This window comes from Arachis hypogaea, chromosome 13 (assembly GCF_003086295.3).
Source record: "Arachis hypogaea cultivar Tifrunner chromosome 13, arahy.Tifrunner.gnm2.J5K5, whole genome shotgun sequence".
Lineage (NCBI taxonomy): Eukaryota > Viridiplantae > Streptophyta > Magnoliopsida > Fabales > Fabaceae > Arachis > Arachis hypogaea.
Genome location: NC_092048.1, coordinates 73,884,979 through 73,957,067, shown reverse-complemented (window position 1 = coordinate 73,957,067; position 72,089 = coordinate 73,884,979). Strand labels below are relative to the sequence as shown.

The 72,089-nt window shown below is 38.8% G+C and overlaps 3 non-coding genes across 3 annotated transcripts; all 3 read right to left on the bottom strand.

The window, feature by feature from the left end:
• Window positions 1–23,495: 23,495 nt before the first annotated feature.
• Window positions 23,496–23,601, bottom strand: LOC112739040 (small nucleolar RNA R71). The gene has a single exon (XR_003169981.1). It is a non-coding gene; the product is annotated as a small nucleolar RNA R71 (small nucleolar RNA).
• An 18,495-nt stretch (window positions 23,602–42,096) lies between these two features.
• Window positions 42,097–42,204, bottom strand: LOC112739491 (small nucleolar RNA R71). The gene has a single exon (XR_003170427.1). It is a non-coding gene; the product is annotated as a small nucleolar RNA R71 (small nucleolar RNA).
• An 8,951-nt stretch (window positions 42,205–51,155) lies between these two features.
• LOC112738961 (small nucleolar RNA R71) lies at window positions 51,156–51,258 on the bottom strand. Its single transcript, XR_003169907.1, has one exon. It is a non-coding gene; the product is annotated as a small nucleolar RNA R71 (small nucleolar RNA).
• Between the last annotated feature and the right edge of the window lie 20,831 nt (window positions 51,259–72,089).

Sequence of the window (72,089 nt, the reverse complement as noted above, 5' to 3'; positions counted from 1 at the left end):
GCGTGTTTGCTAGCAACGCCCTTGCAAGAATTTGGCTCCCTAGAAGGTAATGCATGTTGCCAACCTGGGAGAAGGAAGGCGTGTTTGCCTCCAACGCCAAGCAAGCTTGTCAAGCCTTGGAATGAAGAAGAAAGTTGCCAACTTGGGATTGCATGGGCGTGTTCATCAACAACGCAGCAAGCTTGGCAACCTGGGAATGAAGAGCACGTTGGCAACTTAGAATCACATTGGCGTGTTCACCAACAACTCCAGCAAATCTGGCAGCCTGACCTTGCCCCATTCAATGGAGCATAACGTGAGCTACAAAGCTCCAAATAAGATGATTCCAACGGCATTTGAAAGTAGACATCCAGAGCTTTCCAACAATATATAATAGTATGGGTTTGACATTCGTTTAAAGCTTCAAAAGCTGGCTTCATTTGGAGCCTCAGAAATGAGCACGTTGCCAACGTGGGTTCTATAGGCGTGTTCAATGGCAACGTGGGAAGCAATGTTTGGAGCTAGGAAAGAGCATCGAGCACGTTGCCAACTCAAGAAAGCATTGGCGTGTTTGGAAACAATGCCAGGAAGCTGTGGATGGTGAAGAATGAAGGTAGCACGTTGGCAACTTGGAAATACAAGGGAGTGTTTGCCAAAAATGCTGGTGAGCTTGGCAGCCTGACCTTACCTCCTTCAATGGGGGTATATCTTGAGCTACAAAGCTCCAAATGAGGTGATTTTAACGGAGTTGGAACGTAGACATCTAGAGCTTTCCAACCATATATCATAGTATGGGTTTGACATTCGTTTAAAGCTTCAAAAGCGGGCTTTATTTGGAGCCTCAGAAAATGAACACGTTGCCAACTTGGAAGAGCAAAGGCGTGTTTGCTAACAACGCCCGCGATTTTGGCAGCCTGACCTTGCTCTCTTCAATGGAGGATAACTTGAGCTACAGAGATCCAATTGAGGTGCTTCCAGTTGCGTTAGAAAGCTGACATTCAGAACTTTTCAACCATGTATAATAGTCTGTAGTGGAGCACAAAATTGAAGCACAAATCATGGTCATCTTTAGGCCCCAAAAACAAAAACATGAAGTTAAAATTCAAGGAGGCATGAATGAGCCCAAAGAAGGTCAAGCACTTTGCCAAGGCAAGGAGGAGAAGGTGTGTTCATCAAAAATGCCAAAGGGCTAAGAATTTGGGCCAAGGAAGGGCACTAGCACGTTGCCAACTTGGAGTGAACTGGCGTGTTTGATAAAAACGCCCACAACCAAGGCAACTTGACCTTGCCCTCTTCAATGGAGCATAACTTGAGCTAGGAAGATCCAATTGAGATGATCCCAAGTGCATTGGAAAGAAGACATTATGAGCTTTCCAATGATGTATAATAGTTGATATTGAAGCAAAGGATTGAAGCTCAAAGTTTAGGCAACATTAAGCATGAAAAGTGAAACTAAGAAGAAGAAGAGCCAAGTGTTTGGCAACAACTTGGGCTAGCAACGCCCATCACCAAACCTCAGCCCAGGGGGGACTAACACACACGTTGCCAACTTGCAATAACACTAGCGTGTTTGCCAGTAACGCCCGTTCACTGGGCCAGAATTGATGTGAACAAGCTCTGCTTCCTTTGTTTTCCTTAAAGGCCAGCAACTCCACTCATGAGCTAGCTAATCCAACAAGAACAAAGCCCATTAATCTCAACCAATCAAGGCCAAAAGAATGATCTAGAATAGTTAATTTTTATTTTGATTGTAATTTACTTTTAATTTCATTTTAATTTGTAATTTAGGAAAGCCTATATAAAGACATTAGCTTCATAGAATAAAGGGTGGGATTGGGGGATACGGAGGAGACCAATTTGGAATTCTATGAATTGGCACATTCCATTAGGAGTGGGTCTTCAGACCCCTCCCCCTCAAACACTCTTCTTCTTTTCCACTTCTCTTCTTCCTTAGTAGTATTTTAGTTTACTTTGTAATTTTCATTTATGAATTCTTGAATTTTCAATTTCTGTTTTGAATTCTCACTCTTTATTTTCATGCACTTTAATTTCATGCAATTTAGTTTTCATTTGAGAGCAATGACCACTTAATTTCCTTTGCATTTGGGAAAGGAGCTCTGTTTCAATTTTAATTGAATTGATGTTTATTTCTCCTTCTCTTCTTCACTCTATCTTCATACTTGGATATCTATTAGAATCCTTGCAAGAGAGTTTTGATCTTCAAAGATCCTTGGATCTATTAGAATCCTATTGTGAACCTTGAGAGAGAGATCATAGGATTCAGTTTGAGCTCTCTTGGCACAATGAAATTGATTCTTGATTTAGAGTTGGTACGTGACATATAACCACTCTAATATTGGGGTCTTTGGATTTATGCAGTATGATATTAGAAATCATGTTTGTTTTTCTAAGAAAGAGCTTTTGTGCTTCAAAGATTCAATCACCACTGAGAGGGGGATTGAATCTATTAGAATTTCATGTGAGCCTTGAGAGAGGGATCATGGAATTCAGTTTGAGGCTCTTCTCTCATAATCCTCTTGATCAACACATTCTTAGTTGGTATGTGAGATGTAACCACTTTGAATTGAGGTCTTGAGGGTTGTGTGGCTTTTGGATTAGAAATTGAACTTCACCTCTTCTCATGGGCAATTAGATCAAGAGATTGGCAATTGATTATGTGAAGAGAAATTAAATCACTAAGAGATTGGGGTTTAATTACCCATAATCCACCATGGATCTATCTTACATGATTGAGAAGGAGTGAGACCCATTGATACAAGAGGAATCAACATCTCCCATCCCTTATGCTTTCCATCTTCACTTTCCGTCATTTACTTTCTTACAATTTTTACTTCCTTGTACTTTACTTTCCAGCATTTTATTTCCTCTGCACTTTACTTTGATGTTCTTTACTTTCTTGCAATTTTACCTTCCAGTACTTTACATTCATGTCATTTATTTTCCTTGCACTTTATTGCTTTCCTTTATCTTCATGTCATTTACACGTCCTGTTATTTGCTCATCACTCCAAAATGATTGTCTAACTAGAATAATTAATTTACTATTGATTGCTTAATCCGTTAATCCTCGTGGGATCGACCTCACTCTAAGTGAGTTTTATCACTCTTGTTTACTGCTTCATCTTCTTCTCTTTCTGCAATTTACTTTTCTTTATTTCTTTTGCAATTGTTCTTGTTGGATCAAGGAAGGATTTGAGATCTAGACTTGTTTTCTAGTCTCTTCCACTCCTGAGATCTTCAACATCTTTTTAATTGCTGCAAATTAAGCATCACTTTCTGTTTTAATTTCTCAAGCATTTCTACTTTTCTATTTAGATCTACTTTACTTCAATTCACCTTCTACTCTTCTGTTTTGTTGCAATTTACTTCTCCTTGTTTAAATTCTGCAATTCCAGCTCCCAATCCCTTTTATAATTCAAGCAATTTACATTTTTTGCACTTTAAGATTCAGTCATTTACATTTCTTGCAATCTAAGTTTCTGCAATTTAATTTACTTGTCTTTAAGATTTAGCACTTTTACTTTCTGTTCTCTTTAGTTTACTGCAATTCTTCCCTCTCCCTTTACAATTCATGTAATTTAGTTTTTGCCAAATACAAACCACTCAACCAATACTTGATTCGCTTGACTAAATCAACCACTAAACTAAAATTGCTCAATCCTTCAATCCCTGTGGGATCGACCTCACTCATGTGAGTTATTATTACTTGATGCGACCCGGTTCACTTGCCGCTGAGTTTTGTGTTGGATCATTTTCCACACATCAAGTTTTTGGCACCGTTGCCGGGGATTGAATTAGATTGACAATGATTAAGTGAAGTGGAGATCTAGATCAAGCACTTTTTCTTTTCTGTTTCTTTAATTTTTGACTAACATACTAACTGTTTGAATTTTTGCTTAAGCCAACTAACATTTCACTTTAGCAATGGATTGAAGTATTATTGCCTTTTTGGTGTTGTGTGATTCTTATGCTTTGGTTGTATGTCAGGTACAAGGAGAATTATACCTACTTTTTGTGAACAAGACGAAAAAACTCTTAGGAGATTAAGGAGAGCTGAAAGAGGGAAAAACATTGTTGGTGAAGAGCTCAGCTATGAAGCCAGACTGCGAAAGGAGAATGATCCTGATGAGATCCTACAGGGGATATGCTTGGAAGGCACAGACTGGGAAAGAGATTCAAAAGGAGTTCCAAGCCACTTGAAGAGAATGAATCTTACCCCTGAAGCCAAGGGGTGGTACGAGGTAGTAAAAAGATCCATACTACCCACTGGGAACACCTCATCTGTGATAATTAAGCATGCACTCTTAGTATAGTGTATCCTACATGAAGGAAAAACCAATCTGGCACAACTTATTGCCGACAGTATCCAAGAGATGGCTGAAAGTATAAGCACTTCAAGTAGGCTTGGCCATCCAAGCACCATCCTAAGGCTCTGCAATAAAGATGGAGTGATCTTTGAAGATGAGGACATGGAGAAAGTAAAGAAGGGGAAAGGAATTACAAAGAGAATCATGGAAGGCATTAATGAAGAGGATGAGTAAGAAGAAGAACCCCAAAGGAGAAGAAGACCTCAAAGGGAAGGAGAGCAAACTCTTAGTGCCATAGACTTAAGTCAATTGCAGAGGGCTCTCGAGGAAATATCACAACAAAATGTAAGAGCACAAGAACAGTACTCAAGGCCACAAGAGAAATATCTAGAGCACCGAGAGCAATATTTGAGAGATAGGGAGCAAAATGAAGCTTAGCAGCACAAAATGGAGGAGAGACAGGAGAGCTGGCAGCAACAAATGATGGCCCAACAACAAGAATTTCAAACAAAGATTCTTGAGGGGCAAAGAGAGCAAACAACAAATCTCAAAGAGTCCTACGACAAAATGTTCTTGACTCAAGCCAAATATGGGGAGTACACTCACAACTTGTATCAATGGAAGAACATACATCATACCATTGGAGAGTGTAGGCATGTGGATAAGATAGAATATGATGAAGATACCCAGGCCAAGCTGGATTACTTAACTCACAGCATGCCAGCAATAAATCCACAGATTAAACCATTTGAGATGTGCACTGAATTAGTGAACCAGCAGAGAGCAAGAACAGATAGATACTCAGCACGTATACAAAACAGATTGGAGGATGTTGGACTCTGGGGCCTGCTAGACTCTATCTGGGACAGAAGATGCCCTTGTGAAGAAGCTCAAGATCATACAAAAAAGAGGAAAAAGAAGAGGGGAGAATCCAGCAGAATGGAAATGCCTGACAAATAGAGGTGGTGAAGTTCTTTTTACTTTTACTTAAATAAGAAAGATGTATGTCTGAAACATGACATGCCTTCAATGCTGTTGTGTTTGCATTTTAATGCCTTTATGTTTTACATTTTAATGCTTTAATATATTGCTTGCATTATAATCTTGTTATCCTTCATTTGCTTAAATTTTGTTTTGTCCCCCCCATGCAGTCTGAATAAAAGAAAGATGTTTGATTTAGAAAAGTAATTGTTCAATATTGCAAAAGTTAGAATGAACGTTAGTGGTGGTATGTGTTTGATTCAATTGATAGCTCACAAAATAAATGTTGCATAATGACATGTTCTTTGAAGCCTAAGCTAGTTTGCTGTTATGATCCTTCAATTAATGAAAGCCCCTTGAAAATAAATCAAAACAGAAAGAAAAAGAAATAGAAAAAGCCAAAAAGTGGCAAAAAAACAAATAATAAGGCTAGACACCAATAGCTTGGACCCTAAGACATATGCCTGTGGTGTTTGTGTACTAGGATATGCTTGGACAAGTAAGTTCTAAGGAGTATTTCAAAACTTGGCCACTTAGATCAACTGATTTGGGATTTCCAACTGAAAGTCCACAATAAAGAGCAACTTAGCTACAAAACACTTAGTTATCCAAAGAGATGCTGGGCATCAATGATCCTAGGAGGAAAAAGGTGAGCCATGTATCTGTGGTGAAGGAATGTTGAGTGCAATAAAGCCAAAGGCTACTGCAACATTTGCCACCAAGCCTTCAACAAGTAATAAGCTCTCTAAGAAAAAGAAAGAAGGAAAAAGCTAGCAAGGGAGTAAGCAAAAAGTAAGGCATTGTTGCAACAACCATAGTGAATCTTTGAAGAAACATATCTTATGTAACAGCAAAGAATAAATGAGATACTATTGATCTGCATGAAATCCCATGAACTTAGTTCAACTATCTGCTTAATAAGGACATGTATGCTACTCTATTTCATTTTATCTTCTCTTGTGTTTAATGCTTGCTTGGGGACAAGCAAGTTTTAAATTTGGTGTTGTGATAACAAGTCATCTTAGCCTAGTTTTACTAGTCTTTTTCTTTGTTTTTATTAGGTTTTATGCGCTTTCTTGTATTATAAGTTAGCAGTTTGGAGTGGAATTACATGGTTTCTTTGAATTAATCAACCACTCTTTAATTGATACAAAATCATGAAGTTTAAACTAAAATTAATTGGTTTTAAATGAATTTTAAGCTTTGTGAATTTTGTGATACTTTGATTGGTTGTTTTGATTACTTATAGGTGAAGAAAAGAAAAAAATAAGAAAAGTGTAGCCTAAGGAGCATGATCTAAGCAAAGAAAGAAAGCGTGGCACAAGGAAGAGAAGCGTGGCTCAAAGAAGGAGAAGCATGGATGCATTCAAGAAACAAGGGTATAAAGCTCTTGACAAGAGCTTTAAAGCTCTTGTGGAGAGCTTTTCTTCAAAGAATCAGAAGCCAAGCTCTTGCCAAGAGCTTTGAAGCTCTTGCCAAGAGCTTTATCAAGAGCACATGGAAGAAGGAAGCAAGAGCCAAGCTCTTGCCAAGAGCTTTGAAGCTCTTGCCAAAGAGCTTTTTCGGGCATGCTTCAAAGAAAATCAAGGAAGAAAAGCTTGCCAATTCACTCACCAAGGCTTGAACCCATGACCAAGGGGAGGGGGCCAGCGCTACTTCACAAGGAAAAATAAGCCGAAATTGGCTTGTTTTCACTCACCAAGGTTCGAACTAAGTCCCTCAAGGAAGCAAAGCTTTTGGGCGCCACTCTTGTGCCATGAAAAATGGGCAGCTCTTGCATTCCCCAAGGATCAAACTAGGCACCTCAAGGAAGGGAGACATCAGGCGCTACTTGGTTGCAAGAAAATTAGCTCCACAAGTGCTTCACCCAAGGCTTGAACCAAGGACCTCAAGGACAAGTAAAGCTCTTGCCAAGAGCTTTCAAACTCTTGCAAAGAGCTTTGTTCTCTTGTCACAAGGAACCGTGCGTAACACTTTGGAAGGAAAGGGAACCAAAGCTCTTGGCAAGCCTTGGCCAAAGCTCTTGCCAATAGCCAAAAATTCATCAAAAATTCAAATTAATTCATTTCTTCACCAAATTTTAGAGCCCACCCAAATTCTTAGATCCAATTTAGGAAGTGTATAAATAGGTGTTAGTTTGATTTAGGAAGGGGACCTTTTTTACTTACTTTGAAATTTTCTTTTGCTTCTTTGAATTTCCATTTTTGTAATTTTGAGAGCTCTTTACTTTGAACTTGGATTTTGGAGAATTAGGGAGGAGAATTGATCTCTCTTCTTCCTTGTTCTTGCTTGAGCACCCTTTACTTTTCATCTTGGATCTTGGGTGGAGAATTGAAGAACTTCTGTTTCAATCTCACGTTGAGATCTCTTGTTTACTTTTACTGCATAATTTAATTTCTGTTTACTGCTTCATCTTCTTCTCTTTCTGAAATTTACTTTTCTTTATTTCTTTTGCAATTGTTCTTGTTGGATCAAGGAAGGATTTGAGATCTAGACTTGTTTTCTAGTCTCTTCCACTCCTGAGATCTTCAACATCCTTTTAATTGCTGCAAATTAAGCATCACTTTCTGTTTTAATTTCTCAAGCATTTCTACTTTTCTGTTTAGATCTACTTTACTTCAATTCACCTTCTACTCTTCGGTTTTGTTGCAATTTACTTCTCCTTGTTTAAATTCTGCAATCCCAGCTCCCAATCCCTTTTATAATTCAAGCAATTTACATTTCTTGCACTTTAAGATTCAGTCATTTACATTTCTTGCAATCTAAGTTTCTGCAATTTAATTTACTTGTCTTTAAGATTTAGCACTTTTACTTTCTGTTCTCTTTAGTTTACTGCAATTCTTCCCTCTCCCTTTACAATTCATGTAATTTAGTTTTTTCCAAATACAAACCACTCAACCAATACTTGATTCGCTTGACTAAATCAACCACTAAACTAAAATTGCTCAATCCTTCAATCCCTGTGGGATCGACCTCACTCATGTGAGTTATTATTACTTGATGCGACCCGGTCCACTTGCCGGTGAGTTTTGTGTTGGATCGTTTTCCACACATCAAGTTTATTTTATTTTTCTAATTTAAATAAAAAAATTTAGTCTTATAATATAAAAATTCAAAAATAAAAAATTTAGTTATTAAAATTTTTAATTTTTCAAAATAATTTTTATTCACCGGATAATGGTACACCCAGACACTTGACTTTTTTTTACTACACTTGTTCACCCATTAAGAATAAATTAATTTTAAAATTTTTCAATTTTTTATTTTTTGGATATTTTTAGAATTTTTTCTTTTTGTACTATTAGAAAAAAATTATTTTTTTAGTTTAAAATTAAAAAAAATAATAAATTTATAGATCTGATGTTTACAAGATATTGTTGGACATTATTTTATTTTTATAATTTAGATAAAAAAATTTAATCTTATAATTTAAAAATTAAAAAATAAAAAATTTAGATTTTTAAAATTTTAAAATTTTTAATTTTTTTTATTTTTTATTCACCGGATAATGCTACATCTGGACACTTGAGTTTTTTTGGTTGCACTTATTTACAAATTAAGAATAAATTAATTTTAAAATTTATCAAATTTTTTGTTTTTTCGTATATTGTTAGAATTTTTTATTTTTCTACTATTAGAAAAAATTATTTTTTTTTTGTTTAAAAAGTAAAAAAGAAAATAATAAATTTACAAATTTGTTGTTTACTAGATATTGCTGGACTCTATTTTACTTTTATAATGTAAAAAATAATTTAATCATATAATTTAAAAATTCAAAAATAAAAAATTTAGTTTATAAAAATTTTAAATTATTTAATAATATTTTTACTTTTTATTCACCGAAAAATGCTACACCCGAACAATTGACTTTTTTTGGTACACCTATTCACAAATTAAGAATAAATTACTTTAAAAAATTTAAAATTTTTCAATTTTTCTATTTTTTGTATATTGTTGGAATTTTTTTCTTCTATTATTAGAAAAGAACTTATTTTTTATTTTAAAAATTAAAAAATAATAAATTTACAGATATGTTATTTACTAGATATTGCTAGACTTTATTTTATTTTTCTAATTTAAATAAAAAAATTTAATCTCATAATATAAAAATTCAAAAATAAAAAATTTAGTTTTTTAAAATTTTAAATTTTTTAAATTCTTTTTATTTTTTATTCACCAGATAATGCTACACCTGGACACTTGACTTTTTTTTGTTACACTTGTACACAATTAAGAATAAATTAATTTTAAAATTTTTCAATTATTTTGTTTTTTTTTTGTATATTGTTATAATTTTTTATTTTTCTACTATTAGAAAAAAATTAATTTTTTTGTTTAAAATTAAAAAAGAAAATAATAAATTTACAAATTTGTTGTTTACTAGATATTGCTGGACTTTATTTTACTTTTATAATATAAAAAAATAATTTAATCATATAATTTAAAAATTAAAAAATAAATAAGGGAACGATGGTATCCGTAGATCCATCTGCTGCCAGGTAGTGCAATAACTCTGAGAACAGCGTCCTAGTCAGATTGGTACGTCTGGCGCTTGAGTGAGGCTTCTTGAAATGCGTCCAGTCCTTCTGGAGTAGGGGGAAGATCTAAAGCTCACTGAATGGCCTCCTCTATAATGGGGACTTATTTCTGTTGGACATAGACAGACTGCAGGGTTGGCAGGTGGAAATTAGAGTAGAACTCGACTACCCAGGAAAGATTAACCTGCCATGGCTGTCTCTGTAGGAAACTCCATTGTCTTCGTTCAATTTGCGGCTCAACAAATTCAGCAATATAGGTCGGGAGGATAAGAAAGTATTCGTTGTTGTAATTCCTTTCTGCCAGTATGGGGAACATCTGCTCACAGTAGCGATTGGTAAATCGCACAGTGTCCTTTGCTGGGAAGGCTTTCTCTTTTTCATCAACCTTTATAATCCTCTTAATTCTTTTTGTTGAGGGCTTAACTGCAGTCGAAGATGGCTCAGCCACTAATGCTCTTTTTGTTCCTCTTCTTGCGGGTGGTTTGGGAGTAGCTTTCTCCTTGCCTTTATTGATGGCCATCCTAAAAGAAAGAAAAGAGAAAGTATGTTAAAATGTCAAGGTTTGGAGCAAGGAAGAGAACGGGAAAGGTGGTAATTAATGCACATTAAAATATGAATGATGTTAACGCATGGTCATGACTACATGTGAAAATTCATCAACGGAAATAGAGCAAGTGCATATGATGACAATTAAATGCAAGGTGTTTATTGGCATACAGGCAAAGGCATGAGTAGCATAGATCAAGCATTCAATGTCCAAGTTAGATTACCAAGCCTTTCAAACTAATAACCTGTTTGTAATAACAATTATATTTAAATAATAAAATAAAAGAAGGGTTTTTGTGAAAAGCAAGTAAATAGAGTAGCAGATTAAAAGAAATCTCAAAATAGTGCACAATGCCATATGGGCGTTTTCACAAACACATAGCATGCATGGTGAATAAGCTATTGAAAGTGTTGAATTGAACATGCAAGCAACCCTTAAAAATTAATATATAATTGCCAAACAAGTCCTTAACAATCCACAAGCAAATCATAAGGAATAATAATGACTCTAATAAATTTCCAACACCAATTAAAAGAAAAAGAAAGAAAAAGAAAACATGGATAATGCAAGTGAAAAGAAAAAGAAAAGAAGAAGAAAATATAAAAATAAAAAGAAGAATAGAAAAGTAAGAAGGGAAGAAAAACCTTGATAATAGCGGTGAGAGAGAGAGAGAGAAAGTAGAAAGTGAGAAAGAAGGAAGAAGGAAGAAGGAAGAAGTAAGGAGGGAAAAGAAAAAGTAGGATTTGGGGAAGAGAAAGATAAGATATTTTGGCAGGTTAGGATGAGCTGTGCGGCGCAAGCGACGCGGACGCGTGGGGTACGCGTTCGCACGAATTGCACTCATATGAATCGACGCGGTCGTGTCGATCACGTGGACGCGTGACTCGTTTTGTGCTACTGGCGCGAGGGCAGCCTAGCGCTCGCACAACTCTCTGTTCGAAACTTAGTTTTGCCAAATTCAAGGGTGACACGTTCGCGTGGTGGACGCGATCGCGTGGGTGGCCAATATTGGAAGATGACGCGAACGCGTGGGGCACGCGTTCGCCTGGTAAGGCTTGTGCGTCTAGCGCCAGTCCAGCCTCACTCCAGCACAACTTTTGGCCATGCACCCTTTCTTACGTCGATTTTCAGGTCACACGTCTGCGTGAGTGACGCGGACGCGTGGGAGGCATTGTTCCCATATGACGCGGACGCGTCAGCGATGCGGTCGCGTAGGTCAATTTGTGCCAAAGGCACACCTCCAGCCACGCTCCCGCGTGACTTTTTGTTTGATTTATTTTCTTTCTTACTCACCTGCGACGCGGACGCGTCGGCGACGCTGTCGCGTCGCGTGCTCCCCCCCTTTTTTTATATGCAAATGAATATGCAAACTGAATGTGCTAATAATGAGAAGAGTTATTGAAAAAGAAAACTAAGAAGAAAGGAAAGAACGAACATACCATGGTGGGCTGTCTCCCACCCAGCACTTTGCTTTAACGTCCTTAAGTTGGACGCTCCACTAGCTCAGTCTTCTGCTGTGGGTGGATCCTCCAAGAGGAAGATCTCTAGCTCCTTGGTTTTTGTCGCCTTCGCACCATGATATAGCTTTAAGCGATGTCCATTAACTTTGATGAATTTAGAGCTTGAAGGATGACTCAGGTGGAAAACTCCGTATGGCTCAGCCTTCTCTACTCTATATGGACCTTCCCATCTTAATCTTAGCTTGCCTAGCATGAGCCTCAGTCTAGAGTTGTAAAGGAGAACAAAGTCCCCAGGTTGGAACTCTCTCCTCTTGATGTGCTTATCATGCACAGCCTTCATTTTTTCCTTGTACAGCCTTGAGTTCTCATAAGCTTCTAGGTGTAGGCTCTCTAATTCTTGCAGTTGCAACTTCCTCTCAGTTCCGGCCTTCTCAAATTCCATATTGCACTCCTTTATTGCCCAAAAGGCTTTGTGCTCTACCTCAACTAGGAGGTGACACGCTTTTCCATAAACTAAGAGGAAGGGACTCATCCCAATGGGTGTCTTGTATGTAGTTCTGTATGCCCAGAGTGCATCTTGTAGCCTGGTGCTCCAGTCTCTTCTATTGGGTTTGACTATCTTCTGCAATATACTCTTTATTTCTCTGTTAAACACCTCAGCTTGCCCATTAGTCTGGGGATGGTAGGCTGTTGCCACTTTATGAACTATCCCATGCTTCTTCAGTAATCTTGTTAGTCTCCTGTTGCAGAAATAGGTTCCTTGATCGCTCACGATTGCTCGTGGTGATCCAAAGCGACAAATAATGTGGTTTCTAACAAAGGAAACAACAATGTTAGCATCATCAATGCGGGTAGAAATTTCTTCCACCCATTTAGAAACGTAATCTACAGCTAACAATATATAAAAATAACCATTAGAATTTGGAAATGTACCCATGAAGTCAATACCCCAAACATCAAAAATTTCACAGAAAAGCATAGTCTGTTGAGGCATCTTATCCCTCTTGAATATATTACCAAACCTTTGGCATGGGGAACAAGATTTACAAAATTCAGCAGCGTCTATAAAAAGAGTAGGCCACCAGAATCCACAGTCTAAAATTTTTCTAGCTGTTCTTTGAGGGCCAAAATGTCCTGCACTCTCAGATGAGTGGCAGGCCTCTAAAATGGACTGGAATTCTGATTGAGGCACACACCGTCTAATTACCTGGTCAGCGCCACATCTCCATAAATATGGGTTATCCCATATATAATATTTGGACTCGCTTTTCAGCTTGTCTCTTTGATGCTTAGTAAAGTTTGGAGGAAAAGTGTGGCTAACTAGATAATTAGCTACAGGCGCATACCAAGGGACTACTTCAGATACTGCTTGCAGGTTATCAAATGGGAAATTATCATTTATAGGAGTGGAGGTATCCATAATGTGCTCAAGGCAACTCAAGTGGTCTGCCACTAGATTCTGGTTACCACTCCTATCCTTAATTTCTAAATCAAATTCTTGTAGTAGCAGTATCCAACGTATAAGCCTTGGTTTGGACTCCTTTTTAGCTAATAAATATTTTAGAGCTGCGTGGTCTGAGTACACTACTACTTTAGTACCAAGTAAATAGACTCAGAATTTATCCAGAGCAAAAATAATATCAAGAAGCTCTTTCTCAGTAGTAGTATAATTAGACTGAGCTGTGTCTAAAGTCTTAGACGCATAAGCAATTACAAAAGGATCCTTACCTTCACGCTAAGCCAGCGCTGCTCCTACTGCATGATTGGAAGCATCACACATGATTTCAAATGGCTGGCTCCAATCTGGTCCTCTCACAATTGGAGCTTGAGTCAGTACGGTCTTCAGCTTATCAAACGCTTGTTTGCAATCCTCACTGAACTCGAACTCAATATCTTTCTACAGTAGTCTGGATAAGGGTAGTGCTACCTTACTAAAGTCCTTAATGAATCTCCGGTAAAAACCTGCATGGCCAAGGAACGAACGGACTTCCCTCACAAAGAGGGGTAAGGTAAACTAGAAATAACATCCACCTTTGCTGGATCTACAGAAATGCCCGTATTAGACACAACATGTCCTAGTACAATCCCTTGTTTTACCATAAAGTGACATTTTTCAAAATTGAATACAAGGTTTGTACTGACACACCTATCTAATATTCTAGATAAACTATCCAAGAAAAGGCTAAATAAATCACCATAAATGCTAAAATCATCCATAAAAACCTCCATACAGTCCTCAATAAGGTCAGAGAGAAGACTCATCATGCACCTTTGGAAAGTAGCTGGTGCATTGCACAAGCCAAAGGGCATTCTCTTATAAGCATAAGTGCCAAAAGGGCATGTAAAAGTAGTCTTTTCCTGATCTTCAGGAGCTATATGGATTTGAAAATAGCCTGTATAACCATCTAAAAAACAATAATGGGATTTACCTGACAGGCGATCAAGCATCTGATCAATGAATGGCAAGGTGTAATGATCCTTGCGGGTGGCTTGGTTGAGAAGCCTATAGTCAATGCAAACTCTCCATGAATTCTGCACTCTAGTTGTCAGAAGCTCTCCCTACTCATTTCTTACTGTTGTGATTCCAGACTTCTTGGGCACCACTTGTACTGGACTGACCCATTCACTATCTGAGATGGGGTAAATGATATCTGCTTCAAGTAGCCTGGTCACTTCTTTCTTGACAACTTCTAAGATGGTGGGATTCAGTCTTCTCTGAGGTTGACAGATGGGATTTTCTCCCTCTTCTAGGAATATTCTGTGCTCACAAACTTGAGGGCTGATACCTACTATATCCGCCAGGCTCCATCCGATTGCTTTCTTGTGTTTCCTCAGCACACTAAGTAGCTGTTCTTCTTGTTGGGAAGTGAGTTCCCTTGCAATGATAACTGAAAACTTCTGCTTGTCCTCAAGGTAAGCATACTTGAGGTGTGGAGGGAGGGGCTTTAATTCCAATTTCTGCTCATGGTTAGGCTCTGGATTATCTGGGGCTGGTGATAATGGCAAAGTGCCCTCATTGTCCTCTGAGAGTGTCCCCACACTTGGACCTTGTCCTGTGTACTTCTCTTCTAATTCCTCCTGGTGAACTTCAGCCACGGTTTCATCTATGATGTCACACTGGGAGATAGAATGATCATCCGGAGGGTGCTTCATCACTTCATTTAAACTGAATTTCACCACTCTGCCATCTATTTTAAAAGAATAAGTTCCAGAAAATGCATCCAGCTTGAACTTTGAAGTCTTCAGGAATGGTCTTCCAAGAAGGATTGATGATGGCCTTCCTGAGTCATTAAGGGGCATTTCCAGGATATAAAAGTCAATGGGGAATGTGAGCCCCTTAATGCTCACTAATACATCTTCAGCAATTCCAACCACTATAATAATGCTTTTATCTGCTAACACAAAACGAGCTGCCGACCTTTTTAAGGGAGGGAGCCTCAAAGTATCATATATAGACAAAGGCATTATACTAACACATGCTCCTAAATCACACATGCAGTCAGAAAATATCACACCTCCAATAATACAATTAACCATGCATGGACCTGGATCACTACACTTTTCAGGTATACCTCCCATTAAAGCAGATATAGAACTACCTAAAGGAATAGTTTCTAATTCATTAATTTTGTCTTTATGTATATATAAATCTTTTAGAAACTTTGCATATTTAGGTACCTGCTGAATAACATAAAAAAGGGGAACAGTTACCTCAACATTTTTGAATATTTCTACCATTTTGGGATCAAGTTCCATCTGCTTCCTGGGCTTCCTTGCAATTTGTGGAAATGGAATAGGGAGGGCATTTTCTGCAACGTCTGCATCCATTGGTGCTTCTTTCTGTGGTTGAGCTTCTTCTTCTTCACCCATGTCTTGTGCGTCCTCTTCCTCTTCAGCATCCTCTACTTCCACCACCTCTTCAGCTGAGGCGTGTTCTGATGGGATTGGCTCTTTCTGATTCCTCTCTTGTAGTGTGGTTCCAGACCTTAGGGTGATGAAATTGATGCCACCCTTTGGATTGGGTAAGGGTTGAGAAGGAATCCCACTGGAGCTTGCATATTGAGTGTTTAAAGTATTTGAAGTATTGGGTGATGCCAGCTGAGATATGAGAGCTTGTATAGCGGATGCTAGGCCATTAACTAAACTTTCCTAGTTCTTTTGTCCTTGCGCAATGGATTGAAGAGCCTCGTCACTCGGAGAGGAATTAGATTGAGTGATCTGTGGAACTTGTTGTTGGTTGTGCTGTGGTCCTTGGGACTGCCTCAGGTGAGGTGCTCTGTAAGGCTGGTTCTGGTTCTACTGTCTGTTGTTGTTATTATTCCACCTCTGATATCCTTGATTGTCTCTGCCTCCTCTGTTATTGTTGTCCCTCCAACTCTGGTTAGAATTATCTCTCCAACCTTGGTTGGAATTATCCTGCCACCCATGGTTGTAACTGCCACCTTGATTGTATCCTTGATTGGGGCGGTCATAAAAGTTATGAGTGGCTGCCACAGTGTTGTCTTCCTGTTGGAGCTGCGGAAATTCATCATTATAATGGCTATAATCAGTACAGATCCCGCACACTCTCTGTGGGACTAACTGTTGGCTTTGCTGTGCTTGTTGTTGACTCAACTGCATCTGCTTCAGTAAGTTGGTCATTTCACATATACTCTGAGTTAGAGCAGTAGTTTCCTTGCTAGAAGATACCTCTGCAACAGCTTTTGATCGGCCTTATTTCTGCCTGTGATTCCTAGTAGATTCGGCTAAGTTGCTGATCAATTGTCATGCCTCATCAGAGGTCTTGTACTTTTTCATAGACCCATTGCTAGCACTTTCCAATATGGTCTTATCTTGAGCCCTTAATCATATGGTGGGGGCATGCTTCCAGAAGGTTGTTAAAGTGCTCCCAGTATTCGTAAAGAGTCTCGGATTCGTCCTGAACAATCATGGAAATGTCTTTCCTCAGTTTATCAGTAACTTCAGCCGGAAAATTTTTTTCCAAAAATTCTCTTCTAAGTGTATCCCAATCAGAAACAGTTGCTGCGGGTTGAGTGTAGTACCACTCTCTCGCCTTTCCCTCAAGAGAAAATGGGAAGGCTTTTAACAGAATAGAAGTTTCATCTGCACCATCACACCTGACAGTAGAACAGGCTGCTTGGAAATCCCTAAGGTGCTTGATAGGCTTTTAAGCAGGTAAGCCATGAAACTTAGGCATCAAGTTGAGCAGTGCAGTTTTGATTTCAAAATCTGTAGCCACTGCTGGGTGATGCGCTTGAAACGGTTGCATCGTAAAGTCAGGGGCTCCAGCCTCCTGGATAGTAACTCTTCTAGGTGCTGCCATGTCACCTGCACGTAAATCAACCAAATCAGTAGAAAGAGAGCTTGTTTCTTCCTTACGTGATGTTTCAGATTCACCCTCGGGGAGGACTAACCGACACCAAGCTTGCTTTATACGTGAAATAGTTCTTTCGATCTCAGGATCAAATACTGGCAAGCTTGGATCAGGAAGTGAACGCGTCATTTAACGAAAGAAACATGCAGCTCATAGTAGCAAAATAAAATAAAATGCAAATAAATAAATTCCAATCAATAACTTAGCACTCTATTACAACTCCCCAGCAACGGCGCCAAAAATTGACATAGCGGAAATTGGCGAGTTAAGAAATTATTATAAGAGATGCGTTGCAAGTATAGTTCTTAACCAACCAAAAATCTGCTTATCAATTTAGAAGGGGTTGTCACAAAATTAGAATTAAAATACTGGGAGTATGAATCCCAGGTCGTCTCCCAACGAGTTGCAGAATGATGTGCTATTTTATTAATCAGAAGTTTTCCAAAAGGGTTTGAGTTTGATAGACAGAAAATTAAATCAGAGAATTTATGTAATTTAAATAAAAACCTTGACCGGGAGTAGATTAGTTGGAAGCCCTATCCTTGATGGAATTCTCCCAAGGTAAAAGTGATAATTAAAGGTTGCCTGCTCAGTTATCCTTTACCAGATAAAGGAAAGTTAAGCAAGTTGGAAGTCAGTTTCTATTCACAAGTTCTAATCCTCTCCCTTAGGAAGGACTAGTGTTAGTGACTAGAGGGCGACCCAACGCTAAACCCAACTATAATTTTACTCTTGAGCATCCAACTCAAGGTCCTCCTTTCAATCAACTCCCAATCAAGTTATGGAAATACTCGCTCATTATGATTGTAAAATCCACGAAATAAGAAAGGGAAATAGAGAAAGACATGATAAATAATAATCAAAAGGATCAATTAAAATAAAAATAGTTCTTGTATTAATAAATTCTAAAAATAATCCAAAAGTAACTCTGAAGAAATTAAGGATATGGAAGAGTAAGTGACAAGTAAGGAAACAAACTAGAATGACGAAGTCTTGACGGAGGTAATAACTCTTCTCAATATCCCAGTCCAAAAAGCAATAAAATCAAATCCTAAGAACTATGAATGTGTAGAGAGAAAACCTAGAGGAGGAGTAAAATCAGATCTAAAACTAAAATTATGCGGAATGAATGTTGTTCTTGGTCTCTGCATGTTCCCTGGCTCTAATATGCTTTTTTGGGCCGAAAACTGGGTCAAAATAGGGCCCAAAATTGCCCCCAGCGAATTCTGCAGATTCTGCAGATCGCGCACGTCACGCGATCGCGTCATCCATGCGTTCGCGTCATCCAGTGTTTTGCCTTGCCACGCGTGTGTGTCGTCCACGCATTCGCGTCACTCTTGCAGCCTCCAATTCACGCGTTCGCGTCAGGCATGCGAACGCGTCACTGTAATTTCCTCTATTTCGCGCGGTCGCGTGAGCCATGCGTCCGCGTCACTTCTCGCTGGTCATCTCCTTAATTTCTTGTGTTCCTTCCATTTTCGCAAGCTTCCTTTCCAATCTCTAAGTCATTCATCCCCTATAAAGCCTGAAAAACTTAACACACAGATCACGACATCAAATGGAATAAAGGAAAATTAAAATACATAATTAAAAGTCTCCAGGAAGCAAGTTTTCAACCATGGAGTAATTTGGGAAGGAAATGTAAATACATGCTAATTTAATGAATAAGTGGGTAAAGATTTGATAAAACCACACAATTAAACACAATATAAACCGTAAAATAATGGTTTATCACCCTCCTTACCACCTTCAATTTCACACATCTTACACACTTCTCCCCCCTTGACCGAACCCAACACACTCCTCCATCTCCTCCATTTCTTCTTCTTCTCCTCTTTTCTTTTCTCTTTTGCTCGAGGACGAGAAAACATTTTATGTTTGGTGTGGAAAAAGCATTGCTTTTTTTTTTCATAACCATTAATGGCACCTAAGGCCGGAGAAACCTCTAGAAAGAGGAAAAGGAAGGCAATTGCTTCTACCTTCGAGTCATGGGAGATGGAGAGATTCATCTCAAAAGTCCATCAAGACCACTTCTCTGAAGTTGTGGCCAAGAAGAAGGTGATCCCCGAAGTCCCCTTTATGCTCAAAAAGAGTGAATATCCGGAGATCCGACATGAGATTTAAAGAAGAGGTTGGAAAACTCTCACCAACCCCATTCAACAAGTCGAAATCTTAATGGTTCAAGAGTTCTATGCTAATGCATGGATCACTAAGAACCATGACCAAGGTGTGAACCCGAACCCAAAGAATTGGCTCACAATTGTTCGGGAGAATTACTTGGATTTCAGTCCAGAAAATGTGAGGTTGGTATTCAACTTGCCAATGATACAAGGAGATCCTCACTCTTTCACTAGAAGGGTCAACTTTGATCAAAGGTTGGACTAAGTCCTTAGGGACATTTGTATGGAAGGAGCTCAATGGAAGAGAGACTCAAGAGGCAAGCCGGTTCAACTAAGAAGGCTTGACCTCAAACCCGTGGCTAGAGGATGGTTAGAGTTCATCCAACGCTCTATCATTCCTACTAGCAACCGGTCTGAAGTTACTGTGGACCGAGCTATCATGATCCATAGTATCATGATTGGAGAGGAAGTAGAAGTTCATGAGATCATATCCTTAGAACTCTACAAGGTGGCGGACAAGCCCTCTACTTTGGCAAGGTTAGCCTTCTCTCATCTCATCTATCACCTATGCAATTCAGCTGGAATTGTCATAGAGGAAGACATCCTCATTGATGAGGACAAGCCCATCACTAAGAAGAGGATGGAACAAACAAGAGAGCCCACTCATGGACCTTAATAAGAGCATGAAGAAATTCCTCATCATGAAATCCCTGAGATGCCACAAGGGATGCATTTTCCTCCACACAACTATTGGGAGCAAATCAACACCTCTTTAGGAGAATTGAGTTCTAACATGGAGCAACTAAGAGTGGAGCACCAAGAGCACTCCATCATCCTCCATGAAATTAGAGAGGACCAAAAGGCCATGAGAGAGGAGCAACAAAGGCAAGGAAGAGATATAGAGGAGCTCAAGCACTCCATAAGATCTTCAAGAGGAAGAACTAGCCGCCATCACTAAGGTGGACTCGTTCTTTAATTTTCTTGTTCTTATTTTCTTGTTTTTCGTTTCCTATTCTTTATGTTTTATCTATGTTTGTGTCTTTATTACATGATCATTAGTGTCAAGTGTCTATGCCTTAAAGCTATGAATGTCCTATGAATCCTTCACCTTTCTTAAATGAAAAATGTTTTTAATTGCAAAAGAAAAAGAAATACATGAATTTTCAATTATATCTTGAAAATAATATAATTATTTTGATGTGGTGGCAATACTTTTTGTTTTCTGAATGAATGCTTGAACAGTGCATATTTTTGATATTGTTGTTCATGAATGTTAAAATTGTTGGCTCTTGAAAGAATAATGAAAAAAGAGAAATGTTATTGATAATCTGAAAAATCATAAAATTGATTCTTGAAGAAAGAAAAAGCAGTGAAAAACAAAGCTTGCGAAAAAAAAAAGAAAAAAAATGGCGGAAAAAAATAACAATAAAGAAAAAAAAGAAAAAGAAAAAGCAAGCAGAAAAAGCCAATAGCCCTTTAAACCAAAAGGCAAGGGTAAAAAGGATCCAAGGCTTTGAGCATTAATGGATAGGAGGGTCCAAAGGAATAAAATCCTGGCCTAAGCGGCTAAACCAAGCTGTCCCTAACCATGTGCTTGTGGCGTGAAGGTGTCAAGTGAAAAACTTGAGACTGAGCGGTTAAAGTTGTGGTCCAAAGCAAAGAGAGTGTGCTTAAGAGCTCTGGGCACCTCTAACTGGGGACTCTAGCAAAGCTGAGTCACAATCTGAAAAGGTTTACCCAGTTATGTGTTTGTGGCATTTATGTATCCAGTGGTAATACTGGAAAACAAAATGCTTAGGGTCACGGCCAAGACTCATAAAATAGCTGTGTTCAAGAATCAACATACTGAACTAGGAGAATCAATAACACTATCTGAATTCTGAGTTCCTATAGATACCAATCATTCTGAACTTCAAAGATAAAATGAGATGTCAAAACTGTTCAGAAGCAAAAAAACCACTAGCCCCGCTCATCAAATTGGAATTGAGCTTCATTGATATTTGGAATTTATTATATTTTCTCTTCTTTTTTTATCCTATTTTGTTTTTAGTTGCTTGGGGATAAGCAACAATTTAAGTTTGGTGTTGTGATGAGCGGATAATTTATACCCTTTTTGTCATTGTTTTTACATAGTTTTTAGCATGTTTTAGTTAATTTTTATTATATTTTTATTAGTTTTTATTCAAAAATCACATTTCTGGACTTTACTATGAGTTTGTGTGTTTTTCTGTGATTTCAGGTATTTTCTGGCTGAAATTGAGGGACCTGAGCAAAAATCCGATTCAGAGGCTGAAAAAGGACTGCAGATGCTGTTGGATTCTGACCTGCCTGCACTCGAAGTGGATTTTCTGGAGCTACAGAAGCCCAATTGACGCACTCTTAATTGTGTTGGAAAGTAGACATCCTAGGCTTTCCAGCAATATGTAATAGTTTATACATTTCCCGAGATTTGATAGCCCAAACTGGCGTTCAAAGTCAGCCTAAAACATTCTGGCGTAAAACGCCCAAACTGGTACCAGAATTGGAGTTAAACACCCAAACTAGCACCAAAGCTGGCGTTTAACTCCAGGAATAGCCTATGCACGAAAAAGCTTCAATGCTCAGCCCAAGCACACACCAAGTGGGCTCCGGAAGTGGATTTCTGTATTATATGCACTTAGTTACTCATTTTCTGTAAACCCTAGTTACTAGACTAGTATAAAAACTACTTTTAGAGATTTATTTTATATCTTATCTGGAGATCAGACTTTTGATTAGTATTGATTGTACACGTTTGGAGGCTGGCCACATGGCCATGCCTAGACCTCTTTCACTTATGTATTTTCTACAGTAGAGTTTCTACACCCCATAAATTAAGGTGTGGAGCTCTGCTGTTCTTCATGAATTAATGCAAGTACTACTATTTTTACTTCAATTCACGCCTACTTCTTCTCCAAGATATACTCTTGTTCTTAATTCAGTTAAGTCAGAAATGAAGAGATGACCCGTGACAATCACCCACTATCTTTGTTACTCGCTTAGCCAAGATCCGCGTGCCTGACAACCACAAGCGGTCTACATGATGTTCAACACAGTCATTGGATGACAGCCGGAGTATATTCTCTTGGATATCTAATACACGGACCGAGTCTGTGACATTAGTATCTTCGTGGTATAGGCTAGAATATTGGCAGCATTTATGGGATCCAGAAAGTCTAAACCTTGTCTGTGGTATTCCGAGTAGGATCTGGGAAGGGATGACTGTAAAGGGCTTCAAACCTGTGAATGTTGGGCGCAAGTGACAGTGTGCAAAAGGATCAATGGATCCTATTCTGACGCTAGTGGGAACCGACAGATGATTAGCCATGCGGTAGCTATACTTGGTATTTTTTATCCGAGATGAGAAATCCGACAGTTGATTAGCCGTGCAGAAACTGTAGAGGACCATTTTCACTGAGAGGATCTTACAACTTGCGTTAGAAGGAGGTAACGCATGGTTGGAAGAAAGCAATAGGAAAGCAGAGGTTCAGAAGCAACAAAGTATCTCTATACGCTTATCTGAAATTCCCACCAGTGAATTACATAAGTAACTTTATTTTAGTTTATGTTTTATTTATATTTCAATTATTAAAACCTCATAACCACTTGAATCCGCCTGACTGAGACTTACAAGGATGACCATAGCTTGCTTCAAGCCGACAATCTCCGTGGGATCGACCCTTACTCACTTAAGGTATTACTTGGATGACCCAGTGCACTTGCTGGTTAGTTGCATCAGAGTTGTGAAAAGTGTGAATCACAATTTCATGCACCAGCAAGAGAGGAGAGTTTTAGGCTCTTACATCAACCCAAATCCAGGAAACTGTGGCAGTAGCATTCTAAAGCCAACAATGCATGCTAACAACTTTGAGTTGAAGCCTCAACTCATCACACTTGTCCAGAATAATTGCTCATTTGGAGGGAGTGCCTAAGAGGACTCCAACCAACATCTGACTACATTCTTAAGGATTTGTGACACTGTAAAGTCAAATGATGTACACTCTGACACCTATAAACTACTTTTGTTCCCTTTTTCTCTCAGAGATAAGGCAGCAAAGTGGTTGGAAGCATTTCCCAAGGAGAGCTTGACAACCTGGGATGATGTTGTGAACAAGTTTCTAGCAAGATTCTACCCTCCACATAGAGTCAATAGATTGAGAGCTGAAGTGCAAACCTTCAGACAGTAAGATGGTGAAACCCTTTATGAGGCCTGTGAGAGATTTAAAGACTTGACAAGGAAATGCCCTCCGGATATGTTCAACGAGTGGGTGCAATTGCACATCTTCTATGAGGGGCTGTTATATGAGTCAAAACAGGCAGTAGATCATTCTTCAGGGGGTTCACTTAACAAGAAGAAGACTATTGAAGAAGCCATAGATGTCATAGAAACTGTGGCAAAAAATGAGTACTTCTATGCCTCAGATAGAACTCAAAAGAGGGAAGTGATGGAGCTTAATTCTATGGATGCTTTGTTAGCCTAAAATAAAGTGATCACTGCACAACTAGTAACCTTAACGAAGAAGATGGAGAAGAACCAAGTCTCAGCTGTCCAAGCCCTAGCCCCTCCACAAGAAGGAGATACACTAGAAGTTGAATGTGAATGGGAGCAAGCTAACTATATGAACAATCCCTCTAGACCATCATATGATCCCAATGCCAAGACATACAACCCAGGTGATGGGATATTTTCGTGAAAAAACGAATTTCTCCAAAACACCCAAACTTAACCGGCAAGTGCACCGGGTCGCATCAAGTAATAATAACTCACGGGAGTGAGGTCGATCCCACAGGGATTGAAGGATTGAGAAATTTTAGTTTAGTGGTTGACTTAGTCAAGCGAATCAAGATTTGGTTGAGAGATTTGTGATTTGCAGAATTTAAATTGCATAGAAAGTAAAGGGAATGGGTAATTGGCATGAAATTAAAGAGAACAGGAATTAAAGTGCTGAATCTTAAAGAACAAGAAATTAAATGGCAGAAACTTAGAACGCAAGAAATGTAAATTGCAAAATTTTAAAGTGCAAGAAATGTAAATGGCTTGAATTGTAAAGGGAATGGGGAGTTGGATTTGCAGAAATTAAACAAGAAAATGTAAAATTGCAACAAGCAGAGAAATAGAAGAAGACTTGGATTGAATCAGATCTAAAACAGAAAAGTAAATGAGCATGAAAAGCAGTAAACAGAGGATGTAAAATTGGAATTCAGATCTCAGGACCCAAGAGACTAGAAAACCAAGTCTAGATCTCAATGCCTTCCTAGATCCAACAAGCACAATTGCAAAGGAAATTGTAAATTGCAAAGAAAGTAGATGAAGAAGCAAGTAACCGAAACTGAAATTCAATTAAGCAGAAAATTAAACAAGATCCCAAGGTGAGATTGAAACAGAATTTCTTCAATTCTCCACCCAAAATCCAAGACAAGAAAAGTAAAGAGTGCTGGGCAAGAACAAGAAAGAAGAGAGATCAATTCTCCTCCCAAATTCTTTTGAATTAAAACAACAATGCTAAGAAAAATAAAAGTGAGCTCTAAGCAAACCGAAAAGAAAGCTATTCTCAAAAACTAAAAGGGAAGCTCTCTTAAAAACTTAAATCCTATGCTATTTATACACTTTCTTCAAATGGTCTTCAAGCCTTCAATTGGGCCGTTGCTCTTGATGGAATTGGGTTGATAGAGGCCTTGGTTGATTGCTCTTGGAGTTTGGAGAAGAACCGAATTGAACCGGGTTGGAATCATGAAAGCTTGAGTAAAAGTTGGAGTAAAAGTTAGGGTCTAACTTTTGCTCCAACTTTTCACATCAGCACCCTTCCTTGCTGATACCAACGTTGGGGCAAAAGTTAGGGGTCTAACTTTTGCTCCAACGTTGGCCTCCTCTTGCTTATTCATGGTGCCAACGTTAGCCAAAAAGTTAGGGGCTAACGTTGGCGCAAACTTTTGCTAGCCCAGGGAGTGTTTTTCATGTGCCAACGTTAGCCAAAAAGTTAGGGGCTAACGTTGGCGCAAACTTTTGCTCATCCAGGGAGTGTTTTTCATGTCAAAAGTGAGCCAAAAAGTTAGGGGCTAACTTTTGCTCCAGCTTTTGCCCAAAAGTTAGCCAAAAAGTTTGAGGCTAACTTTTGGTCCAGCTTTTTGCTTCCTGGTTCATTTTCAATTAATCCAAAAGTTTGAGCTAAAGTTTGAGGCAAACTTTTGCTCAAACTTTTTGTTCTCTCTTCCTCCTAGCCATTCCTTCTTGCATCAACCTTTCTCCAAGCTTTCTTCACCTATCATTAATCAACCAAACACATCAAAGCTATGCTCAAAATCATGAGATATTCATTCTTTCATAATATGTGACAATTATAGCATAAAACCTCATGAAATAGCACGAATTCATACATGGTTGATTAAATCAAAGGAAACATGAAAATCTACCCAATTGGCTTGCTTATGGCTCAAGAAAGTGCATAATTCAGTTAAAAACAAAAGAAAGAGGCTAGTGAAACTAGGCTAAGATGACTTGTCATCACAACACCAAACTTAAAGCTTGCTTGTCCCCAAGCAAGAAATGATTTATTGAGAAGAAAGAATGAAATGGAAGAGGATGTTCATGCTAGTAGAGTGTTATTGGTAGTTCATGGGGTTTTATGTGGATATGTACACACTCACCTCTTATTGACTCTTAAGCCTAGAAAGCCTCCTTCAAGCTTCAAGTAACATACTGCTATGACCTCTCATTATTCCTTTATCCTTGGCTATTATCTTGTTCATAAGCTTTATTTGAGTGTCATGTGTAGCAAGTTCATTTCCTTTTCTTTATACTTGACACATTATTCACTATAGACACTTGGCTCACATTCCTTCTTAGAACATTGATGCCCAGCACCTCTTTGGGCTACTAAATGCCTTGTAGTTAGGTTGCTCTTGATAGTGGACTTTCAGCTGATGATCCCGGGTTAGTTAACCCAAGTCATCAAGTGTTGATGCACTCCAAAGAGCTTAATAATCCAAGCAGATCCTAATACAAAGACACCACAGGCATATATTCTAAGGTTCAAGCTATTGGTGTCCAGCTTTGTTTCTTTTTGTTTTTCTTTTGTTCTGCCACTTTTTGGCTATTTCTTTTTCTCCCCTTTTTTCTTTCTTTTTGTTTTTCCTTCTAACCAAGGATTTTTATTCGATTGGGATTCATAGACAGTAGCTACTTTCTACTTAAGAGGAGACATCCTAGTGTTCTTATTCATTAAAGGTGAGCTATTATACAATCACACACATACCACCACTTACTTTTATTTTACTTCTATCTAACAGAGAACTATCTCACTTCACATTCAAACATTTCTTTTATTGAATTGAAAATGCAGGGGACAAAGCATGCTTTTTGTTAAGTGAAAGTAAATACACAAGCACATACATAGACTAGCTTACTTATTCTAAGAGAAACAAACAAGATGCAAAGACTATTAATTATGATAACTACTTAAAGATGCAAGGACCACTTAAAACAGACACAATACATGCTTTCTTAGTGCTGAACAAGGAGCAAGTCCACCTTTTATTTGTCATGCTTTTTCTTTCTTCTTTCATACACCTGGTTGCTGGTGTTCCCTGTGTCCATGTCTGTTGTCTGTTGATCCCGCCAGAAACCAGCTCTATTCATTGCTTCCTCTACTCTATCTTCAAGCTTCATTGCATTGCTTACTTCTATCTCACTTCTCCTTTTGAAGAATTCATCAAAAGTTGGAAAAGCTGGATCCATGTTGTGCAGATGCTCTCCAATATAGTTCAGCTTGATTTGACTATTTATGTTGTAGTCGGCTTGGACTTCATATCTTGCATCTTGGAGTGTTGTGAACTCTTTGAGAGCCCTCAAATTTTCAGCTTGCATTTGTTCCAACTTTCCAAATGATTCATGAGATTGAAAAGCATGTTCTTCTTGCATCACAAGGAATCTTGACTCGAATTCACTTTGTTTGTTCATCATTCTTAGCTCTCGTTCTTCTTGTGCTTGTTGGTTTTTCATGTATAGTGAATGGTATTCCTCTTTCCTTTCTTGAATTCTCATGTACTGTTGTGATAATCTTCCAATTGCTTCCTGCATTTGAGTCATGTCCAGATTGTTATGTAGAGGAATGTGCTGTTGTTCCTCCTCCTCTTGTGGCTCTTCTTCCTCTTGTAATTCTTCTCCCTCCAACTAGTGAAATTGAAATCCCAATGTCATTCTTGATCAAATGTTTATAAGAAATGTTTTCATCATAATTTTCCTTTTTCTCTCTCTCTTTTTTTTTTCATGAAGGATCAATTGTGTCCCTAAATCCGTGCATCAAAGTTTGGTGAACACCAAACTTGTATCTTGCTTAAGGGGTAAATGTGAGATGCTAGTGGTAAGTCACAATTGATGCCTTCATCACAGACTATGATTTCTTTTTAATTGATAAGTCTCAATAAGAGATAATGTATGATCATTGATGCATGATTTTTTTTTTCATGAGAAGAGAAACACCAAACTTAGTGTTTGGTCATATGCTAGGCATATAACGTGAAAATATTTGTAACACTGGTTTGGTGTGCTTGAAGGCACACCAAACTTTAGAAGTCTTAGCATATGAAAAAAAAAATTTGCATTCATTGAGTTAGTCCATGAAAACAAATTTCATGCTCAGATGATCATAGCTTATTGAATTTAAAATGACATAAATCTTAAATCATGGGTTGCCTCCCATGGAGCGCTCTTTTATTGTCACTAGCTTGACATTGGGGTTTTCTTTTATGGTGGTTGAGGATTGTAGTGCCTCAGCTTGTCTCCCCTGACTGTGATCCTCCTCTTTATTCTCTGGTGTTCAATTTCAGCGTGCTCTAATGAGAGTATGTTGCTGACAGTGTAATAGTCATCAGTCTGTTGGCTTGCTCCCAGCTGTTGATATGTCAGTTGCACTTTGTCACCTTTGGAAAGCCCCTCTGTTGGAATCTTCCTGTTCTTCCAACCCCTTTTTGTTTTGTTTCTGCGTTTCATCCTTTCTTTCGTTGACCTTTCTTTTCTGGCCGTAGGCTTACCTTGGGGATCTTTCATCCTTTCAGTGGCTAATACTCCAATATTCTCTTGGACTTCTTCATCAGTTTGCACAATCTTTTGCCTTGGGGTGTTGTTGTGAATCGCCTTGTTGCTTTCTTCCTTTAACTGTGATTCTTCCTTGTCAAGTTCCATATAGTTTTTCTTCTCATTACGAAACTGTGCTTCTGGTAACACCTTCAGAGTGACACTCTTATCATGCATTCTAAGAGTTAATTCTCCTTCCTCTATGTCTATGATAGCTCTAGCAGTGGCCAAGAATGGCCTTCCCAGAATAATAGAGTCACCATCATCCCCTTCTGAATCTAGAACCACAAAATCTTCAGGGTATATGAAATTGTCCACCTTGACCAGAAGGTTTTCAATCATACCCCTGGGGTATACTGTTGACTTATCTACTAGCTCTAGAGATATCTGTACTGGTTTAACTTCCTCTATATGCAGCTTTTTTACCAAGGAGGATGGTATTAAGTTGATACTTGCTCCTAGATCGCACATTGCTTTAGTGATGGTTAATTCCCCAATGGTGCAAGGTAGCAAAAAGCTCCCTGGATCTTCAAGCTTAGGGGGAAACCCTTTTTGAATCAAAGCCCTGCATTCCTCAGTGAGCAGTATGGTTTCCTTCTCATCCCAACTTCTTTTCTTGTTGATAAGCTCCTTCAAAAATTTGGCATACAGAGGCATTTGCTCAAGTGCTTCAGCAAAAGGAATATTGATTTCCAGCTTTTTGAAAGTTTCAAGGAACTTGTGAAAATGCTGGTCCCTGGTTTCTTTGTTGAACCTCTGGGGATATGGCAGTGGAGGTGTGATGTTCTTTCCTATTTGTTGCTGTCCCTAAGTCACTTCTGTTGAACCGTGTGGCTGGTTGTCTTTCTCTTTGAGTTTCTCAATTCTCTTGCTTGGCATCACAACTTGATCCTTGGCTTCATCTGCCTTTGTTTGCTCTTCATCTTCTATTGCACTTTTGCTGCTCTCTGCTTGCTTCTTTATAGTGTCATTATTGCTCATCAATGTTCTCCCACTCCTTAATTGTATCGCCTTGCATTCTTCCTTCGGATTTGGAATCATGTCACTCGGCAAAGAGCTTGAGGGTCTCTCAAGAGAAATCTGCTTGGAGATTTGCCCCATCTGTCTCTCTAGGCTCTTCAGGGATGCTTCATGATTCTTGGTTGTCATTTCCTGGTGTTTCAACATTTTGTCTATCACGGCCTCCAAGTTAGTGATTCTTTGGGCTTCAGGTGATACTTGAGGTGGGTTATGAGATGTGGGTGGTGGATGGTAGGCATTTTGGTTGGTGGGTTAGTTATTAGATTGGTACTGGTTGGAGTTGGGGTAGTTGTTTTGAGGTTTTCTGTAGGGATTTTGGTTAGTCTGCTGCTGGTTGTGGTTTTGGTTGCTTCTTGGGTTGTTTTGGTTTGAGTTCCTCTGCCATGGTTGTTGGTTTTGGGTATGATTATCTCCCCATCTGAGGTTTGGGTGGTTCTTCCAGGATGGATTGTATGTATCACCATACACTTCATTTGGTCCTTGGTTGTGCATATACTATACTTGCTCTTGTTGTTGTTCTTCTTGAGTTTCTTCATTTTGTCCCCATGTAGTTGATGGTTGGCTAGTGTTAACTGCTGCAACTTGGAGACTATCAATCCTCTTGGCCATTTGTTCAAATTGTTGTTGAATTTGCTGCTGCATCATCTTGTTTTGAGCCAAGATTGAGTCCACTCCTTCTAGCTCCATTACTCCTCTTCTTTGTGATGGTTGGTGGTTTCTTTGATGAGCAAAAAAATATTGGTTGTTAGCCACCATATCAATGAGATTTTGAGCTTCCTCTGCAGTTTTCATGAGTTGCAAGGAACCTCCAGCTGAATGATCCAAAGCTTCTTGAGATTTCAATGTTAAGCCCTCATAAAAATTCTGCAGCTTATCCCACTCAGTGAACATTTCAGGAGGACATTTCCTGATTAGAGCCTTGTATCTCTCCCATGCCTCATGGATGGGTTCAGCCTCCATTTGTGTAAATGTTTGTACCTCAGTCTTCAACCTTATGATCCTTTGAGGTGGGTAAAATTTGGCAAGGAACTTGGTTACCAGATCATCCCAATTGTTGATGTTGTCTCTTGGAAAGGATTCCAACCATTGAGTGGCCTTGTCTCTGAGAGAAAATGGGAATAGCAATACCTTGTAGCTGTCAGGAGGCACACCATTAGTTTTAACAGTGTTACAAATCCTCAAGAAGGTGGATAAGTGTTGGTTCGGATCTTCAAGTGGTCCTCCACCAAAAGAGCAATTGTTTTGAACCAAAGTGATGAGTTGTGGCTTTAGTTCAAAATTGTTTGCATTGACATTTGGAGTTAAGATGCTACTTCCACAATGTCTAGGATTTGCAAAAGTATAGGAAGCTAAAACTCTCCTCTGGGGTGGATTGTTATTGTTGTTGTCTGCTCCACCTGGTGGATTGGTTGAATGTTCCTCCATATCTTGGAATTCTTCTTCTGATTCCTCTTCTCCAACAATATTTTTCCCTCTTTCCGCTCTTCTTAACCGTCTAAGAGTTCTTTCGTCTTGTTCATGAAAGATGGGTGTATTTCTTCTTGTACCTGACATACAAGCAGAACATAAGAAACACACAAACCAGTGACACTTCAATCTATTGCTAGAATGAAGTTTTAGTTAGCTTAAGAAAATATTCAAACAGTTAGTGGGTTAATTGAAAATTAAAGGACAGAAAAGAAAAAGTGCTTGATTTAGATTACCACCTCACTTAATCATTGTCAATCTAATCAATCCCCGGCAACGGCGCCAAAAACTTGATGGGATATTTTCATGGAAAAACGAATTTCTCCAAAACACCCAAACTTAACCGGCAAGTGCACCGGGTCGCATCAAGTAATAATAACTCACGGGAGTGAGGTTGATCCCACAGGGATTGAAGGATTGAGCAATTTTAGTTTAGTGGTTGACCTAGTCAAGCGAATCAAGATTTGGTTGAGAGATTTGTGATTTGCAGAATTTAAATTGCATAGAAAGTAAAGGGAATGGGTAATTGGCATGAAATTAAAGAGAACAGGAATTAAAGTGCTGAATCTTAAAGAACAAGAAATTAAATGGCAGAAACTTAGAACGCAAGAAATGTAAATTGCAAAATCTTAAAGTGCAATAAATGTAAATGGCTTGAATTGTAAAGGGAATGGGGAGTTGGATTTGCAGAAATTAAACAAGAAAATGTAAAATTGCAACAAGCAGAGAAATAGAAGAAGACTTGGATTGAATCGGATCTAAAACAGAAAAGTAAATGAGCATGAAAAGCAGTAAACAGAGGATGTAAAATTGGAATTCAGATCTCAGGACCCAAGAGACTAGAAAACCAAGTCTAGATCTCAATGCCTTCCTAGATCCAACAAGCACAATTGCAAAGGAAATTGTAAATTGCAAAGAAAGTAGATGAAGAAGCAAGTAACCGAAACTGAAATTCAATTAAGCAGAAAATTAAACAAGATCCCAAGGTGAGATTGAAACAGAATTTCTTCAATTCTCCACCCAAAATCCAAGACAAGAAAAGTAAAGAGTGCTGGGCAAGAACAAGGAAGAAGAGAGATCAATTCTCCTCCCAAATTCTCTTGAATTAAAACAACAATGCTAGGAAAAATAAAAGTGAGCTCTAAGCAAACCGAAAAGAAAGCTATTCTCAAAAACTAAAAGGGAAGCTCTCTTAAAAACTTAAATCCTATGCTATTTATACACTTTCTTCAAATGGTCTTCAAGCCTTCAATTGGGCCTTTGCTCTTGATGGAATTGGGTTGATAGAGGCCTTGGTTGATTGCTCTTGGAGTTTGGAGAAGAATCGAATTGAACCGGGTTGGAATCATGAAAGCTTGAGTAAAAGTTGGAGTAAAAGTTAGGGTCTAACTTTTGCTCCAACTTTTCACATCAGCACCCTTCCTTGCTGATACCAACGTTGGGGCAAAAGTTAGGGGGTCTAACTTTTGCTCCAACGTTGGCCTCCTCTTGCTTATTCATGGCGCCAACATTAGCCAAAAAGTTAGGGGCTAACGTTGGCGCAAACTTTTGCTAGCCTAGGGAGTGTTTTTCATGTGCCAACGTTAGCCAAAAAGTTAGGGGCTAACGTTGGTGCAAACTTTTGCTCATCCAGGGAGTGTTTTTCATGTCAAAAGTTAGCCAAAAAGTTAGGGGCTAACTTTTGCTCCAGCTTTTGCCCAAAAGTTAGCCAAAAAGTTAGGGGCTAACTTTTGCTCCAGCTTTTGCCCAAAAGTTAGCCAAAAAGTTTGAGGCTAACTTTTGGTCCAGCTTTTTGCTTCCTGGTTCATTTTCAATTAATCCAAAAGTTTGAGCTAAAGTTTGAGGCAAACTTTTGCTCAAACTTTTTGTTCTCTCTTCCTCCTAGCCATTCCTTCTTGCATCAACCTTTCTCCAAGCTTTCTTCACCTATCATTAATCAACCAAACACATCAAAGCTATGCTCAAAATCATGAGATATTCATTCTTTCATAATATGTGACAATTATAGCATAAAACCTCATGAAATAGCATGAATTCATACATGGTTGATTAAATCAAAGGAAACATGAAAATCTACCCAATTGGCTTGCTTATGGCTCAAGAAAGTGCATAATTCAGTTAAAAACAAAAGAAAGAGGCTAGTGAAACTAGGCTAAGATGACTTGTCATCACCAGGTTGGAAGAACCACCCAAATTTTGGGTGGAAAAACCAACAAAACCACAGCCAAGATCACAAACCATACCAATCTAACCAATACAACAACCCCAACCCCAACCATCAATCAGGCAACAACAAACCCTATCACAACTCACAAAATACACCCTACCACAACTCACAAAATGCATCATACCACTCCACCCAACAAACACACAACAACCACCATTAAGATACATCATTCTCAACCATGCAACCATGTGAAATCAGTAGTAATTTTGCAAAATTAGAGGCTGCCATAGCACAACTATCAGCACAACTGATAGGGACCATTTCCACTATTTTGGAGAAATAAATGCAGGCTGAAAGGAAGATAGATGTAAACCAAGAGGAGTTCAGATCCAACATAAGGAACCAGGGGGCAGCTATTTCAAAACTGGAAGCACAAGTAGGGAGTTTGTTTAAACAAATACCAATGTCTACACATACATTCTCCAGTGATAACATGACCAACCCAAGAGGAGAATGCAAGACCATCACACTAAAGAGTGGAAAAGTTGTAGAGGAATCACTCCCAAGTCAAAGCAACCAAGGAGAAGAAGCTGCAAATGACCCTGAAACTAAGAATGAAGAAGAGACCCATGTACTATCCCACCAAAGCAAGTTCTAAAACCTTATGTTCCAAAGGAACCCTATCCACAAAGGCTGAGGAAGGATATGAAGGATAGCCAGTTTTCTAGATTCCTGAAAATCTTTAAGAAGCTCCAAATCAATATACCCTTTGCTGAAGCATTAGAGCAAATGCCACTCTATGCCAAGTTCTTGAAGGAGCCCATGACAAGGAAAAAAAACTGGGGAGAGAAGGAAACCATAGTGCTAACAGAGGAATATAGTACCACTATACAAAAGAAGCTTCCCCAAAAGATGAAAGATCCTGGGAGCTTTCAAATCCCCTGCATCATAGGGGATATCAACATTGAGAAAGCATTGTGTGATCTGGGAGCCAGCTTCAACCTTATGTCGTTAGCCATGATGAAAAGAATGAGGATTGAAGAGGCCAAACCAACAAGAATAGCAATTGGCTGATAGAACATTCAAGTTTTCTCATGGGGTAGTGGAAGATTTGTTGGTGAAAGTAGGAGAGTTCATCTTTCCAGCTGATTTTGTTGTGCTGGATATGGAGGAAGAGGCTAACACATCTATCATCCTAGGAAGGCCATTCCTAGCTACTGTCGGAGCTATAATTGATGTTCAAAAAGGGGAATTAGTCTTGAGATTGTATGAAGAGAAGATGATTTTCAATGTCTTCAAAGCCATGAGTTACCCCAAGAAGTCCATAGGTGAATGCATGATGGTGGACACAATGGAAAAGATAGTTCAAGGAGTTTTGGAAGAAGAACAATGTGAGAAAGCCATGGAGCTAGAACAGCAAGCATCAGATGGAGCAATACCACAATAAACCATAGAAGATTCAATCATGTTGAACCACACAGGCAACAAGAAAGTGGAGGCCTCAAAACTAGAGTTGAAAACCTTACCTCTAAGCTTGAAGTATGCTTACTTGGGTGATAACAACACATACCCAATAATCATCAATTCAAGCTTGAGTGAGGGACAAGAAAAGGAACTTATCCATTTGCTGAAGCAACACAAGGATGCTATAGGATGGACACTTGCGGATTTAAAGGGAATCAGTCCTTCAATGTGCATGCACAAAATCCTCCTCGAGGAAGATGCCAAGCCCTCAATGCAGCAACAAAGAAGGCTGAACCCAATAATGAATGAAGTAGTCCAGAAAGAGGTGTTGAAGTTGTGGCAAGCAGGGGTGATTTACCCAATCTCAGACAGCCCTTAGGTAAGCCCAGTGCAAGTAGTCCCCAAGAAAGGAGGGATCACTATTGTGCCAAATGAGAAGAATGAATTGATACCAACAAGAACAGTGATTGGCTGGTGCATGTGCATAGATTATAGGAAGCTTAATGAAGCTACCAGGAAAGATCACTCCCCCTGCCTTTCATGGACCAGATGCTAGAAAGACTTGCGGGACATGAATATTATTGCTTCTTGGACGGTTATTCTGGCTACAACCAAATAGTTTTAGACCCCAAGGACCAGGAAAAGACCTCATTTACTTGTCCCTATGGTGTCTTTGCTTATAGGAAAATGACCTTTGGATTGTGCAATACACCTGCAACATTCCAAAGGTGTATACTCTCCATATTTTTAGACATGATTGAAAGATTTATTGAAATTTTTATGGATGACTTCTCTGTATTTGGTGATTCATATTCTAAATGCTTACACGACTTAGCCTTGGTGCTAAAGAGATGCCAAGAAACTAACCTGGTTTTGAATTGGGAGAAATGCCACTTTATGGTTACAGAGGGGGTGGTTCTTGGCCATAAGATCTCAAAAAGAGGCATAGAGGTGGACAAGGCCAAGGTGGAGGTGATTGAAAAATTACCCCCACCTTGCAATGTCAAAGCAATTAGAAGTTTTCTAGGACATGCTGGTTTTTATAGAAGGTTCATTAGAGATTTTTCAAAGATTGCCAAACCTCTAAGTAACTTGCTTGTCTCTAATGTACCTTTTATCTTTGATAAGAATGCATGCTAGCCTTTGATGAGCTTAAAAACAGACTTTTCTCTGCACCTATCATAGCACCACCTTGCTGGGATTTACCTTTTGAGTTGATGTGAGCATCAGACTTTGCTGTTGGTGTTGTTTTAGGACAAAGGAGAGATAAGCTGGTGCATGTTATTTATTATGCTAGCAAAGTCCTTAATGAGAATCAAAGGAATTACACTACTACAGAGAATGAACTTCTTGCCATAGTCTTTGCATTTGATAAGTGTAGACCATATCTTATTGGTTCTAAAGTCATTGTGTTTACTGACCATGCAGCTCTTAAATACTTGCTTACCAAACAAGAGTCCAAGCCTAGATTGATAAGGTGGATCTTGCTGCTTCAAGAATTCAACATTGAAATCAAAGATAGAAGTGGAGCAGAGAACACGGTGGCTGACCACCTATCAAGAATTCCACAAGAAGAATCTGAAGCACACCAACTTGTAGTGAATGAGAGCTTCCCTGATGAGCAGTTGATGATGGTCCAAGAAGCTCTTTGGTTTGTAGATATAGCTAACTTCAAGGCTATTGGGGAATTACCAACCAACATCAACAAACACATGAGGAGAAAGCTACTCAAAGATGCTAAACACTACCTTTGGGATGAGCCCTATCTATTCAAAAAGGGTGCTGATGGGATCTTGAGAAGGTGCATTTCCTATGAGGAATGACAAGAAGTCCTCTGGCAATATCATGAATTTGCATATGGAGGCCATTTTAGTGGAGAAAGACTGCATCCAAGGTGCTGCAGTGTGGGTTCTTTTGGCCAACAATATTCAAGGATGCAAAGGACTTGGTAACAAGATGCAACGAGTGTCAAAGAGCTGGAAACCTACCCAAGAAGAATGAGATGCCACAGAGGTTCATCATGGAGTTAGAGTTATTTGATGTATGGGGGATTGATTTCATGGGACCATTCCCATCCTCACACTCAAATAATTATATACTGGTAGCTGTGGATTATGTATCAAAGTGGGTGGAGGTAATAGCTACATCAACCAATGATAACATGGTGGTCATTAACTTCTCGAGGAAGAATATATTCAGCAAATATGGAGTTCCAAGAGCTCTTATAAGTGATGAAGGGACTCACTATTGCAATAAGCAACTTGAGACAATCCTCCTTAAATATGGTGTGAAGCACAAAGTGGCAAACCTATACCATCCACAAACCAATGGTAAAGCTGAAATCTCAAACAGAGAGCTCAAGAGAATCTTTAAGAAGACTGTTGGAAACTCAAGAAAAGATTGGTCCAAGAAGCTGGATGATGCATTTTGGGCCTATAGGACAGCTTTCAAGACACCCATTGGCATGTCTCCATACCAATTGGTGTTTGGAAAAGCATGTCACCTACTAGTGGAACTTGAACATAGAGCATTTTGGGCTCTAAAGATGTTGAACTTTGATAGTCAAGCTGCTGGGGAAAGAAGGCTACTACAACTCAATGAGATGGAAGAATTCAGAAATCAAGCTTATGAGAATGCTAAGATTTACAAGAAAAACACAAAGAAATGGCATGATCAAAAGCTAGCAAGAAGAGAGTTTGTAGAAGGCCAAAGAGTGCTACTATACAACTCAAGGCTCAAGTTCTTCCCAGGAAAGCTTAAGTCAAGATGGTCTGGCCCCTTTACAATCCTCAAGGTGTCTCCCTATGGTCATGTAGAGCTTATGGAGGACAAGACACAGAGGACCTTCACTGTCAATAGCCACAAGCTCAAGCACTACTTGGGAGACTTATTGGATAAGCAGAGAGTGAGCTATAACCTCAACTGAGGAGGAAGGAACATCAAGCTAGTAACGTTAAAGAAGCGCTAGTTGGAAGACACCCCAACACTCATATCCTTTCATGCTTTTCTGTTTTCTAAGAGTAGTTATGATTATGAAGTTAGGTAGGTTTCATTTCAGTCTATTAGTTGATAGTTCTTTAGTTTATCTTCTTTTGTTTACTGGAAGTGCAAGGTTGCATAATTACTTAATTGAGGTTGGATGAATGGGCTGAGAAACTAGCTAAACAGCTAAGTTTGGTGTGGCCACTAACCCACTTAATTTAGGCTTACAACTTATTAATTGAATTAACTTTGGAAGTAAGCCCAAAAATTAAGTTTGGTGTAGCCAACACCATAAGAAATTCACACAGCAAGCCCAAACATTGTTTATGTTGAAATCATTTAGTGAATTGGTGGGGGCATAAACAATTACCTTATTACATACGTAAGAATTGGAAGTGAAAAGGTGTGAACAAAATTATTCCAATCATAATGTATATAATAAAGTCCAATGATGAAACCAATTCACCATATGCAATGCATTTAAGTTTGGTGTCCCATGGGACACTCATCAATTGTGTTTTAATTGTATTTAAATTGAGGGAATGTGAAGTGATGAGCAGATAATTTATACGCTTTTTGGCATTATTTTTAGTATGTTTTTAGTAGAATCTAGTTACTTTTAGGGATGTTTTCATTAGTTTTTATGTTAAATTCACATTTCTAGACTTTACTATGAGTTTGCGTATTTTTCTGTGATTTCAGGTATTTTCTGGCTGAAATTGAGGGACTTGAGCAAAAATCAGATTCAGAGGTTAAAGAAGGACTGCTGATGCTGTTGGATTCTGACCTCCCTGCACTCAAAGTGGATTTTCTGGAGCTACAGAACTCAAAATGGCGTGCTTCTAATTGCATTGGAAAGTAGAAATCCAGGGCTTTCCAGCAATATATAATAGTCCATACTTTGCCCAAGTTTAGATGACGCAAACTGGTGTTTAGCGCCAGCTCTCTGCCCAATTCTGGCGTCCAGCGCCAGAAACAAGTTGCAAAGTGGAGTTCAACGCCTAAAATGGCACAAAAGCTGGCGTTCAACTCCAAGAATGACCTCTCCACGTGTAGACTTCAAGCTCAGCCCAAGTACACACCAAGTGGGCCCCAGAAGTGTTTTTATGCATCATTTACTTACTTCTGTAAACCCTAGTAGCCAGTTTATTATAAATAGGACTTTTTACTATTGTATTAGACATCTTTGGATCATCCTGGATTGTATTATTGATCCTGTGATCATGTTTTGGGGGCTGGCCATTCAGCCATGCCTGGACCTTTCACTTATGTATTTTTAACGGTAGAGTTTTTACACTCCATAGATTAAGGTGTGGAGCTCTGCTATTCCTCAAAGATTAATGCAAAGTACTACAGTTTTTCTATTCAATTCATCTTATTTCGCTTCTAAGATATTCATTCGCACTTCAACCTGAATGTGATGAACGTGACAATCATCATCATTCCCCATGAACGCGTGCCTGACAACCACTTCCGTTCTACATTGGATTGAATGAGTATCTCTTAGATCTCTTAATCAGAATTTTCGTGGTATAAGCTAGATTGATGGCGGCATTCATGAGAGTCCGGAAAGTCTAAACCTTGTCTGTGGTATTCCGAGTAGGATTCAATAATTGAATGACTGTGACGAGCTTCAAACCCGCGAGTGCTGGGCGTAGTGACAGACGCAAAAGGAGGGTGAATCCTATTCCAGCATGATCGGGAACCTCAGATGATTAGCCGTGCCGTGACAGGGCATCTTGGACCATTTTCACAAGAGGAGGGGATGTAGCCACTGACAACGGTGATGCCCTTGCATAAAGCCAGCCATGGAAAGGAGTAAGACTGATTGGATGAAGACAGCGGGAAAGCAGAGATTCAGAGGAATGAAAGCATCTCTACACGCTTATCTGAAATTCTCACCAATGAATTGCATAAGTGTTTCTATCCTTAGTTTATTATTTATTTTCGAAAACTCCATAACTATTTTATATCTGCCTGACTGAGATTTACAAGGTGACCATAGCTTGCTTCATACCAACAATCTCCGTGGGATCGACCCTTACTCACGTAAGGTTTATTACTTGGACGACTCAGTGCACTTGCTGGTTAGTTGTATCGAAGTTGTGACAAATTATGAATTGAGATTAGAGCACCAAGTTTTTGGAGCCATTACCAGAGATCACAATTTCGTGCACCAAGTTTTTGGCGCCGTTGCCGGGGATTGTTCGAGTTTGGACAACTGACGGTTCATCTTGTTGCTCAGATTGGGTAACTTTCTTTTCGTTTTCTTTTCAAAAGTTTTCAAAAATTTTTCAAAAAAAAAACTTTCAAAAATTTCTCATCAGTTTTTGAAAAAAAAAAAAAATAAATAAAAATGTTTTCAAAAATATATTTTTCCTCAGAATTTTTAAGAATGAATTTTAGTGTTTCATAAAGCATGTTGAAGCCTGGTTAGCTGTAAAGCCACGACTGTAGGGCATGTTAGGCATGTCATGTCTGAGTTACATACTAAAGCTTGGCTGGCTATTAAGCCATGCCTGACCCTTTGATTGGAGCTTTAGAAGAGTATAAGATTCCTGGAATTCATATTAAAAATTTTGGAATCCTTATTTTTCTTTTTCAAAATGATTTTCAAAAAAAAAAATATAAAAAAATTTAGAAAATCATAAAAATAAAAAATATTTTGTGTTTCTTGTTTGAATCTTGAGTCATGTTATAAGTTTGGTGTCAATTGCATGTGCATCTTGCATTTTTTCGAAAATTCATGCATTCATAGTGTTCTTCATGATCTTCAAGTTGTTCTTGGTAAGTCTTCTTGTTTGATCTTTGCATTTGCATGTTTTGTGTCTTTTCTTGTTTTTCATAAGCATTCCTAAATTCTTTATGTCTAAGCATTAAAGAATTCTAAGTTTGGTGTCTTGCATGTTTTCTTTGCATTAAAAATTTTTCAAAAATGTGTTCTTGATGTTCATCATGATCTTCATAGTGTTCTTGGTGTTCATCTTGACATTCATAGCATTCTTGCATGCATTCATTGTTTTGATCCATAACTTTCATGCATTGCATCATTTTTCTTGTTTTTCTCTCTCATCATAAAAATTCAAAAATAAAAAAAATATCTTTCCCTTTTTCTCTCTTAAAATTTCGAAAATTAGATTTGACTTTTTCAAAAATTTTTAAAAATCTAGTTGTTTTTATGAGTCAAATCAAATTTTCAATTTAAAAAAAAAATCTTATCTTTTTCAAAATCCTTTTCAATAATCAAATCTTTTTTCAATTTCTTTAGTTATTTTCGAAAATTTCAAAAATATTTTTCAAAAATCTTTTTCTTAATTTTATATCATAATTTTCGAAAATAACATCATCAATTAATGTTTTGATTCAAAAATTTCAAGTTTGTTACTTACTTGTTAAGAAAGATTCAAACTTTGAGTTCTAGAATCATATCTTGTAATTTCTTGTGAATCAAGTCATTAATTGTGATTTTAAAATCAAATCCTTTTCAAAACTAATTTCAAATCATATCTTTTCAAAAATATCTTCCTATCTTATTTTTTTCAAAAATTTGATTTCAAAATATCTTCTCTAACTTCTTATCTCCTTATCTTTTCAAAATTGATTTTCAAAATTTGTTTCAACTAACTAACTAACTTTTTGTTTGTTTCTTATCTTTTTCAAAACTACCTAACTAACCTTCTCTCTCTAATTTTCGAAAATATCTTCCCTCTTTTTCAAAAATTCTTTTTAATTAACTAATTATTTTAATTATTGATTTTAATTTTCGAAAATTACTAACCTTTTTCAAAAACTATTTTCGAAAATCACTAACCCTTTTTCAAAATAATTTTCGAAAATTCTTCTCCCTCATCTCCTTCTATTTATTTATTCATCTACTAACATCCCTCATCTCACATCTCTGCTCTCCTCACCCTTGTGTTTCTTTCCTTACATTACATTCTTTGTCCCCCTCATTTCTTCCACTAACTTAAGGACCTCTATACTGTGGTATAAAGGATCCCTATTATTATTATTATTATTATTTCTGTGTCCTCTTCTTTGTCATATGAGCAGGAGCAAGGATAAGAATATTCTTGTTGAAGCAGATCCAGAACCTGAAAGGACTCTGAAGAGGAAACTAAGAGAAGCTAAATTACAACAATCCAGAGATAACCTTTCAGAAATTTTCGAGCAGGAAGAGGAGATGGCAGCCGAAAATAATAATAATGCAAGGAGGATGCTTGGTGACTTTACTGCACCTAATTCCAATTTACATGGAAGAAGCATCTCCATTCCTGCCATTGGAGCAAACAACTTTGAGCTGAAACCTCAGCTAGTTTCTCTGATGCAGCAGAACTGCAAGTTTTATGGACTTCCATCTGAAGATCCTTTTCAGTTCTTAACTGAATTCTTGCAGATATGTGATACTGTTAAGACTAATAGAGTAGATCCTGAAGTCTACAGGCTCATGCTTTTCCCTTTTGCTGTAAGAAACAGAGCTAGAGTGTGGTTGGATTCTCAACCCAGAGATAGCCTGAATTCTTGGGATAAGCTAGTCACGGCTTTCTTAGACAAGTTCTTTCCTCCTCAAAAGCTGAGCAAGCTTAGAGTGGATGTTCAGACCTTCAGACAGAAAGAAGGTGAATCCCTCTATGAAGCTTGGGAAAGATACAAGCAGTTAACCAAAAAGTATCCTTCTGACATGCTTTCAGAATGGACCATCCTGGATATATTCTATGATGGTTTATCTGAGCTATCAAAGATGTCATTGGATACTTCTGCAGGTGGATCCATTCACCTAAAGAAAACGCCTGCAGAAGCTCAGGAACTCATTGACATGGTTGCTAATAACCAGTTCATGTACACTTCTGAGAGGAATCATGTGAGTAATGGGACGCCTATGAAGAAGGGAGTTCTTGAAATTGATACTCTGAATGCCATACTGGCTCAGAATAAAATATTGACTCAGCAAGTCAATATGATTTCTCAAAGTCTGAATAGAATGCAAGCTGCATCCAACAGTACTCAAGAGGCATCTTCTGAAGAAGAACCTTATGATCCTGAGAACCCTGCAATAGCAGAGGTGAATTACTTAGGTGAACCTTATGGAAACACTTATAATCCATCATGGAGAAATCATCCAAATCTCTCATGGAAGGATCAACAAAAGCCTCAACAAGGCTTTAATAATGGTGGAAGAAATAGGTTTATCAATAGCAAGCCTTTTCCATCATCCACTCAGCAACAGACAGAGAATTCTGAGCAGAATCCATCTAGCTTAGCAAATTTAGTCTTTGATCTATCTAAGGCCACTGTGAGTTTCATGAATGAAACAAGGTCTTCCATTAGAAATTTGGAAGCACAAGTGGGCCAGCTGAGTAAAAGGATCACTGAAATCCCTCCTAGTACTCTCCCAAGCAATACAGAAGAGAATCCAAAAGGAGAGTGCAAGGCCATTGAATTAATTACCATGGCCGAACCCACAAGAGAGGAGAAGGACGTGAATCCCAAGGAAGAAGACCTCCTGGGACGTCCAGTGATCAATAAGGAGCTTCCCTCTGAGGAACCAAAGGACTCTGAGGCTCATCTAGAGACCATAGAGATTCCATTGAACCTCCTTATGCCATTCATGAGCTCTGATGAGTATTCCTCTTCTGAAGAGAATGAGGATGTTACTAAAGAGCAAGCTGCCAAGTTCCTTGGTGAAATCATGAAGCTAAATGCCAAATTATTTGGTATTGAAACTTGGGAAGATGAACCTCCCTTGTTCACCAATGAACTAAGTGATCTGGATCAACTGACATTGCCTCAGAAGAGACAGGATGCTGGAAAGTTCATAATACCTTGTACCATAGGCACCATGATCTTTAAGGCTCTGTGTGACCTTGGTTCAGGAATAAACCTCATGCCCCTCTCTGTAATAGAGAAACTGTGAATTTATGGGGTGCAAGCTGCTAAAATCTCATTAGAGATGGCAGACAATTCAAGAAAACAGGCTTATAGACAAGTAGAGGACGTGTTAGTGAAGGTTGAAGGCCTTTACATCCCTATTGATTTCATAGTCCTGGATACTGGAAAGGAAGAGGATGAATCCATCATCCTAGGAAGACCTTTCCTAACCACAGCAAGAGCTATGATTGATGTGGACAGAGGAGAATTGATCCTTCAAATAAATGAGGACAACCTTGTGTTTACAACTCAAGGATCTCTCTCTACATCCATGGAGAGGAAGCATAAAAAGCTTCTCTCAAAGCAGAGTCAACCAAAGCCCCCACAGTCAAACTCTAAGTTTGGTGTTGGGAAGCCACAACCAAACTCTAAGTTTGGTGTCAAATCCCCATATCTAAACTCTAAGTTTGGTGTTGGGAGGTTTCAACAAAGCTCTGCACATCTGTGAGGCTCCATGAGAGCCCACTGTCAAGCTATTGACATTAAAGAAGCGCTTGTTGGGAGGCAACCCAATGCTTATTTATCTAATTTTCATTGTTTTTCATGTTTTATTAGGTTCATGATCATGTGGAGTCACAAAATAAACAAAAAAAATTGAAAACGGAATCAAAAACAGCAGAAGAAAAATCACACCCTGGAGGAAGACCTTACTGGCATTTAAACGCCAGTAAGAAGCATGTTTTGGGCGTTCAACGCCAGAACAGAGCATGGTTCTGGCGCTGAACGCCAGAAATGGGCAGCATCTGGGCGTTTGAACGCCAGAAATGTACCCTGGAGAAGAGCTGGCGCTGAACGCCCAGAACAAGCATGGTTCTGGCGTTCAACGCCAGAAATGGGCTACAAATGGGCGTTCAACGCCCAGAACAAGCACCAATCTGGCGCTGAACGCCCAGAGTTGTGTGCAAGGGCATTTTGTATGCCCAATTTGGTGCAAAGTTGTAAATCCTTGAACACTTCAGGATCTGTGGACCCCACAGGATCACCTCAGGATCTGTGGACCCCACAGGATCCCCACCTACCTCCATTCACTTCTTCTCACCCCTCTTTCACACAATCCCATAAACACTCTTCCCCAAAACCCTTCACCAATCACCTCAATCTCTCTTCCCCATCACCTCTTCACCACTCACATCCATCCACTCTTTCCCATAAACCTACCTCATAAACTCCACCTACCTTCAAAATTCAAAATCAATTTCCCACCCAAACCCACCCTATATGGCCGAAACTTACCCCCCCTCCCTTCCCTATATAAAGCCTTCCATTCTTCCTCATTTTCACACAACACAACCCTCTCTTTCTCTTCTTGGCCGAAACACACCCCCCTCTCTCCATATTTTCTTCTTCTTCTTCCTCTATTCTTTCTTCTCTTGCTCGAGGGCGAGCAAAATTCTAAGTTTGGTGTGGTAAAAGCATAAGCTTTTTGTTTTTTCCATTACCATTGATGGCACCTAAGACCGGAGAATCCTCTAGAAAAGGGAAAGGGAAGACAAAAACTTCCACCTCCGAGTCATGGGAGATGGAAAGATTCATCTCCAAAGCTCATCAAGACCACTTCTATGATGTTATGGCCAAGAAGAAGGTGATCCCTGAGGTCCCTTTCAAACTCAAAAGAAATGAGTATCCGGAGATCCGACATGAAATTCAAAGAAGAGGTTGGGAAGTTCTAACAAACCCCATCCAACAAGTCGGTATCTTAATGGTTCAAGAGTTCTATGCCAATGCATGGATCACTAAGAACCATGATCAAAGTAAGAACCTGAATCCAAAGAATTATATTACAATGGTTCGGGGGAAATACTTAGATTTTAGTCCAGAAAATGTGAGGTTGGCGTTTAACTTGCCCATGATGCAAGGAGATGAACGCCCCTACACTAGAAGGGTCAACTTTAATCAAAGATTGGACCAAGTCCTTATGGACATATGTGTGGAAGGAGCTCAATGGAAGATTGACTCTAAAGGCAAGCTGGTTCAACTAAGAAGACTGGACCTCAAGCCTGTGGCTAGAGGATGGTTGGATTTCATTCAATGCTCAATCATTCCCACTAGCAACCGGTTTGAAGTTACTATAGACCGGGCCATCATGATCCATAGCATCATGATTGGAGAAGAGGTGGAAGTTCATGAGATTATACCTCAAGAACTCTACAAGGTGGCTGACAAGTCCTCCACTATGGCAAGGTTAGCCTTTCCTCACCTCATTTGCCACCTATGCAATTCGGCTGGGATTGACATAGAGGGAGATATCCTCATTGAAGAGGACAAGCCCATCACTAAGAAAAAGATGGAGCAATCAAGAGAGCATAGAGAAGCTCATCATCAAGAAATCCCTGAGATTCCTCAAGGGATGCACTTCCTTCCACAGAACTATTGGGAGCAAATCAACACTTCCCTAGGAGAATTAAGTTCCAACATGGGACAATTAAGGGTGGAACATCAAGAGCACTCCATCATCCTTCATGAAATAAGAGAAGATTAAAAAGCAATAAGGGAGGAGCAACAAAGACAAGGAAGAGACATAGAAGAGCTCAAGGACATCATTGGTTCCTCAAGAAGGAAACGCCACCATCACTAAGGTGGACTCATTCCTTGTTCTTACTTTCTCTGTTTTTCGTTTTCTATGTTAAGTGCTTATTCATGTTTGTGTCTTCATTACATGATCATTAGTAGTTAGTAACTATGTCTTAAAGATATGAATGTCCTATGAATCCATCACCTCTCTTAAATGAAAAAAATGTTTTAATTCAAAAGAACAAGAAGTACATGAGTTTTGAATTTATCCTTGAACTTAGTTTAATTATATTGATGTGGTGACAATGCTTCTTGTTTTCTGAATGTATGCTTGAACAATGCATATATCTTTTGAAGTTGTTGTTTAAGAATGTTAAATATGTTGGCTCTTGAAAGAATGATGACTAGGAGACATGTTATTTGATAATCTGAAAAATCATAAAAATGATTCTTGAAGCAAGAAAAAGCAGCAAAGAACAAAGCTTGCAGAAAAAAAAAGAAGAAAAAAATAGGCGAAAAAAATAGAAAGAAAAAGAAAAAGCAAGCAAAAAAAGCCAAAAGCTCTTAAAACCAAGAGGCAAGAGAAAGACCAAGAGCCTTTCAAACCTCTTTTCTCACCCCAGTGGCACCACCAAGAGCCTCCTTATCAAAGAAGAGAAAGACTAAAGAAGCTACCTCTGGATCCTCAAGGTTCAATGAATACAAGTTCCTTTAATCATTCAACCAAAACCAAGTCTATGGTTGGGTGAGTGAGAGGCAAATTATTTCGGAAGTAGGCTTCCAACTGGGAAGGAATGAGCACCTAGAGATCAACAGAGAGATCAATAACAGAGGGTGAACACTATTGTGCAACCCACCAAGGAAGGTGGTAGAGAGCTTGGTTAGGGAGTTTTACGCCAATGCCGTCCCACAACCGGGGCAACCCTTTGACTATCTAAGCTATGTGAGGGGGAAACCAATTGATTATAGCCCCACTAGCATAGATAGAATGCTAATGGTGAAGCACACTAGTTCTACCCGGAGCTATGAGAGAGGATAAAGCAACAAGATCCTAGCTTTGAAGAGATCCTGAATGAGATTTGTGTACTGAATGTGCAGTAGATCAATGACAAAGATGGAAGACCCAACCAACTGAGGAGAAGGGATTTGAGCCCCCAAGCTAGAGGATGGCTAGATTTTGTAAGAAGGTCTCTCAACCCCACATCCAACACTTCAAAGGTGACTTTGGAAAGGGTTGTGCTCATATATAGCATAATGAGGGGAGAAAATGTTAATGTTAGGGATATGATAGCCAACAACATACATAGGGTGCTAAAAGCACCAAGGATAGCACAAAATTGGCATTCCTCATCATCATTCAAAGGCCGTGTGATGAGACTGGGGTGGAAAAGATCATTGATGAAGTCCTGGTGGATCAAGACAAGCCCATAACTGCCAAGAAGATTGCCAAAGTGGTGGTTGTCAACCCACTTCAGAGAGCAAGGAAGCATAGAGCTCATGTTCATGAGCCACAAGGTCCACCATACCAAGAAGAAGAAGCTGAAGATCAACCACACTACCTACCACTTCCACCACCACCATATCCACAATTCCTTGAAGGTTTCAATTGGAAGCAAATGCAAGGAGACATTCACCAAATGAGGGGAGATATACACCACTTGAGAGAAGATATCAACCAACTCAAGGAGCAACAACAACAATAGAATCAAGTGCATGAGAGCATACAAAAACTCCAAGGAAGCATAGAGTACATGAAGGAGCAACAAGGCCAATTCAACTGGGGAGAGATGCAAGGCAGCCTTAACAAAATTGTGGAGCAAAACAAATGACAACAAAGGAACCTTGCTGAACTTAGGCATCTTTATGATGCTAGAACCATAGCAAGAAGGCAGTATGACTGTTATGCACAAGCAAAACTGAACCACTTGTGTAATGCAGTAGCCAGTATAACCCCCAAATACCCCACATTCATGTAAGGAAGGGAGGAGCTAAGTGCTAGGCAAGAGGAGATATTGGCCAAGCACAAAGAAGATGAGAGGACCTACATGAGAAGGCTGGGATTTTGGAAGCCTAAGGACACCAAGGCACAAGAAGGATCCTCAAAGAAAAATGGTGATGACTCCCCTTCCAAGAAAAAAGATGATGCCAGGGCATCTTAGGCTAGTTTCACTATCCTTTTTTTCTTTGTTTTTGATAGGTTTTATGCACTTTCTTGAGCTATAAGTAAGTAATTGGGTTAGAAATTCATGTATGCCTATATTCATTCAACCATGAGTAATTTGATGCAATTTCATAATGATTTATGCTATGATTACTTGTATGCTAAGAATGATAAGAATTCTCATGACTTTAGCAAGGCTTTGATGCATTCATTGGTTGATGATAGGTGAAGAAAAGCATGGAGGAAGGTTGAAGAAGGAGCATGGAAAGGATGAAGAGGAAGCAACGTTGGTTGCCAAGTTGGACCACAAACGTTGCCTCAAACATTGGAAGAGAAACATAGCACTTCTCTGTAAACAATGCTGATGCTCACGTTTGAGGTAGCGTTGGACATCCAACGTTACCCCCAACGTGGTGATAAAAACTTCAATTCTGGAGCTGAATGAATTTTGAGTGGCGCGTACGCGTCTATGACGCGTATGCATAAAAAAGCAAATTTTGATATCCGCGTAGAAGCGTGCATCACGCGTACGCCTAAATGAGTGGTTTTGACCCTTTTGTGCGAAAGCGCACGGTACGCGTACGAGCCAAAACCAAACGTTGGAGGTCCAACGTTGCCTCAAACGCTGCCTCCAACGTCCACGATACCAAGTCCATAAATTGGAGTTGAGAAATTTGAATCGACGTGTACGCGTCAGTGATGCATACGCGCGGATGAAAAAATACCAATGTACGCGTAAGCGTACAGTACGCTTACGCGTGAAAACGCCAACGTTGGAGGGAACGTTGGAGGTCCAACGCTGAGGCCGACGTCCCATGCTTTATTTTTAAACTGCAAAATAAAAATCTTGCATCAATGCGAAAGCGCACGGCACGCGTACGCGTGGATGAGTTTTTTTACCCTTTTTGCGCGGAAGCGCACGGTACGCGTACGCGTGGGTTAGCTGACGTTGGCCCGCCAACGTTGAGTCAAACGCCAATGACAGCAAGCTTTCTGATTTTTTATGGTTTTGTTCTAAATGGCGTTTGAGTCAACGTTGGCCCTCAAACGTTGACTCAAATGTGAAGCATCAAGATTCAAAATTTACACAGATATATTCTCAACATCAACGGAAACCAATTGGAGCCATTTTCAAGCCAATTCCATCAAGGCCAAAAGCCCAATTCAAGGCTTGAAGATCAATGGAAGAAAGTGTATAAATAGCTTAGAATTTAAGTTAGACGGACCTTTTTTCCCAATTTTGGAAATTTTACACTTACTGCACTTTTAATTTCAGAATGTATTTTACAATTCCAATTTCCATTTTGAGAGCTATGAACAACTAAACCCCTTTCATTGGGTTAGGGAGGTCTATTGTAATTCAATGGATCAGTAGTAGTTTTCATCTTCTTCTTCTTTCTTTTCTCTTGATTTTTGTTAGAAAGCTTTCGGTCTTAATTCAATTGGATAGTTATCTTGAGAGAGAAGCTATCCATAATTGGAATTCTTCGGAGCCTTGAGAGAGGAATGAAGAATTCATGCTAGAATTGCTTTCTCACATTAGATTAGATTGGGGTTTGGATGGATATAGTGACATGTAATCCTACCAACACTTTGATCTATGAATTTGTATGGTATAGTCAGTGACCGGACTTCAACTCTTCCCATGAGCAATTAAATCAAGAAATTGGGCAATTGTTCATGCTTAGAGAGATTGGTTAGCCAAGACATTGGGATCTAATCATCTAAGATTCCCAAGCAATGTCAATGAATGCATTGATTGAGGAAGAGGTGAAAATGATTTGATCCGGAGAATTCAATATCTCCTAAAACCCAATGAATTCCCCATCTTTGATCTACCCATTCAATTTTACTTTCTGCATCTTTAATTTCATGCTAAATTCCCCGATCCCATTTAATTTTCAGTAATTTAAGATTCTTTCATTTAATTTCTAGCCATTTAATTTCTGTTCATTTACTTTCTTGCAATTTAAGTTTCCCGCCAACTTTAATTTCTGCAATCCCAATTAAATTCGGATTTTGCTCAACTAGTAAAATTCTTCAATTATAATTGCTTGATATACCAATCTCTGTGGGATTCAACCTCACTCTACAGTGAGTTTTTACTTGACGACAATCCGGTGCTCTTGCCGGGAGCAAATTTGTTGAGAGGCAAATTCCCGCGCATCAAGTTTATGGCGCCGTTGCCGGGGATTGGTTTTTTATTGACAATTACTAAATTGAAGGATAACTAGATTGAGCACTTTTATTTCCGTTTGATTTATTGAATTTTAATTTTAGCTATTCCTTTTCATTTGCTGCAATTTTTGGTTATTTCTTTTTAATTTCTTTTACTTCTTTACTGTCCAGCAAGCTAACCCACTAACCATTTGATAAATTTCTCTAACCAAGCTAACTATACTCTGTTTTAGTAGACTTTGCACTTGCTGTTTCTTGTACTTGTCCATTGTATGACAGGTAAGAGAAAGAAAATTTCAACCTCATTTGATAGTGAATCGGAAAGAACCTTCCTGAGATTAAGAAGGGAAGCAAGAGGAAAAAGGGTTGTTGGTGCAGAAGAAAAGGAGGAATACTTTGATATAACCATGGAGGAGGATATGGAAAACCACCATAAAGAAGAAGTGAACAATCATGCCAGAAGAGATGGAGCTAACCCTGCTGGGCAAGAGAGGAGAGTGCTCGGATTATACATCAATCCAAATCCAGGAAATTGAGGTAGCAGCATTCAAAGGCCAACTGTCCATGCTAACAATTTCGAATTAAATCCTCATCTCATAACTCTTGTGCAAAACAACTGTTCTTCTGGAGGAAGTACCCAAGAGGATCCTAATGAGCATCTCACTAAATTCCAAAGGATTTGTGACACAGTTAAATCTAATGGTGTTCATCCTAACACCTATAGATTGTTACTGTTTCCATTTTCTTTGAGGGACAAAGCATCAAAATGGTTAGAATCATTCCCAAAGGAAAGCTTGACAACCTGGGAAGATGTAATTAACAGATTCTTGACAAGGTTCTACCCTCCACAAAAAGTAAATAGGCTGAGAACTGAAGTGAAAACATTCAGACAGCTGGATGGTGAGACCATTTATGAAGCCTGGGAGAGATTCAAGGATTTGACAAGGAAATGCCCCCTGACATGTTTAATGAGTGGGTACAAATTCATATCTTCTATGAAGGGTTGAATCATGAATCAAAGAAGGCTGTAGACCACTCATCTCGAGGTTCACTTAACAAGAAGAAGACCATTGAGGAAGCCATTGATGTTATAGAGACAGTGGCTGACAATGAGTACTTTTATGCCTCAGATAGAAGCAACAACAAGGGAGTCTTAGAATTGAACCATATGGATGCAATCCTGGCCCAGAACAAGATGATCACCAAGCAACTTGCTGAATTGACCAAACAAATGGAGAAGAATCAGGCTGCAGCTATTCACACTCAATCATCACCCCAAGAAGAGTTGGAGACAAAAGAAGGAGCTAACTAGGAGGAAGCTAATTACCTTGGGAACTCATCTAGGCCAGTTAATGATTCATACTCTAAAACCTATAATTCTGGTTGGAGAAACCACCCAAACTTTGGATGGGGGAACCAACAAAACCAAGGCCAAGATCACAGATCCCATAACCCAAACCAGTACCACAATTCCACTCACCAAAACTCCAACCAAAAACCATATCAGACCACACAAAATACTTATTCACACCCACCACATCAAAACCATAACAACCACTCTCAATACCCCAATTCAAACCAATTGTCACCACATGAGGATGATAGAATGGCCAGGATGGAAGCCATGCTTGCAAACCTTAAAAAAGAGTGTGAAGATATAAAGAAATTTCGAGAAGAAGAGAGAGGTAATATGAAAATCCGAGGGGAGGTTCTTAAGAATCTTGAATCTCAGGTAGGATATCTTTCACAGCAATTTCCAAGGCCCACCGACAGCTTCCCAAGTGATACTAAAAAGAACCCAAGAGGAGAGAATAAGAAGGTAAGGTGGGAAGAATGCAAGTCAATTAATCTAAGTAGTGAAGATGGTCTGAAGGAAGAATGCTCCAGACACTCAGAGCCTGATGAAGGGGAGTCAAGGAAAAAAGTTAGGGAGATAGAAGAAATGGCTAACCCGAAACAGAGGAAGAAAACTTCGAAACCTTATATGTGCCAAAAGCACCATTTCCTCAGAGACTAAAGGGAAGTGAGGAAGAAAAGTCATATTCAAGATTCCTAGATATGTTTGCATCTCTCAGTGTCAAATCCCCTTCATTAAAATTCTCCAACAGATGCCCACATACATAAAATGCATGAAAGAGCTAATAGCCAGGAAGGGCAACCTGAAGGGTGGCCAAACAGTGGTGATGAACAAGGAATGCAGTGCTCTTATTCAGAAGGATGTACTCCTGAGGAAAAAAGATCCAGGGAGCTTTCATATTCCATGTGCCACAGGAGAAACAAAAATTTCCAGAGAATTTTGTGACTTAGGAGTGAGCATAAATGTGATGCCTCTATCTCTTATGAAGAAGTTGCAAATCAATGAGTTGAGATCCACGGATATAATCATCCAATTGGCAGACAAAACTTAGAAGTAAGCCAAAGGAGTAGTCGAAAATGTGCTGGTGAAAGTGGAAAACTACTTCCTCCCCACTGACTTTATCATTCTAGACATGGAGTAAAGTTATCTTCACCCCAATATTCTGGGGAGACCTTTTCTAGCCACTGCTAGAGCCTTGATAGATGTGGAACAAGGAGAGTTAATCCTGAGAATACATGATGAACGTCTCACTTTTCATGCGTTCAAACCTACATCCGAATCGGAGCCAGAACCTAAGGAGCCAAAGGATGATCACAGCAACATGTGCACAAGGGGAAGCAATAGTAAATCAACAGCTGAACCACTGAAACAGTCTTTGGTGAACAAGCAAGACGTTCAAGAGATAAAGAAACCAAGAGAACTCAAGACGAAACTGAAGCCATGAGAGTTGGAATGAGCAGTTAATGAGGAAACCCCTGGCACAAGAGTCAAAGAAGCACTAATGACAGAAGAGAAAAGAGTTATGAAGAAACTGCCAAGGGGATGGAGAAACAAGAAGGTTCGTACAGAAGGTTTTTCCCCTGGAGACAAGGTGATATCAATCCATCATCCACAAATCCCACCCCATCTCCCAACCATTCCAACTCAGTTACCTCAAGTGTTTACAATCAGAAAGATCCTTTCCATGGAGCATCTAGAAGTCATCAAGGAATCAAGCGGAGAAAGCTTTATAGTGAGAAGAGAGGACCTCAAGCATTACAATCCACCCTAGCAGTAAACCAACCGTCAAGCTAGTGACGCTAAAGAAGCGCTCCATGGGAGGCAGCCCATGATTTAGTTTCTTTGTTTTAATATTTCAGTATGAATAATAATTGTTACTCTAACATGAATTCAAGTTCTCATAGACAATTTTGCTACTATTCATGACATTGTGAAGCATATGATCTAATTCTAAGTTTGGTGTGCCTACAGGCACACTAAGACACCTTTCAAAAATGATGATCATATTGCCGTATTGACATGTGTTTATTGGAATATATAGCCAAACATTAAGTTGGGTGTTCTATATATTGCAAGAACAAGTCATGAGAGTCAAGGGTCTTTTGAGCTTTGAAACTCATGAAAGTACAACCATGTTTATAATTTTTAGTTAAAAAAAAGGGTTTCTCATGATGGTTTACACCAGAAGTGACAATAATCACATTGAGATCTAAATGATAAAAATTAGAGGAAGAAACACTTTGAACCATAGAGCCAAACACTAAGTTTGGTGTCCTCCACAACTATGTAAAGCACAAAAGGAGTCACGGTGGATGAACCATCATGAAGAACACTAGCAATAATTTTAGTTTTAAATTTGAGCTTTTCTTGCCATGAATTTACCGCCACTTATTCATATTAGTTTCTTTGTTTTGACATAATGGATAGGTATGCAGGAGAATAGCATGATGAAAAGGACACGGCAATTGATGGTGAAGATAGCGTGAGGACAAAGAGTAAGCCACATGGTTTGGAAGGATTCTTCTTGGAAATGAAAATCTACACAACCTTGAAAGAAGCCCTTAGTAGACCGACCCCACATGCCCTATGAAGAGGCAACTTTTGTCCTCATTCATGACCACATGCAAACCCTTCATTCATAAACTTGCCCAAGGAATCCTAGCCATCCAGTCTTCATTAAAGCTTACTATAAATAGCCTCACTTGGACCGTGCACATGGACTCAAGATTCACACTTCTTGTACTTAAGAAATTCACTTCTTCTATTCTCTAAAATCAAGGCCCACAATCGTGTACTTTGTAGAACTAATCATCTTTGTTCACTTGCTTCCATAACACTACCTTGCCTTCAAACCACCCTTCCTCCGAGAGTGCATCACACCAACCAATCTTCTTCATAAACCTTCAACCTCAACTCGGTCAACCATCAAGGAAAGCATGGATTCTTCTTCACGTTCTAAAAGAAGGAGAGGAAAGGAACCTGTCACTGAGGAAGCTGAAAATGACTATGATCGATGGAAATTTAGATCATGGTTCCACCAAATATAACTTGGGTGGATGAATGATAAAAAGATATATCCAGAAATTCCTTTCCTGTTGCCTGAGGAGGGATACTCAGAAATAAAAGCCAAGATCAGAAAGAGAAAGTGGGAAGAACTGACCTCACTAATCACCAGGATTAATGCAAACATCATAAGGGAGTTCTATGCTAATGCCACAAGGCTAGATATGACTGAAGCACCAACATACAAGAGTTTTGTATGGGGTGTAGAAGTAGACTTTAGCCCGAAGGCCATTATGAAGGTCTTAGGACTAAGACAAGCACATTTTGATGAGCCAGGGTACCAACAAAGAGTGAACGGGAACCCTGATTATGATGAAATTTGCAGTGATATCTATGTGATAAATACTGACTGGGAGAGAGACAATGAAGGAAGGCACAAGTACCTGAGAAGAGGGGATCTCACTCCTGAGGCAAAATGTTAGTATGAACTGATAAAGAGATCAATTCTGGGCACAATGAACACATCCGAAGTTAACAAACGAAGGGCTGTCATGCTACACTGTATAATAGTGGGAGGAGAGGTAAAGGTTCATGAGATCATTGCAAATGATATTCATACGATCTCAGAGAAAAATGCTGCTGAAGCCTGGCTATATTACCCAAGCACCATTATGAGGTTATGCATGAAGGCCAGAGTGCCACTGGAGGATGCAAACCCAACATGGCTGCATCCAGGCATGCCTATGACCTTTGAAAGAATGATAAATGTCTCGGAGGCACAACAAGCACAAAGCCCGCAGAGGAGGAGAAGGAGAGAAGAACCGCGGGAGGAAGAAGAACAACAAGCAGAACAAGGAGAGGAGCAACAATTCCAACCACATAACAACATGGACATGGGGCTGATGAAAGAAGCAATTGAAAGGCTATCCGAACAGTACATGAGAATTTAAGATAAACAAAAAGAATTTCATTCCCAGTACATGAGAACCCAACAGAGACAAGAGGAGCTTCAGTTGAGAATGATGAGCCAACAGAGAGATTATGAGTCAAGATCTTTAGTTATGCAAAGGGAACAAGCTTCACAGTTTCAAGAATCTTTCAACCAGCTGGCCCAACTTCAAGTTGATAACATGAGAGCTTTCAAGGAGTTCACAACCCTTCAGGATGCAAGATATGGAGTCCAAGCTGATTACAATATAAATGGCCAAATCAAGCTCAACTACATTGGGAAACATCTGTATAGCATGGACCCAGCATTTCCAATTTACGATGAATACTTCAAGGAAAGGAGCGCAAGAGAAATAGACAAAGTAATACGCCTTGAAAATAGAGTAGAGAGACAATGAAGAAATCTGGATTCTGGCAAAAGCTAAAAGGAAAAGGCAAGGGAAAAACTAGTAAGTGATGAGCAGATAATTTATACCCTTTTTGGCATTATTTTTACATAGTTTTTAGTATGTTTTAGTTAATTTTTATTATATTTTTATTAGTTTTTATGCAAAAATCACATTTCTAGACTTTACTATGAGCTTGTGTGTTTTTCTGTGATTTCAGGTATTTTCTGGCTGAAATTGAGGAACCTGAGCAAAAATCTGATTCAGAGGCTGAAAAAGGACTGCAGATGCTGTTGGATTCTGACCTCCCTATACTCGAAGTGGATTTTTTCGAGCTATAGAAGCCCAATTGGCGCGCTCTAATTGCGTTGGAAAGTAGACATCCTGGGCTTTTCAGAAATGTATAATAGTCCATCATTTTTCTAAGATTTGATGGCCCAAATTGGCGTTCAAAGTCTGCCTAAAAATTCTGTCGTAAAACGCCCAAACTGGCACCAGAATTGGAGTTAAACGCCTAAACTGGCACCAAAGCTGGCGTTTAACTCCAGGAACAGCCTAAGCACGAAAAAGCTTCAATGCTCAGCCCAAGCACATGGTCCCGAAAGTGGATTTCTACACTATCTACACTTAGTTACTCATTTTCTGTAACCCTAGGCTACTAGTTCAGTATAAAAACTACTTTTAGGGATTTATCTTTGGTCTTTTGTTAATTTTAAGATATCATAGACCATTGTACATGTTTGGAGGCTGGCCTCATGGCCATGCCTAGACCTTTCACTTATGTATTTTCTACCGTGGAGTTTCTACACCCCATAGATTAAGGTGTGGAGCTCTGCTGTTCTTCATGAATTAATACAAGTACTATTGTTTTTCTATTCAATTCACGCCTACTTCTTCTCTAAGATATTCACTCGCACTTCAACCTGATGAATGTGATGACCCGTGACACTCATCATCATTCTCACTTATGAACGCGTGCCTGACAACCACTTCCGTTCTATCTGCAATAGCTTGAGTGTGTATCTCTTGGCCTCCTGGTTCACGACTCATGGTTGCCTCTCCTGACAACAGAGCCTTCCATTCCGTGAGATCAGAGTCTTCGTGGTATAGCTAGAACCATTGGCAGCATTCCTGAGATCCGAAAAGTCTAAACCTTGTCTGTGGTATTCTGAGTAGGATCTGGGAAGGGATGACTGTGATGAGCTTCAAACCTGCGAATGTGGGGCACAAGTGACAGTGTGCAAAAAGACAATGGTCTTATTCTGACGCTAGCGGGAACCGACAGATGATTAGCCGTGCTGTGACAGTGCATATGGATTTGTTTTCATCCGAGAGGATCATACAACTTGCCATGGAAGGAGGTAATGCATGGTTGGAAGAAGACAGTAGGAAAGCAGAAGTTCAGAAGCAACAAAGAATCTCCAGACGCTTATTTGAAATTTCCACCAATGAATTACATAAGTATTTTTATCTTATTTTATATTCTATTTATATTTTAATTATCAAAACCTCATAACCAATTTAATCCTCCCGACTGAGATTTACAAGGATGACCATAGCTTGCTTCAAACCGACAATATCCGTGGGATCGACCCTTACTCACGTAAGGTATTACTTGGACGACCCAGTGTACTTGCTGGTTAGTTGTGTGGAGTTGTGAAAAAGAGTTGAGATTATGATTGTGCGTACCAAGTTTGTGGCGTCATTGAGATCACAATTTCGTGCACCAGTAAGCAAGCAAGCGAAAAGAAGAAAAAAGACAGACAAGAGAAAAAATGAAAGGTGGACTCGCTCCTTGGTTATTACCTTCAATAGAGAAAGAACATGTCTATTTTAGTAGCTTCTAGTTATAGTTGTTTTGCATCCTGTTATGTTTAATCTTTGCAATAAGTATGCTAGCCTAAGAGCGTGTGCTTTTACTTTCACTTGTTAAATGCTTGTCTTGTCCCTTAAGTCTTTTCAATTTCAATAAAAGAAATGTTTGAACAAGAAATAGAATAGTTCCTTTTTAGCAAGTATTAAAATAACAGTAAGTGGTGGTGTATGTTAGATTGTGTAGTAGCTCACTTATAATGAATAAAATGATAGATTGTTATCTTTCTAAGTGAAAACTAGCATGCTGCCTATGAATCTTAGTAAATAAAAGTCTTGGGAGAAGAGAAAAACAAATAGAAAGAAAGAAAAGAAAATCCAAAAGTGGCAACAAAAACAGAAGAGAGCAAAGAATAAGGCTAGACACCAATAGCATGGACCTTAGGTCATATGCCTGTGGTGTCTGTGTACTAGGATTTGCTTAGATGACTAGGTTCTATGGAGTGTTTTAACACTTGGTAACTTGGGTTAACTAACTCGGGATTATCAAATGAAAGTTCATTATCAAGAGCAACCTAGTTACAAGATATTTAGTAACCCAAAGAGGTGCTGGGCATCAATGTTCTAAGAAGAATTGTGTGCCAAGTGTCTGTAGTGAATAATGTGTTAAGTACAAATGAGCTAAGAAACTGCTATAACACATGACACTGAGCTAAAGTTTACAGAAAAAGAAAATGAAGAAAAGCAACTATTAAGGATGAAAAAAATAATAAGAGGTCATAGCAGTATGATAATTGATGCTTGAAGGAGACATTCTATGCCTAAAGATCAATAAGAAGTGAGATGTTGCATTTTTTGCATAAAACACCATTGACTAATAGTAATGCTTTGTTGATATGAATATTCCCTTCTGTTTCAATCTTTTTTCTTAATAATTCAGTACTTGCTTAGGGACAAGCAAGATTTAAGTATGGTGTTGTGATGCTAGGGCATCCTAGGCTAGTTTCACTATCCTTTTTATCTTTGTTTTTGATAGGTTTTATGCACTTTCTTGAGCTATAAGTAAGCAATTGGGTTAGGAATTCATGTATGCGTATATTCATTCAACCATGAGTAATTTGATGCAATTTCATGATGATTTATGCTATGATTACTTGTATGCTAAGAATGATAAGAATTGTCATGACTTTAGCAAGGCTTTGATGCATTCAATTGGTTGATGATAGGTGAAGAAAAGCATGGAGGAAGGTTAAAGAAGGAGCATGGAAAGGATGAAGAGGAAGCAACATTGGTGGCCAAGTTGGACCACCAACGTTGCCTCAAACGTTGGAAGAGAAACAGAGCACTTCTCTATAAACAATGCTGATGCTCACGTTTGAGGTAGCGTTGGACATCTAACGTTACCCCCAATGTGGTGATAGAAACTTCAATTCTAGAGCTGAATGAATTTTGAGTGGCGCGTACGCGTCTATGACGCATACGCGTAAAAAAGCAAATTTTGATATCTGCGCGGAAGCGTGCATCACGCGTACGCGTAAATGAGTGGTGTTAACCCTTTTGCGCGGAAGCGCACGGTACGCGTACGCGTGAAAATGCCAACGTTGGAGGGAACATTGGAGGTCAAACACTGAGGCCAACGTCCCATGCTTTATTTTTAAGCCCAGAAATTGGAGTAGAGAATTTTGAATCGACGCGTACGCGTCAGTGACGCGTACGCGCTGATGAAAAAATACCAATGTACACGTAAGCGTACAGTACGCATACGCGTGAAAACACCAATGATGGAGGGAACGTTGGAGATCCAACGCTGAGGCCAACGTCCCATGCTTTATTTTTAAACTGCAAAATGAAAATCTTGCATCCATGCGGAAGCGCACGGTACGCGTACGCGTGGATGAGTTTTTTTACCCCTTTTTTCGCGGAAGCGCACGGTACGCGTACGCGTGGGTTAGCTGACATTGGCCTTCCAACGTTGAGTCAAACTCCAATGACAGCATACTTTCTGGTTTTTTCTAGTTTTGTTCTAAATGTCGTTTGAGTCAACGTTGGCCCTCAAACGTTGACTCAAACGTGAAGCATCAAGATTAAAAATTTACACAGATCTCTTCTCAACATCAACGGAAACCAATTTGAGCCATTTTCAACCCAATTCCATCAAGGCCAAAAGCCCAATTCAAGGCTTGAAGATCAATGGAAGAAAGTTTATAAATAGCTTAGAATTTAAGTTAGACCGACCTTTTTTCCCTATTTTGGAAATTTTACACTTACTGCACTTTTAATTTCAGAATGTATTTTACAATTCCAATTTCCATTTTGAGAGCTATGAACAAATAAACCCCTTTGATTGGGTTAGGGAGCTCTATTGTAATTCAATGGATCAATAGTATTTTTCATCTTCTTCTTCTTTCTTTTCTCTTGATTTTTGTTAGAAAGCTTTCGGTCTTAATTCAATTGGATAGTTGTCTTGAGAGAGAAGCTATCCATAATTGTAATTCTTCGGAGCCTTGAGAGAGGAATGAAGAATTCATGCTAGAATTTCTTTCTCACATTAGATTAGATTGGGATTTGGATGGATATAGTGACATGTAATCCTACCAACACTTTGATCTATAAATTTGTGTGGTATAGTCAGTGAACGGACTTCAACTCTTCCTATGAGTAATTAAATCAAGACATTGGGCAATTGTTCATGCTTAGAGAAATTGGTTAGCCAAGACATTGGGATCCAATCATCTAAGATTGCCAAGCAATGTCAATGATTGCATTGATTGAGGAAGAGGTGAAAATGATTTGATCTGGAGAATTCAATATCTCCTAAAACCCAATGAATTCCCCATCTCTGATCTATCCATTCAATTTTACTTTCTGCATCTTTAATTTCATGCTTAATTCTCCGATCCCATTTAATTTTCAGCAATTTAAGATTCTGTCATTTAATTTCTAGCCATTTGATTTCTGTTCATTTACTTTCTTGCAATTTAAGTTTCTCGCCAACTTTAATTTCTGCAATCCCAATTAAATTCCGATTTTGCTCAACTAGTAAAATTCTCCAATTATAATTGCTTGATTTACCAATCCCTGTGGGATTCGACCTCACTCTACAGTGAGTTTTTACTTGACGACAATCCGGTGCACTTGTCGAAAGGAAATTTGTTGAGAGGAAAATTCCTGCGCATCAAAAGACAAGGGAAAAGGGCCAATGAATTGAAGCGGCTCTAAGAATCAAAGGTTGTTGAGTCCCATGGTTGATAATTTTTAGCTTTAAAGTTTGAATTTCTGTTAGTAGTTGATAATAGTTGCAATGTTAGGATAGTTGTCTTTAATTTCCTTATGCTTTAAGTTTTTATGAGTCCTTTATGCTTTCAATTGAAAAAAGAAAATGCAATGTTGTTTAAGTCTCATGATCATCAAATAAAAGAATAGTTTGTTTTCATAAGAGTCTATGGTGAGTTGTGCAAAAACAAGAGTAAAAGAGACTAAGACCATGTGAGACTATTCAAAACTAAGAGAGAAAGACGTAAGTATGGGACCTTGAATGAATTTGAAAGAAAATAGTCCATGATGAGCAATTAGACTTAAAGGGTATGACAAGTAAAGGCCAAAGATGTCCCTTGAATATTCATAGAACCAAGAAGTAGTAAGCAAAAAGACCCAAGGCACTGAGCATCAACTACTAGGACGGAAGGAAACACCAAAAAACTCAAAAGAGTTAGAGATCCTAGTAAATGCTTGTGGTGAAGATGTGTCAAGAAGAGAGACCTGAGCAAGTAAATTTTTGGGGGTGTTTAACACCTAGTACCCTAAAACCAACTGGTTTGGGAGTGCTAATTGAAAGCCTAACTAAAGGGTCGTCTTGAGACAAAACATTTAGAGTCGTCGTCAATGGAAAAAGAGAAGTAAAAAGGAAAGAAAAATCAAAGAAAAAGAAACAATTCTTGCTATTTCAAGGTGACAATCAATAGAAAGGGGTCATAAGGCAAATACTTGGAAGAATCCTCAAGAGTCTAGGAGTTCGTTATGATATTAAATCAATAAGATTCATGCATGAGTTAACACTTAGCCCTATCCTTGGTAATGAATGCATCTCTCTAAGGTCAAGTCTCAATCTAATTAAGAATGACTCACATTGATTTACTTGGGACAAGCAAAGCTTAAGTTTAGTGTTGTGATGACTTGCATCATCTACCCCTTTTTCCAATCTAAAAGGACCATAAAAAGAACACAATTTCATTAAATCAATGCAATTTCATGAATCAAATGATAAATATTATGGTGCATTGCTTTGAAATGGGTTGTGTTGAATTTCAGGTGAAAAGAGCAACAAAAAGGGAAGGAAACAACAAATAGAGCTGGGCATGTGAAGCTGGGCATGCCACTTGGAACAAACGCCATGAATTTGTATGGGCGTGGCATGCCAGCACCAGGATGTGGCACGCCAAGTATACCTTCTAGGGAGCATGATTGGAGCTTTAACAAGGGCGTGGCACGCCAGAGTTCAGGCATGGCACGCCAGTAATAATTTCCAGAGAAGAATGATTGAAGCTTTAACAAGGGCGTGGCACACCTGAGTTCAGGCGTGGCATGCCAGTAATAATTTCCAGAGAAGAATGTTTGGAGTTTTAACAAGGGCGTGGCACACCAGTATCATTTTTCAGAGAGCAATGTTGAAGGCCACAAAAGGGGTATGGCACGCCAGGTTGAGCGTGGCATGCCAAATCCATCACACACCATGGGCGTGCCACTTGAACTTGTGGGCATGGCACGCCAGTTCATCCAGGAGAACACACACACTGGGCGTGCCACTTGATATCGAAGGCGTGGCACGCCATCTCTAAAACTTCACTTGGGCGTGCCACTTGAACTTGTGGGCGTGACACGCCAGCCAATTCATCCTGAAGAAGACACACACTGGGCGTGCCACTTGATATCGAAGGTGTCGCATGCCAGCTCTAAACCTTCACTTGGGCGTGCCACTTGAACTTGTGGGTATGGCACGCAAGCCAATTAGTGTAGAAGAAGACACACACTGGGTGTGCCACTTGATATCGAAGGCGTGGCACACCAGATCTAAACCTTCACTTGGGCGTGCCACTTGAGGACCCAGGCGTAGCACGCCAGGCTTGGAAGAGTCACACCAACATGGGCGTGCCACTTGAACACCAAGGCGTGGCATGCCAGTACAAGTTTCCAGAGGAAGATATGAAGGACCAAACACCTGGGCGTGCCACTTGAGGTCGAAGGCATGGCACGCCAACTCTCACCATTCATTTGGGCGTGCCACTTGAGGTCGAAGGCGTGGCATGCCATCTACTGGAACAAGGAACAATGCATGGGCGTGGCACGCCAGTATTCAAGCGTGGCACGCCAGTTATGATTTCTAGAAACATTGAGAAGGCTTCATGTGGGCGTGGCACACCAGTAATGTTGTCCAGAAGAGGGAAATGGAGCAGACCCTGGGTGTGCCACGACAGTTCATTTTTTCAGAGAGGAAGAGCAAGAAGAAAGGCCTAGGCGTGCCACTTGGGCTCGAAAACATGGCACGCCAGTGTAACCAAGGTTTAAAAAGACCCTGGGCATGCCACTTGGGCTCGAAGGCGTGGCATGCCAGGGGAGTTGGTTCAAGGGGTGTGCCACTTGAGGAGCTGGGCGTGGCGCGCCAAGCCAAATCTAGTGGCTAGGCGTGGCATGCCACTCAAGCGCCAGCCACACGCCAAGCTTGGAGAAGTCACGTTTATGGAGTTTTTCTTTCCCTCCAGCTGTAATTTTCTTTTCTCTTTTGTATTTTCTTAATTTTAGTGCTAGGATTAGTATAAATAACCCCTGAAAGTACTGAGAAGGGGTTGTTGAGTAGTAGGTCCATTAGCAAGTAGTGAAGTTAGTTTACTTTACATTTTCATCTCTTCCATCTCTTGTACTTTTCTCTTAGCTATGAGTAGCTAAACTCCCTCTCATTGGGAGAGGGAGCTCTGTTGTACTCGATGGATTAATGATAATGAATTTCTTCTTCTCTTCATCTTCTCTTTGATTTGCTAAAAGGAATTTCATTTTAATGCTAGTGTTCAATCATCTTGGGAAAGAGGTTGAATTCAAAAGGTTTCATGGAAACCTTGGAAAAGGAAACATGAAATCATGCTTGAAATCCCTTCTCACAATTGAGTAGATCTAGGTTTTGGTGATTGGATATGGTGACATATAATCCACCCACTATTTGGATCTATGAGGATGTGTGGTATAATCAGGGACCAAGAATATCTCTCTTCATGAGCAATTAGACCAAGGAATTGGCTGATTATCAAGATTTGAAAGATTGAATCACCAAGGGATTGGGGTTCAATCAATCATGATTGCCAAGAGGTCAATGAGTTGCATGATTGAAAATGAGATGAGCTGGATTTAATCTAAAGAGAACAATATCTCCTGACCCCAATGAATTTCCCCTGTTCTTATCTTCCATATTCTTTAGAGCTTTCTTTACATTCAGCCATTCCCTATTCCCATTTACAATTCAGTCATTTATGTTTCTGTACTTTACATTATTGCCATTTAGTTTTCTGCACTTCACTGCTTCTATTTACTTTTGAGTCATTTATAATTCTGCTCATTTAAAATTCTGCAATCACAACTTATATTGCTTAGCTTGACTAATTCACCCATTGATTAAAATTGCTCAAATCTACCAATCTCTGTGGATTCGACCCCACTCTTAGTGGGTTATTACTTGATGATAATTTGATGCGCTTGCCAAAGAACGGATTCATTTTATATGGGAAGTGAATTCCGGTCATCAATATGCATATAAACAGATAACGGAGTTCACACTTGACTCAGAAGACTACCTAGAGCGGAATTCTCTTTGCGGAACGATCATCAACGAACTATGGAAGGGTACTCTTGCTTCCATCTGAAGGGGGAAGGGAGAGAGAAGGGGTAAGAACTGGGGAGTTCTTAGTAGGGCCGGGGTTATTAGTTATGTTCATTAATTCGATGTTATTTAGCAGATAAATAGCAGAATACAGAGAAGCAGTAAACAGAAGAAACAGATAAATAGAGAAAATAGAGAAAACAGAAAGTAAAACACAAACAAAACAATACAAAAAAATAAAACACAAATACAGAGAATAGAATACAAACAAAGAAAGCATACATTCATACACCAATCATAACAGAGAGAATGCACAACCAAGTATGATGCATGTCTAGCCCTAGTGCAAGTAATGAGCTCATTTGTCGATTACATACCCGCTCCCGACATTACCAAGCAACCTCTGTCTGGATAAGGCTTTCCTATAGGCAATACCCACTGCAAGCAACCTTTGTCTTGCAGGGTATCCACTGCAAGCAACCTTTGTCTTGCAAGGCGGCACTTATTTGCCGATATACGCCCAACACACTCACTGTAAGCAACCTTTGTCTTACAGGAGTACTCTTTAACTATGTGTATCTCGATACCTCTGTAAGTAACCTTTGTCTTACAGAATAGCATTATAGCTAAGTATCCCAGGAAAGCATTCTCAGTTGTCGTACCACCATCTATCTGACTGCCTCAATGCAGCAGATGAACATACAAATATCTCTGGAGTTGCTTTAATGCAACAAACGACCTTTCAACAGGCTCTCTGCTTGTTCTCTAATCTCTTTATCATATTACTCTTTTCACTTTGTCTTTTTACTCTGCTCTGGTTACTCTTTTCTCTGTGTCTCTTTACTCTGCTCTGATTACTCTTTTCTCTGTATCTATATTACTCTTTTCTCTGTATTTATATTACTCTTTTCTCTTTATCTCTTTACTCTGCTTTGGTTACTCTTTTCTCTTCTTTATCTCTTTAGTCTGCTCTGATTTCTCTGTTTAATGTATGTATTTAAGGCTTATGTAAATTTTGGTATGAATAGTTAGCTGTCCCAAGTATAGGTTCATTAAGTCTATACTGAAACAGTTTAACTTTTCATATTATACTTAACCCTAGGCGCAACTTAAGAACTAGCTATGTTGCTCCTAGTTCATTCGCTAATCTCTGTTTGATTCTGTCATTAAAACTTCACAGACTTTTCCTTCGATTTTCATCTCTTCTTTAACTTTTTATCTTTCCTTTATCATTGCCTCACTAAGATGTTATTACCACTCCCTAAGTATTTTATGAAGGTAATTATGAGATTCTACACTTAAAGTTGTCTTTGTAAAGCTTTTACGAAAAACTGTCTTTTCTGTATTATTTTATTATTTTTATTAAAATATTATTTTTAATTAAATATTATTCTTTAATATTTTATTATTATTTATTATTTTATTAATATATTCTTGAAAATTACCCCTTTTTACTTTTGACCTTTAAAATTTACTTTTTACCACCCGTAACTTTTAATATTTCTACTTTAACCACCCTAACTTTTAAAAATTACAAAATAACCCCCAAACACCAAAATATTTAATTTCTTGCCCTTTTACTGATCAAAAAGGTGTTCTTCATTGTTCTTCACCGTACTCAAAGTGTTCTTCATAAATTCTTTAGATTCTTTCTCTGTTTTCACCCGTTTTTCAATCTTTTCAGTAACCGATTTTTACCAAAATTCATAATAAATTAGCAGCCACTAAAGCCCCATCTTTTCCACTTAATTTCAACACAAAATCAACCCCAACTTGAGTCCTAGGGTTCATTTTTCCAACTGCACTTAAGAACATGTTTCATAGCTTGAATATCATCAAGTTTCATCAAAACTTCAACAAATTTTCACCAAGAATAACTCATATAAGCAATCAATTTCAAGCACCCAAACCATATCACAATCACACAACTCAAACACAATTAATCAAGATTAATTTCAATAAACCCTACCTTGATTTGTTGTCTCAAATCCGGTTATGCTTTTAGGTGTTCTTTTTGCATTTTTTCCTCCTAAAACACATGAAGAACAACTTTGAATCCATAAAACTTCAACTGACCAAACCTTAATCAACATGTTAGGAAGGGATTTATCACCTTAAACGTGCTGGAAATTGAAGATTCTTGGCTCACAAGTCAAGCTAAGCAAGAGATCTAAGGAAGAACATGAAGAAAACACATGTTTGGCATGGTTTTCCTTGAAAACCGAATTGAAGAGGGAGGGAGACAGCCATCTCACCTAATTTCCAGCCATGAAAAGTTACATGGTTATGTAGAGGAAGAAGAGAGGATTAGTTTGGTGTAATCGGAGTTTTGATTTGAGTTTTAGTTCAGAAGAAATCAAGCTTTGAAGATTAAGAACCAAGAACTTTTCTCTCTTTTCTTTCTCTCTTATTCGGCCATTCAAGGTTAAAATGAGCAGCTTGGAGTGTCTTGGGGGTGAGGAAAAAACGTGCTTGATGATGATTGGCTAGTTTGGGAGGTGGTTGAAAAATATCTCAGGTGTATAATTACTAAAACTAGATGTATTAGAACATACACTTAACAACACTTCTAGAGATTAATATGTGAGCTAGTAGTATAAATGACACAATTAACATGATTAATATGAGAATAGAAGATATATGATAAGGCATTAGCATTGCTAAAGTCATCAGAGAGTGTTGGTATTAACTTGCACCAGTAGACTGTGAACCCGGTTAAACCGATCTCCTATTTTTAACTAAAACAGATCAAGTAATATTATAATATTATTCAAGCATCTCTAATATTAATATCATAATAATATCATATTAATTTTTCTCTTCTCTCATGAATCGAGTCTGGTTCGTCAAACTAAGACTAATTACGGAAACTAGAATCAAAAGCTCCTAACCGATACGGTTCAAAAACTAAGTTCTCTGCGACTGTGTCATCAAACTTATTTTAAAAGAGGTTCTTGCTTATTGATGACATAACGATGATATAGATTGAGGTGCTTGATGATATGTCAGAGATGTTCCCTTCACTGATCTTCCGGAAAACTCCGTATCTTCAGAAAAGATCTTGTGTACCCAAAAACTGGGTTGTTACAATTATGCCTATTTGATTTGATTTAAATTTCAAATCTCTAAAAATACTACTAAGCAAATCAAAAGTAAATCAAATTTTCCAACAAACTCTAACAGTGAAATAAATCAAAATAAATGCCTAAAATTTTTGAAAATTAATAAATTATGCCTCTTATTGAATTTGAAATGCATTATTGGGCTTCTTGTTGTCCTGCCTTAGCCTAATGAGCCTTATGAGCTATCGCTATTTCAGAACCACTATTTTTGAGACGGACTCTTGGTCTTCTTGATGTCCAAGACCGACATGGTACAATTTTTCTAGTATTCAAATATTTGAACGTGACGGGATTACCAGTCTGCCCCTTAGCTCCAAAATTACAAAAATGTCCTCCTGACCATGTATCACCACTGCTGCTGCAACAACCTATCCTCCTTCCTTCTACTCTATTTCTGATATTGCTCTGTGATGAATCAATATTTGACGATAAATTTTGGATTGATTTGAGTGGATTTCATCATATAATATTCATGTAAATAGCATGATTTTGTGATTTCTCTCTAAATTGTGCCTAATTGTGAAAATATGCTAATTTGTGCTAATTTTAATCAATTTTATTCCATTTTCATTCCATTTAATGCCTTGATATTTTTGATAAGTGATTTTAGGTGTAATTGGTAAGAATGGCTTGATAAGTTTGGAAGAGAAGCATGAAATTGGGAGAAAACATGAAGAAAACAAAGGAGAAGCACATAGCCATGTGTGCGTACGCACAGGAGGAAATTCAGCATGTGTGCGTACGCACAGGTACCAGCACATGACTTCATTAAAAAGTCACGTGGATCGCAATTTGAGGGGCTTTTTGGCCCATTTTTGGAAGGCTGAAGCTGGAATCAAAGTGCTATATGAAGGGGTAACAACACATGTCAAAGGGAGCTCACTTTTGGTGCACGAAATTGTGATTCACACTTTTCACAACTCCGCACAACTAACCAGCAAGTGCACTGGATTGTCCAAGTAATACTTTACGTGAGTAAGGGTCGATTCCACGGAGATTGTCGGCTTGAAACAAGCTATGGTCATCTTGTAAATCTCAGTCAGGTGGATTCAAATGGTTATGAAGTTTTGATAATTAAAAGATAAATAAAACATAAAATAAGATAAAGTTACTTATGTAATTCATTGGTGGGAATTTTAGATAAGCGTTTGGAGATGCTTTGTTGCTTTTGAACCTCTGCTTTCCTACTGCCTTCTTCCAATCATACGTGCTCCCTTCCATGGCAAGCTGTATGATCCTCTCGGATGAAAAATACCAGGTACGATCTCTGTATGGCTAATCAACTGTCGGATTTCTTGTCTCGGATGAAAAATACCATGTACAGCGACCACACGGCTAATCATCTGTCGGTTCCCACTAGCGTCGGAATAGGATCTCTCTATCCTTTTGCACACTGTCATTGCGCCCAACATTCATAGGTTTCAAGCTCGTCACAGTCATCCCTTCCCAAATCCTACTCGGAATACCACAGACAAGGTTTAGACTTTTCGGATCTCAGGAATGCTGCCAATGGTTCTAGCCTATACCACGAAGGTTCTAATCTTAGATTCGGATGCTCTATTTTCAGGAGAGACGATGCGAATCGTGGATTAGAAACCCAAGAGAATATACTCCGGCTGTCGTCCAATGACTACGTTGAACATCATGTAGACCGCTTGTGGTTGTCAGGCACGCGGATCTTGGCTAAGTGAGTAACGAAGATAGTGGGTGATTGTCACGGGTCACCCCTTCATTCTGACTTAACTGAATTAAGTAAAAGAGTATATCTTGGAGAAGAAGTAAGCGTGAATTGAAAGAAAAACAATAGTACTTGCATTAATTCATGAAGAACAGCAGAGCTCCACACCTTAATCTATGAGGTGTAGAAACTCCACCGTAGAAAATACATAAGTGAAAGGTCTAGGCATGGCCGAATGGCTAGCCTCCCAAAGAGGTTCCAAATGTCCAAAGTCTTAGGGTTGACAAAGGATATGAATACAATAGTAAAAAGTGCTATTGATACTAAACTAGTTACTAGGGATCACAGAAAATAAGTAACTAAGTACAGATAGTGCAGAAATCCACTTCTGGGGCCCACTTGGTGTGTGCTTGGACTGAGCATTCAAGCTTTCACATGCATAGGCCATTCTTGGAGTTAAACACCAGCTTGGGTGCCAGTTTGGGCGTTTAACTCCAGTTTTGGTGCCAGTTCTGGCGTTTTACGCTAGAAAGCTTTTGGCTGGCATTTTGCACCAGTTTGGGCCATCAAATCTCAGGCAAAGTATGAATTTTTATATAATTCTGGAAAGCCCAAGATGTCTACTTTCCAACGAAATTGAGAGCATGCCAATTGGGCTTCTGTAGCTCTATAAAATCAACTTCGAGTGCAGGAGGGTCAGAATCCAACAGCATCTGCAGTTCTTCTCAGCCTCTGAATCAGATTTTTGCTCAGGTCCCTCAATTTCAGCGAGGAAATACCTGAAATTACAGAAAAATACACAAACTCATAGTAAAGTCCAGAAATATGATTTTTGCATAAAAACTAATAAAAATATAATAAAAAGTAACTAAAACATACTAAAAACTATATAAAAACAATGCCAAAAAGGGTATAAATTATCCGCTCATCACAACACCAAACTTAAATTGTTGCTTGTCCCCAAGCAACCAAAAACAAAGTAGGATAAAAAGAAGAGAATATACAATAAGTTTCAAAAATATCAATGAAGATTAGTTTCAATTAGATGAGTGGGACTAGTAGCTTTTTGCTTCTGAACAGTTTTGGCATCTCACTTTATCCTTTGAAGTTCAGAATGATTGGTATCCATAGGAACTCAGAATTCAGATAGTGTTATTGATTCTCCTAGTTTAGTATGTTGATTCTTGAACACAGCTACTTTATGAGTCTTGGCCGTGACCCTAAGCATTTTGTTTTCCAGTATTACCACCGGATACATAAATGCCACAGACACATAACTGGGTGAACCTTTTCAGATTGTGACTCAGCTTTGCTAGAGTCCCCAGTTAGAGGTGCCCAGAGTTCTTAAGCACACTCTTTTTGCTTTGAACCAGGACTTTAACCACTCAGTCTCAAGCTTTTCACTTGACACCTTCACGCCACAAGCACATGGTTAGGGACATCTTGATTTAGCCGCTTACGTTAGGATTTTATTGCTTTGGGCCCTCCTATCCATTAATGCTCAAAGCCTTGGATCCTTTTTACCCTTGCCTTTTGGTTTAAAGGGTTATTGGCTTTTTCTGCTTGCTTTTTCTTTTTCTTTCTTTTTCTTTTATTTTTCGCCCCTTTTTTTCGCAAGCTTCTGCTTTTCACTGCTTTTTCTTGCTTCAAGAATTAATTTTATGATTTTTCAGATTATCAATAATATTTCTCTTTTTTTTCATTATTCTTTCAAGAGCCAACAATTTTAACATTCATAAACTTCACTATAAAAAATATGCACTATTCAAGTATTCATTCGGAAAATAAAAAGTATTGCCACCACATCAAAATAATTAAGCTAACTTCAAGATGATTTTCAAAATTATGCACTTCTTGTTCTTTTGTAAATAAAAACATTTTTAATTTAACAAAGGTGAGGGATTCATGGAATCATTCATAGCTTTAAGACATAGACACTAAACACTAATGATCATGTAATGAAGACACAAACATAGACAAAACATAAAGCATAAAAAAAATGAAAAACAGAAAAATAAGAACAAGGAAATTAAAGAACGGGTCCACCTTAGTGACGGCGGCTAGTTCTTCCTCTTGAAGATCCTATGGAGTGCTTGAGCTCCTCTATGTCTCTTCTTTGCCTTTGTTGCTCCTCTCTCATGGCCTTTTGGTCCTCTCTAGAGTGTTGTGCTTTAGCTTCTCTTAGCTTCCTCTTCAGAGTCCTTTCAGGTTCAGGATCAGCTTCAACAAGAATGTCTTTATCCTTGTTCCTGCTCATATAAAAAAGAAGAGAACAGAAAAGAAGAGGAATCCTCTATGTCACAGTATAGAGATTTCTTTATGTAAGTAGAAGAAGAGAAGAATAGAAGAATGAGGTAGAGAGAGAATAAGAAGAATTCAAACACAGAGAGAGGGAGAGGGTTCAAATTATGAGTAGAAGAGAAGTGTTAGTAGATAAATAAAATAACATAGAAAGAGATGAGAGAGGGAGTATTCGAATTTTAAGAAGAGGGAGAGGGAAAATATTTTTATTTTTATTTAATTAATTAAGTTAGAATTCGAAAATTTAAGAAAAGAAATAAAAGCAAATTGAAAGCTAAATAAATTTATTAATTAAAAAGATTTTTTTTTAAAATGTTAGTTAGTT